Below are 72089 nucleotides of genomic sequence, written 5' to 3'. Positions count from 1 at the left end.
GAAATTGAGATGACAAATGCTACTACTTATTGTTATCATAATCACTGTCTCTACTAATTAGTTGAGTAATGATGGTAGGATTAAAAAATTGAGTGGAAAATTACCTGCATGCCTCACAGCTTGATGAAGCTCCAAATTTTCAGCTTTCATGAAGATTTCACCACATTCTGGACATGAACAAATTGTAGATCTTAAAGAAGGGTCTCTAGTCATCCCAAGAACAGGATCAACCACCATTCTACACTCATAGCAGCTGGAAAATTTCCTGAAAGGCATTCCTCTGAAAGATCCAGTAATTAAAGGAGAATTAGTAGTAGAAGCAGCAGACATTGAAGAAGAAGATGATGAAGCAGAAACCACAGCCCCATTGAGATCATTGAGAGTAACTTTAATTGATCTGCAAGAAACATTTTCAGTGTTGAATGAGCCCCCCATTGATGATGAAGCCCTTTTCTTTAGATCCTCAGGTGACACAGGTTCAGGCCTATGCATGACTTTTGTATTGCTACATAGTGAGCCTGAACACTTTATTTTCTTGCACTTTTTGTGGTTTTCCTCCATATCTGGCATTTGTTTTTCCTGCTTCCCTTGTTCTTCCTTTTGCTGTTTCTTCTCTTCTGAATTCTTCTTCTGCTGCTGCTGCTCCGCCTTTTGTAGTTGCTGCTGCTGCATTTGTGCTTGAAGGTGTTTGCAGGTGAAGAGGCTTCTCACGACAGCCCATGAATGTGGTTTCTCTTTTTGCTCAGGACTTCTCTTCCGATTAATCTCCTTCTTGTTCTCTTTTGTTTGTTTCCTGGTATTTCTGCTTTTAGCCATTATTGAAAAGGAAGTGTAAAGATTGCTATATGGGCTGAAAACTAAGAAATTTGAGTATGATAAATCTTAGTTATATAACTTCGGCAATGAGAAAATATGATGGGAATCTAGAGGTGGAGTGTATTTAATTTAGAAACATAAATAGGTGAGAAGGTGGAGTAAAAGGTGGTGTGGTGTCCCCTCTATCTCAGATCTATCCGGACCCAGAGCTGTCTCTGTACATGGATCCTGGACTGGGTTTTTGTGGGCCTGACCCATTTTATAACTCGTAATATCTACATCAATGTCCACAATGAAATTATAGAAATATATATTTTGATTAATTTTTATATATACTCATAGTGTTTACAATATCATGAATAAATTCTATATATGATGAATTTGAATTTGAAATCAAAATTTTGTATATATGATATGCATTCAAACATAATAGTATACACATTATTATTGTATATAAAATTAGCCCTATATTGTTTTAATAAAATAATTCCAGCATGAAATTTGCATCAAAGATCCCATAAAAAAATTAGAGATATCTACCGTAAATGTTCTTATTTAGGAAGTGGAATGTAATTGGGGAAAGCATTAAAATCTAGTCGAGATTGTAATCTGTAACTTTCCTATTTTGCCTTTTATAAAGTCTTCGGATCTTATATTGGATTAAGTTTCACACATGTATAAATCGCATTCTAGTTAGAAGTGTTGTTGTGAGATACAACAAAAAGTAGAGACCACGTTATCTGTTTGAAATTGCTACCAATTGAAAATTCTCAAAATATTTGGATTGGTCATTTTTTCAAATACAATACTATAGTAATACACAAATAAAAATCTCATTCATACAATATATCAAATATTTCAAAAAATATTTATAGCAAAAGTTTTTTATATACGTTGCTACAGTAAATTTTTTTAAAAACACCCCAAAAAATAGCTAATCCAAACAGAGCATTAGACTAAGGGAGTATTTGAAAAACACCCCACCTAATCCATATAGTAATACTACTAAAAAACTAGTTTTTGGAGCGTATAGATAATATCATTCCAAAATTATCCTTTTATTGTGTTCCCTTAATTGTTTATGACAAACCAATTTGAAATCTCTCAATATTTGAAAATATACCAATTTACTTCTTTAATGGAAGATTATAAGTTTTTATTATCTACCTAGACAAAATAAGTTATCCTTGCATTCGCGTAAGTAAATAAAATCTTGCTTCCATAGCCAACAAGCATGTAAAGGAGTAGTATTCTTTGTTTCAATTTTTCTAATTGTACCTACCTCTTCTAGCAGCTATTAATAAAGAATAAGGGTGGCACTTTAAAAAAAAATAAGTTTTTATTAGGGTTGGGAGATCCTTTAACAAAATTTAGTTTATAATTAGACAAAAGATATTAAAAATTTAAACTTACGAATAATTTACAAAGCACATAAAAATCATTCATAATATTGTATAAACGAAACAACTTCTTTTAGCATCTTGAGAGCATTACAAATTAAATTTTTTAGCCATCTCAAATAATTTATATATACAATTTTAAACACTTTTCCTTTCTTAAATTTCCAAACCATCGATGTGGATAAAAGAATGAAAATGCGAAATAATTTCTTAAATTCACTCAAAATAGCTTAGATAAAAGGAAAGATTTCTTTATTTGGTAACCTAAAAAGCACATAATTAGGATGTCAAAAAAATAAAAGTGGACCCAACTTTAAAGTTTTAAAATAGGAAAAATCGTTCAAAACATCCCTTGCATTTTGCAAAATAACTTTTTTCGTCCCTCACTTTTAAAAGTGTAATTTTACGTCCTTTATAAATTCACATTGATCAAATTTGGTCCCTACCTAGTTTTCCGACTAGTTTTTAATCAGAATCCACCATGTATCAAAGTAATCTACACTTCCACCAAATTGCAACACTTTAGTAGAAAAAATCTACACTTCCACCAAAATAATCAACCCCCTATTAGAGTACCAAAATAATTGAACCCTAAAAATTACAAAAAATAAAAATTCTTTTTCTAGTTTGAAAACATTTTAAATAAATTTTTCTTTTTTGTACTTAAAAAAAATTCTTTTTTTTAATAGTGAGGTAACCAATGTGCAATGCTTGAATGGATCTATGTTTTCTTTCTTAAAATGAGTATTTTAATAGTATATTTTGAATTGGTTTTAAAATGTTACAAAATTTGAAGATAAGGGAGCCAAGTGATATTTTTGAAATTTCAAGAGTGCTAGATGACATTGTTAGAAATCTCAAGAGAGGGTTAGATATCCCAATTTAGGGAATAATTACGCAAACATACCCTAAGATAACTAACAAGTACTGTCAGATCCCTTGTGGTTTGAGAAATTTCATATGTTTCCCTTATTCGACATTTTAAAGTAACAATATGAAATTGATAGCCAAGCAAAAGTAATGCTTGCACAAAAGTGGTCTTTTTTTTTCTCAATTTGTTGAATTGGAATTAAGCAATTCTGATATTTTTAGAATCATTCAAGCAAAGGTTTCATGAAATCAACTAACTTCCTTATTTTGAACGTAGGATGGTAGTTATGATTTAATGTCTACAAAAAGTATCATTCTTTAGTACATTAGATGGATAAACAAAATTGATCACCATGTAGATATTTATTCTCATTAAAACTAAGCAGAATGCATCTACCAGAAAGGGGAAAAAAGCAGCAAAGTGTCACCAATATCATTTTGGTGAAAGAGGATAGTCATTGCTACTAACAAACCCATTCAATTTTTAGCCATAAAATAGAAATATAATTTGAGTTTCACATTGATTTCAAGAACTTCAATAACTATTTAGAACTATTAAATAGAAATGAATGCCAAAACGTAATGAAGATGATTAAATCATCAAGGAATTTGATATGTTTAACATTTAACCAACATTTTTTGTGGGAAGTTAAATTTGTTGGCCCAACAGCTCAAAAAATATGCATTCCTTCAAAATGATACAATTTAAAATCACCAAACCAAATTATTGTTTTTTTTTTTTAACTGGGAGGTCTTAAACCCAAAACCTAAAGGTGTTCAAATTTCGGAAAATTTTGAAAAACCAACCAATCCAATATATATTGGATTTCAGATTTTTCATAAAATCAAAATATATCCAATTTTAATGTTTGGTAAAATACTTCAAGAACAGATATTTAAAATACACTACTGTACCCATTACTGGCAGAATTTCCAAACTTATATATATATATATATATGGACACACACACATATTAGTTATATCCATACATATTACTAAATACTAATTAGTAACTAATAATTATTGAATTACTAACTAGTGAGTAGTAGCTACATGTTACTACCAACAAACTTATTGATTAGTTTAACTATTACTATTGAGTACTAACTACTAATGACTTAATAATTAGTATTTGTTTCTTAAGACTAGTTCGAGTACTTGAGAATTTTGAGATTTTGGACTATTAGCAAAGACCGCAAAAATAATTGAAATATTGTTTTGGTGCAATAAATTTTTTAGAAAAAAATTGAAATATTTTAGCTTGTTATTGGCATTTTGAGTTTCGGATACTATCGAATTATCGATTCTCCACCTGAAATCCAATTACCAATACCCAAATTACCAAACTAAAGTTTGGACTGTAATCAAATATTCATCTTGACAAATTGATTGTCAAATTCTCAAAATTTTTTTTTACCGAATTCCCCATTACAAGTCGATGGACAACCCTACATAGGAGCTCCTAATTACAATTTCTCCCATCATATGAGAAAATATGAAACTCAAATTCATGATCCACACGATATTAGATCTTTTATAAATTACCAGACCATAGTCTCATCAGCAATGCAAGACAATTTCTCATGAAAAAACATTTAAAATTTTCCTGGAAATTTGAGAATTTCCCTGCTTATAACTTGTAACGCAAGACTGAATCATTCATGTAAAATCCAGAAGAAGAAGAAGGGAAAAAAATAACAACTACCACCCTTGTATCCCGAAAAAATCCTGATTTTCAGAAGCAGGTTAGCAAGTCGGTTACGTTTAGCACCACGGTTGATGTTCCTGCACGCATTAAGAGGAGTATGCGATAAATTTACCGTCACCATCACTTGTGCCCCAGTTTCGGGTTGCTGTAGAAATGTCAAATTCCAAAACTGTTGTTCCATGCGTAAGTACATGTGGCAGAACTGTGTGGAATCGTTTCACCAAGAAAATCAAAGCCATTCATATTTACATCACGAAAGATGGGGGAGTAAAATTTTAAAAAAAAAAAAATCATATGCTGAGTCGCCAGGATATGAAGAAAAAGTTAGAAAAGGAATAAATGCTAAAGTAGAGAAAAGGAATAAATGCTAAAGTAGAGAAAAGTCGAAAGAACCTTTTATTCAGGAAGCACTTGATCTACACTAAATGGTTTGTCAATGACGTCCCTGGCCCCGGACAACAATCACCGGCTGCCTAAACCAATATTTCTGTCGTAAATGAAAGAAAAAAGGAATCCAAAATTTTTGAAGCTTCCTCAGTCTAATATGTGGTCAGACGCAATGTGACCAAAAATATCACGGCATGAATCCCACTTCGCCTCTTCCCTTGCTTCCCAATACCCACCAATGTAGCGGTAAGAATCACATCCTTTGTCATAAGCAAACCACCGTGGTTTCCAACCCCTCTCTTGCATTTTACGGGCCTGTAGAGTATAGATGAGTATATTATTACCACATCAACACACAACCCCTGAAGCCAACATCATCAACTATAATGAAGCTCGGTTCTTGGCACATCAGAAATAGCCCCGTTTAGATACCTAATTCAGGACAACCTCTAACTAGAAAGCAGTTCGAACATATGCTACACAAAATTATATTTCAGTTGAGCAACATCTTGTAATATATAACTTTCATTTATTCTCCCAAACACAAATATCAATCCACTGGAGAGCAATAAGAAGCACATAATCCAAATTTTCCTTAAAACGTTGTTGGCAAATCATTTTTCCCAAGATCCCCACATTCTTTTGAAGGAAAGAGGCAAAGCAACATAGAAGCTCTGACGCTCCAAAAACAAATAGTTGCAAGATCCCCATGTTCGTAACTTCAATCATGGGAATAGCAAGAAAGAAATCGGAACAGCAAACTAATCTTTGAAAGTTCTAGAAAAATTTACCAAAGAGCTTAACTTAAAAAAGCACAGAGAATTCAAAACCAGACCTTCATGGGAATCATGCAGAATCCAAAAACAGCAGATCTTTACAGAATTCAAACATGAGGTCGTGTGCGTGTACAGATCTGTTGGAGTGCATGGGAGAAATTCTGAAAACTAATTGCAAAACTAAAGGATATATTTTCTACATCCTACTTCACAATAGACAAATTTTCTAACAATCAATGAAAGATCCCATGCCACAATAATCCCAACCTATTTTACTGCAAGTCATACATATTTAGGTTGACTTTGTTGTCAGGCCATATTGATTTATCTAGTTATGTTTATCAATAAAAAAAAAATACCCTAATAATTTTCAAAAAGGGGGAAGGAGAACCCGAAATCTACAATGCATAGTAAAGAAAATTCATGCAGACAGATAGGAGGAGGGGAGAGAGAGAGAGATAGTGGGACCCCCAGCAGAATTGCGTGCTTTGTGCTCTCAACTTTCTACCTACTGGCATTCCAAAAATTCCAATTTGCCAAAATTCAAATAATAAGTACACCAACCATTCGCCTCCTTGATTCCAACAGCATTGTACCAATAATTGCTGGTAGGTCAAAATTCTACAAACTGGAGTGTCAAAAGTCTACATATGCTCTCAAAATATACTTACAGGTGGGTCAAAATGTAAAAAATGCACAAACCACTAGCCCTTCTGTCTCCAAATTGTAAGCAAAATTAAGTGCTCCAGTCGCAAAATCATTACAAAATCTATTTTTGTTGCAAAGCCATTACAGTTACCTGTCTTTGTCGCTGCTCCAGTCGCAGCTTTTCTGCATTCGCCTGTTCATACAGCCCATTTTCCAAGCACCTTTGATCAGGTCTCAACCTTGAATCGGTCGGTGGTAGCCTTTCCTGCAAATGACATTAAGTTGATTGACTACATGCCAAAAAAAATGCAATGGCCCTCAGCAAATATGCAAAAGTAAACCATCTTTTTTCATGCCAATATGCAGATACATCAATTTGTGGGGGCAGGAATGAGAAATTGATAGTAATATAGTAACACAGAAGAAATCAGAATGGATAAAGAGCCGCTAAGAACCAAAAACTTAAAAACAATTGAAACATCATAATGACCCATCCACATGTTTAAACAAAAAAATCTGCACCAGAACCTGATCAAGAAATCATTCATAGTGGCAGTAACAAATTTTGCTATTCAGAGTCAAAAAGAAGATACACCACAAGCATCCAGTAACTACATGAAAACTTTCCCCAGTATAAAATAGCATTGTTCCAATAGAATAATGAACACTCAAACCAAATGAAGAATCGAAGTGTGTCTCTTTAACTACACCTTCAGTCCCGGGGTAAGTTCGTTCAATGTCATCGCAAAACGGGTAAAATTATATCTTGTTGGGAACTTAGGAGGTTTGCTCCGCTTCCAAAGTAAATGTGCTTCTGACAGAGATTCAGCTCCTTTTCCTCTAGAAGAACACTCTCCATTCACATAATGCATGCTCTCATCCCACTTCCCAAAGAGGGTTGCAACTGTCTTTCCACTCCTATCCTGGACTATTCCTTGTACCTGCAAAGGTTAAGCATCATTAATGCCATAACATTATAAAAGTGTAAGTCAAATACTCATCAAAAGAAGACATACAAAGATTCTAAATGCACATTTTCTCTCTATCAACTTTCCTAGCTGTATGACACTATGTATGATGAACCTTCTTCCTATCAGATACTTCCAAAATGACTTGTAATTTTCAAGCGGCAGACGAAGTAGACATTATTCCCATTCCAAATGCCAAAGACTAGGTAGACGCATGAATCTCTTCAACAGAACATGTTGACATGTCTTCTATTGGCATATGACAAAGCATGCAAGCCAAAAAACACAGGCATGATCCTTCTTTACAGATGGAAAATGTTGCTAAAAAGAAAAAAATCAATCCCACCTAGAGAAGGGTCCAGTAGACCTCAGAACAAAGTACTAAAAACCACCATATTCCTGTTTCCACAAGACAAAGGCAGCATGCACCACAAGAGGAAATGATACATTTTCCCCACATTATTATTTTTTTTAACAGTTTAAAGAGTCTCAAAATTATGAAAGGATATCCATAACTTGAAAGAATTTCTTTCACCTATCGATTTTGCTCTTTGGTTAAAAGAACATGCAAAAATTAGATAAAATGTGTGACTTTCCTATGTTTTGAGAGAAACAGAGGGAGAGTGAACCTGATGAGGATTGCGGTCTATGATAGACTGCTCCTTGAATTTCAGTTTACATGAATAATCACGGTTTCCTTGAATTCGCATGGTACCATAGTGATCACAATATAGTTTTCCCAAAATAAGATTGTAAATGGATGTTGTTACCTGTTACACAGAGAGATCCAGATATACATCAAACATGACAAACAAGTAAAAGCATCACTAGTCATAACCCAGGAATTGCACCTTACTCCATTGAAATACTTCTCCATCATCAAATTCCAGAGTTAAAACACCAACAGGTTCTAGTTGTATAGAGCGACCCCAGAATTTGCTTTTCAAATTGCTATCACCATAAAACTTCCATCCAGTACCCTCGCAGTGACAAGCTACAATCATAGGATGATGACTGACCTGATTCAAATGAAACCCAACCTCATGATGATAGTACACTAGCAAACTTTTAAAAATCACAATGAAGGCAAAGAGTTAAGTATTTCTACCCAAACTACTACCAAAAGCTAGCAGAGTGGAAAATAGAGAAGAATTCAATGAATGTGCAATCCAATGAAACACATCAGGTAGCATTGTAGTACACAAGACAAACTTCCAAGCAGCAAACAAATACATTCCCATTTGGTATGTACTGTCAGTGCAACCTTATGTAACATAAGTAAGACCATAAAGAGAACAAGATAAAATCATCTCATCACACACTGGATCCCACTAAAACACCACATGCTTTAAGTATATAGATAACAGTCAATCATAGAGAAAATGAACAATGATCCCCAAAGTTTGGAATATGGATATTCTGATAAATACAAACTTTACCAGAGTCCCTTAAGCAGTACAAAGAAAGGTAATCCGAAATTCAAAAGAATTTCATAAATTCCTTAGAATGCTTAAAATATATTCAGACATTAATATCAATACATGTATAATTGCACATAATCAGTTTGACCAGAAAGACAAGTTAAAGGATGATATAAAAGATCCCCATTACTGAAACTATTGAATTATAAAATGAACAAGACTAAACACAATGCAGTAAAAAATTTAATGACCATAAATGCATCTGGCAGACTAAAAGTCAAAAAAGGGATCTGAGGTACTGAGTACAAGCAATACCAGCCAGCAAGGAATTAGTAAGAGAGCTGTAGTGCAGAGCTGAGGAAGATGATGAATGAACAGCACATACTATAAGATGATGAATGAAACTCACTGATTGTGACTAACCAACAATAGAGCCCACAAGAACTTAAGCATATATACATAATATATATACACACATACACAACGTGCTTGGTTTTCAGTGGTCTCCACAAACCTGCTCAATCATCCAGCTGGTCACCTTTTGGGCTCCCTTGTCCTTTAGGGCATGGGCTAGGCTATCTAGTGGTCTTTTTTTTTCTGGTAAAAAAGGCTAATCAAGGATGTCCTATGCTCTGACATCCTTGTGGAGATCCCTCATTCTCAGCATGCAATACACTTCCCCTTCGATATGCATTCCTAAGCAAAAGCTGTGAGAGCATAGGAGCTACATGACTACAAGTAAAGCAACATCTCCCTCAAAGTTTAATACAAAGTCTTCTCCATGAGCCCCTAAATACTGTACAGGGCTGGTGGGCCCCATGGAATAACAGATAGGCACGGTTATTGTTCAGATGGAGGACACACTAGGGTGACAATTGGCCAGTATGATGAGCCCCACAGCTTCACCTAGTCCACAAGAAGCCCTAGGTCAGCCTCCGGCCAACAGGTCAAACCCTTGGGGAACCCCCAGCTCCCACTAGCCCAAACAATAACCATTCCACAATGTGGCTAGGGAAGCACCTTTGCTGTCCTTGTCCTACAGGTGAATCCCACAATTACAAGACCTCCTTCCCAGATTGGTGGGTGGGTCTTGCATTGTGGCAGGGCTCATAAGGTCAGTCTTCCACTAGGATAGTGGAACTTTCTCTGTACCTTCAGTCCCTCCACTTATGTGGAGCCCCAAGGTCCCACTTTACTGGCAGTTCTTGCCATGCAAAATGAGTCAGTGGGTTAAGGGGATAATGATCCTATCTCTGGCTAGGGCTGGCAAGCACTATAGATTATGAAGTACTACAACAGACTATGCCCCTTTAGCAGGAGCGCTTCAACAGCCTGGTGATACTTCATCTTAAATGAAGCTTATGGTGGCCAAATCCATGGATTGTCTGTAAGCACTAAGATGCACACAACCAGCAGGGGTTAGGGATATGTATCGTCCTTTTAGGTTTCACATACCCTGTAAAAGAATGGTACTGCACTTTCCAGCAATCACCTCCATTTTTTTCATGATATGACTTAGTATTCCACACCATAAAGTTCCACATTTATGCCTTGTAGTTGGTGCTGTAATGGTAATTATAGCAGGAAGCAATGCTACTACAGACAGCATGGGAGCTTTCTCAATACCACTATACGTTTTAATCAAGCCCTTCTCCCTAGAAGATACTGGAGCATATCCTTGTGTTACTTTAAGTATACCAGAGGGAGTCAGAGAAAATAAAACTGGAGTTTCCAGAAAGAAGAAAACAGGATAAATTACTGAAAATGGAAAAAAATTTGTACATTGCATTAAAGAATAGAATTCACCTTCTCTGAGAAAAACCGGAGCCCTTTGTCAGGATAATCAGCCTCATAAGTCTCCCCTAATAGTGGATTAAATGGTTTGCAACTTCTTCCTTCAGTACACGCATACCCAGATACTGCAAATGCTGCTACATTTAAAATCCTCATAAGGCTATTACCCTATCATGTCATATGTTGGTAACAAGTCAGAAACTAGAAGAACAGTGGTAAGTGCATCTCCAAATATGTCGTGAAAAATATAAAGAGAATGCTTGTTATGCCCTATTGCAAACTCTGTCTTGATGCTATGTATTTAATTTGTAAAACACAGATTATACAACAGAGAACCTAAACATGAACCACATAAAAATGACAACAAAGGTTAAGAACAATAAAAGGCTGAATATAAATGAAATACGCTAGACGATTAACTAAACAACCATTCAGATCCAAGGCCTCAGTTACACAATCAAATAGTCCAGCATTAATAATATCCAAAAAAGTATTGTTACACGTACATAACCATGGTTACCGACATCTTCTCTAGCTAGTCAGACTTTCAAGATGACCCTCATAAGGCAACACACAAGAGGATCTGTTCATTACCACAAAAATTCCAATCAAGGACCTTTTCCATGCTTAAGACTGTTGTTGGAAACTAGGAAATCATTCTATATGGCCACAAATGATCAAATTTTGGAACCAATATCTCCCAAGTTCTTCAAATATCCATCTCATTTTGCACTTGGGCACTTGGGATTGCTAAACTCCTACATGCACTCCCCAGCAACGTGAACACGTTAACATGCCTCACAATTAAGATGATTACAGTCTTCAACTGAAGTACCTTAGAGCTGTCATATCAGCTAGTTTGATGACAATTTGCAATTTACAAAATACTCCATTATATGTTAACTTTAGGCAAACCAAAGCATATATTGAAAAACACAGATCATACAGAAGAAAAAAAGTCCAAAATTTAATATGATGTACTCAACCAACAAGTCAAGCTCATATCGACTGAGATCAATGGAAACTGAAGGTATTGACTATCAAGCATGAGCACGGAAAGGAAATTTCAAACAGAAAGCACTAATTTTCCTCTTACTATGCATACCCTTTTCCCCCATTCATAAGCACGATCAATTAGATATGAATACTCCAAATCCTCAAAGCACTTTTGCAAAGAAGACAGAGGTTCATTGAAGTAGACAGGAAGACAAACTCTTGTGAGGTCCTTCCCAATGTTGTCTTTAATCATCGACCATAAGCTCACACTTTTCTCGGTTTCAACAGGATCAGGTAATTTTTTGCGACGCTTTATGTAGGGAAAGTTAGCACCAGCGGATTTAATAGCAGGATCGACACCATCATCAGATTCAAAAGCATAAAGTTCATCTTCACCAGATGAGAAAGATGATGTGCGAAAATCAGATCCATTGCTCTTGAAGGAACTTGAAGACAAGAAGTCCCTTGTGTCAAAGAAGGTGTTATCTTCTTCATCTGTATCCTCTTCTGCAGCATCAACTCTTTCAGTATCATCTTCAGATTCACTGGCACTGGCCTCTGGAAAAAAAGCATCATATACTTTTAGCAATTTATGGTTAATAATCCCACTAAGAATAAACTATTACCCTCCAATCTTGACACTGCTTTTAAGAAGTTATACATACAACAGGCTAAAGTAGGCTACAAGGCTATAGCTTTCATGCTGTGTAAGTTGAGAGACAGCAATAAAGTGAGTAAGAGACAAAAAATGTGTCTAGGAGGTAGTCATACAAGAACACAGAAACAAATTATCCATGTAACAGAAAAAACACATTTGCTAATGCAATTGGTAAATCTTCTGTCTATAAGCAAAAGAGCAAATAATAGTCAAATATAAGATTGGCTCAGAATCACTGAAATGATGCTTAACCATACTATGCATACTGTAACAGAAAGAAAGCTGTCAAAACAGGGCTCGATTAAGCACATAAGGAGATTATCCTATCATTTAGTACAGTTGATCCTAAGTAAAAAGAAAACCTATAATAAAAGAAAAGTCTGAATTCTATTACTTCGTATGTGATTTCAGAAATCTCTGTTCTAGAGAATTCTATTACTCGAACACCATTGATGTCCAATAGCTCTAAAAGTAATCGCTGAATTTGCTAGTACCTCGTCCTTTGAGTATAACAGAGCAAATGATGGTATAGCAATGAACATCAGGATGATTCCAGGAAATATGATCCAAAGAATCATGATAGTAGTTCCATGCACAATCCTATGCGAAATTGACTATGTTTTATACTACAAATGCCATAAAGTGCGAACCAAGATCTATGTTATGAAAACTAAAAGCAAAATGATGGACAAAAACACAGCGTGATGTGAGTCTTTTATTCCTTGGATAATACGTGTTGCTGTATCTTGAGATCCTAATTGCTATGGTTCAAGGTGCATCACAAGGAGCTATTAAAAGGAATAGCCTAGAACAATAATTTTTTTTGTTTCATTCTTGGACTACTCTGCTTCCCCATTGCCCCTCCCAACATTCCCCCCCCCCCCAAAAAAAAAAAGACACCTCCCTCACTGCATACTTTCCATATATTATGTCGTCCTTTATCTACCTCTTAAAGGCAGAAAGAAAAAAGATTTGCAGGCAGAGAGGAGATCAAAACCCCAAAAAAGGCCTAATGAATCTATTCCTGCAACTTCCCCGGAGAGGCTGATAAGAAGCAGCTAAGAATCAGCAGCTATTGAAGCCCCCATATGTTGAAGGACTACAGGTAGTGCTTCATCTTCTATCTTAATAGTAGCAGTCAATGGGAAGAAGAGTAGCTATAAAAGAAAAAGACCTAGGTCCTTTTGCCGATTCGCTAAACAAGAGATCAATTCACAAAGCAGGCTACTCAAATGTGATAATAGATTCTGAGTTCTGAGAAAGTATACTCTGAGCACATTCTCCTATTCAGGTTAGGGAAGGAGTTGTACTAGCTATGCCATCTAATTGAGCAAAGGAGATCAATTAAACCAAGCAAGTCTGGCAGGCATTGATTGAACCTCCATCCGGAGATTCAGCAGTACGAGCCAGTCCGAAGAAAGCAGACAGTCCACTGAACAGTTGGTTCTGTGTAAAGATGGTGAACAGCAATGGTACTCATTTTGAGACCATCTTAAAGACCTGCTAGCCACAACTTCATACCAACCTCAACATCCGACAGTTGCCAACAATCTACCCCATCCTGGAAAGGAGATCAGATAGCTAACTAACGCCACCTATTCCTCTCGCTTAAATGCTTTGTATGTCAGCCGCAGGCATCCTACCCGGTTCTAATTGACTAAGATTATGCTCCTCCAAGGAGCAAGCTTGCTTTAACCAACTCCCTTTTTGATAAGAAGTCTGAAAACCCCAACCCAACACTCATTATATTCGAATGAAGGATGAATAGTGCCCAAACCTATTCGTGTCAAAATGTGAGAATTTACTAAACAAGTAAACAAACCTTTTCTATCTTTTTTCTTTGTCAAAATTTTTCTATCCTACTAGTAGAGCACTAAAGAGGATGCCTTTTATTGCTCATCACCAACAAAGCATTCAGTTTGTTTTATGTAGCCTCAGCAGCATTCTTTGTTATCACGGGGGTCTAACACTTCAAGTGCTATCCGAATCTATTAAAGATCAGATATCTTGGAACTGGAAGATTTATTAATCAAATACCATGTCCTGCAATATTTTAACTTCAAAAGCAAAAGATACCAAGCCATCAAATGATAGACAGAATGAACAAAGTTCCGTGGACATGAAAACTAACAAAATGCTGCAATAAAGCTAATGTCAGCCTCACCAGATGAAAGCTTTGCAATTTTTGAAAGGTTCCTTTCTACTTTTAAACACGCTGTGAAGCAGCAGCTACATAAATAAAGAAAAATGATTTCCGCACACCCTTAAAATCATTTGTTAATGGAAGATAGCTTCATGGTCATTTATAGGTCTGGGATCATAAACTTGGAAGTATTTACAAAGCCATTCCCCTTATCACACTGGGTATAATAAAATGGATGCACTACCTTAAGTGGACTCCACTTGGTAGCTTGTAAGCAAATGGAACTTCAACTTAATTTATGCATGTGTATTGAATCAAATCCCAAATGACACCTGAGAACTCTTTCCGTTTAAGAATCTTTACTTCTATCTTGTTACATTACCTTTTTCTCTTTCATATAAGTTATTTAAAATAGCTTTTTGACAACATATCTCTTAAAATTATTATATGCAGCCAAAAAAAAGAATTCTTCAATTCAATGTTTTACTTATATGTTAAGCTCCACCAGAAGCGGGCAACAGATCCATCGAAGGGCCTTTTCCCATATGTACAAGATGCCTTTCTCCAAAACAGAAGGCTTTCAGAAGTTATATCGAGGGAAAACAGGACCCACCCACCCCCCTCCGCCACAGGGCTGCGGGATGGAGAAATCAAAAACATTAGTACTACAATATAAGATGATGAACCATAAGGGGGCAATCAGAGTATAAAATGCTTCATATAAAATACTTCAGCTAACAAGAACCAGGAAAATGCACCATGCACCAATATCGTCCACCATGTTTAAAATAATTTGTATCACTCTATCTAAGAACCCTTATTTATCTAGAACATCCAAGAGGACAACAGTAGCAACTCCACAACTTGATGCTAATGTATCACTGTACTATATCAAACACTGACTGTTATGTTTCATCCAGTCTAGCATTTCCACAACCAAAAGCATGATACTCTAGGTAACACAACCTCAACTCACAGAACACTATTCCACCCCATCCAATGCACAAGTTCATGAGCTGATAACAAACGTTTCTATTCTCATTTCACTCTCCCTTATATTTTGTGTACCTACATCTAAAAACGTTTTCAAGAAAACTCAGCTGCACTCCAGATCCAATCTCATAATAGTGATTTTAAATCGATCAACTTCTCGAAAAAATTAACATAGAAGGTCCAACTCCTAATTTACTATTTCTTTCATCATTTTATTATCACTTGTTACACTCTATACGAAGTTCTTAAATCATAAGAATCTATATAGAACAATGCCACATGATAACTATTTTAAGTGGTGAAAACCAGAGTCTGCATATGCCCTCCTCTACACAGCAGCAATAAGGTACACTTATCTAGAAAGTAATACACAGGTAAAATATTTACTCTTGAAATTAATAAAAGAAAATTGAAATTAGTTTCGACAGATAATTTACAAACTTATCTGCATTGTATATTGGTGATTAAAATGCATAAAAGGTAGTCTTCTGAAAGTTCAAAATGTACAGCATGAGTGTTATACCAAACAATTTGTTCCTGACTTAGATATAATTAATTCATACACATGCATTCAACTCTTCCATTAGTTATTGCAATAATAAACATGTATCACATACTGGTCCAACAATGCAAGATCAGAAGCAAACATGCCCAAGATTAGCTACAGTATCAATCGTGTTTACTCTCATGTTTGTATGATCAACTATTTTAGAAGAGTAGACAAGGATGATTGCAAGCAATTCCTTACTGGAACTCAAGTCCACATTACTATTGCCTAGTAAAATGGTCTATTATAATGAAACTCAATTCTGACAATATAAAGGAGAAATAAAGCACTTAATTAATCAGTCAAAACTAATAATAACTATTTATCTTCTTTTGTGAGTATTAAGAATTTAGCCAAGAGAGCTGGTAAAGAAAGAAAATATTAAAATAAGGGAACCCACAAAAGTGCCTGACTACAAAATCATATAAGATCCGCGAAGCAATGCAATGAAAGATAAATCTGTGATTATGCTTACCACTATATTTGTCTTGCCTTGATCTGCTAAATGCCCCTTTCAATTGTCTTTGACTCTCATCGACTACTGTGTTTTCCAGATCAACCTTTTCTGTCTAAAACAACCAGAACAGGGGCACTATCTTAGGACAAGAACAGACAATCTCATACAATAAGGAAACTAAAGGCACAAGCTCCATATTGTTGGAAACATTGACATACTAGGACAACTGACTATTGAGTATACACAAGTCAAGCACATGAACCTAGGTTGCTAAAAACAACCGAGGGAGTAAACAATCCATATTCAGATAAATCCCAATTTATAGCTTCACTAAACCAAAGATGAAAACCAAACTCCAACTAAAGATAAATCCATGTTCCTTAACATCAGTCTCAAAAGGCATCCACAGGAGACAAGTACATGGAGACTTGACGAAGCTTACCAACATATGTGTAGTACATCTACACTGCTTTCAACTAGGAAAAAGGGATCCTACATGTAACAAAGCCAAGAGAAATTCTAAAGAACACAAACCTAAGACAAACCAGGAAAAGAAAACTTCTCATCAATTGTTGAGACCAAAGGATTTTTCATAGTTCAACTTTTATACATAAATTGCCCTACCATGCAGGACATACTTTAAACCCTAATGAGAGACTAGACTAAACGCACTTTTCTTTTTCTTTTATTTCAGATGCCAAAGTGAGTACCATGCTATTTATACCATTAAGCCACCAAACTGCAGCTGTTTAAAAAGGTTACCACACATAATATATGCACAAATTTCCAAGAACCCATTATGGTGTACAACACATGAAGTCATTGCATACGATTTCATAACCAATTCCAAGAATCCATTATATTGCAGAGTTGCAGTCAGATCCATTTCTTCTACCATGTGTGACCACTTCACCTTATTGAGCTTATGGCTCTTATAGTTCATTTAAGTGCCCCTTTCAAGAGCTCAAGGATGCATTTGCCAATTTAGTTGGATGCCCTTCCAGCTACACAACACTAAAGATAGAAATGATATACCAGATCACTTGTGAAAAGCTATACTTTATTGCCCAGACACAGTGGACAAATTGGACCTAAAGTCAAAACAACTATGTCAAGAGAACTCAAACAAGACTATCTATTGACATTCTTCAGTTAACACAAGAAGATTTTCATGGGTTTAGTTGCCTAGAACTCCTTCAGCGAAATTCCTTTCTGGTATCCAAAAGACATGTAACTTTCCAACTCCATCAGAATACCCAGGTCAGAAGATAAGACTGCAGGTTTCAAAAAATTTCAGCAGTAACAGAAATTTTGTTAATGAGTGCTTCAAGAGGCTGATTTGCAAGCGTCCAAAATTACTAAATCCTAAGAGACATGTACAATCAACTCCAGAATCAGTCGTAAAGTGAAGAACGGCGCATCACCAGGTAAAAAGCTACAGAAAAACCATGAAAAGTGGACACACTTGGACCAACTGCTGACAATGAAAGTCAGTAAGCTAAAAAAATGTCATGAATTCTGCTGCTTGCACATGCTTGATTAATATTTCTACCACCATACTAGATTCCCAAACCTGCAGAGCCACAGTTACTTCACCACAAGCACCATGCGTAATGAGCAATTTTCAACTTCAGTGCTTCTGTATGTGCAGATTGAACCAAGGAAAAAAGAATGTCCACACAAACATCGTGAAGCCATAACCACTAGGACATGTTATTGCACTGCAGCAACACCATCACCATTGTCCAATCAATTACACCAGTATTACCATCTTTTTACAAGCACAAATAGATCATCTACTTTCAAGATTGCTAGAAGTGACTGAAAAATTTAGACTGCTTAGAATCATCTGTGTTGCAACCTAATTCAAGATTCTCGGTCCTAATAAATTGGGTGGACACGCATTGACGAATCAAATGTGTAGATGAGAGAAAAGAAAAGAGTAACCGGTAATTGGCAATTGCACAAAAGCATGTCGTAAACTGTGCCCTATCACTTTAGCAACAAAGGGGCAGGAAGCACATAAGAGTACAAGTCATTTCAGTATGTGTTAGAACCAAGACAGATATTAAAAAGACTGCACACCAGAATGTAGCAAATAAAACAGTTTATTTCATCTTGGAGATGCCACTCGTACATTAGAAGCACATAAAAGAAACAAAGCTTCATCCAGATAAAATTTTTTTAAGATAAAATTTTTTTATCGCTCAATTCTAACACAACTGATTTTTCCCATGTTGGCTGCTGCCTGAATAATTTTATTTTGCAGGCACTTTGTAGAGAAATATAACTGAGTCGCGCTAATTCTGGGCAGCAACTCATCTATGTAGCACTTGCCAACCCTTTTTAAAAAGAAAAGTTAGAAGGAACTCTAGGATTCTTTGGCATAAAGTGAACATATGCATAGACATGGAAAGTGGCATCATAGCACCCAGGCATCTACTTCTCAATTAACTTTTTTGCATTTTTATCTTAAAAACTTGCAGGTCACATAAATTAAGACTTATAAAATACCACTGCTGAAAAGTAAAAAGTACTCCCCTTCTCCAATTCTCTCCCTGTACTCTTTTCTTCAGAACTAGCCCAAGAGCTGTTCAGAACTAGCCTCATGAGACAAACTTTCTTTATTCTACCCGCGTTTTAACCCTTTTCAATTCCTGTGTTATTAATTCACCTTTCTTATTAATCAAAATTCTTTTAAGAATTGCTTTCCAGCATGACTTTATTGCTATTAAAGTAGTTTCCAAATGCAAAGCACATACACCACAAAAGTTCTGGATATCAAGCTTCATAGATAAAAGGGCTACCAACTATGCCAGCTATACTATAGGAGTTACTCGCATACACACAATAAATATTGCAGATCCTGTTGAAGAAGCGAAAACACAACTTCAAATAAACATTATCGAAAATCACTAGAGAACTTTATTTACATGACATTTCATATCTTTATCCTTGAAAGAAACTTGTCCACACAAGAAAATGTCAAAACTATTTTGCGAAATATTGAAGCCACGTTGAGATATAAAATTGCACCAATAGGTATGTAGAACAGCAGAGCAAATAATAATTTGCTTGAGGAAGTTAAGGATGCACTATTGACTTATCAGCACTAAAATGTATTGGCAAAACATATGCTACATTATGTTCTACTCGAGAAATTATGAAGACAGAATGCAACTGTTCAAAACTGCAGCAGTTGATTCTCAACATTCTACCAGGGACGGTACTATTGCAGATCAACCTAACAATCCCAGTATTCAATTGCAGCAACTCTGCCAAAACAGAACAGAAGGCTAAATCTACACCACAAGAAAAAAATTTCAGGGATAGCCCTCAAACTCAGTAGGATAAACTGGAACAGCGTTCCGAGATTTGCGATAATTAGTTCCCAAAGACTCGTCAAATAAGAAGAAAGTCATTATATATGAATCTTCCTAAAGGCTTCTGGCAATGTAAATCAGAGCAGATGAAATTACCCTCTTGGTTAAGAAAAAAAAAGAGGCTAAATAGGTAGCATAACATTAACTTTAGACTCTATAACCACACGGCATATAGCAACTGGCAGACAAAGCACAGATAACAGGATATAAACTACAGAAAAGGCAAATCATTCAGATGGCAATATAATTCCAAACAAAAAAAAAGAGCAATTTATTTCAGTCATTTCAATCACTTCAAATGATTGTGTCAACATATACAAAAATGCCAGGACAAATCCGGGATCAAAACTACCTATACAAAAGAACTGGGAAACTATACTACAAAGCTTAAAAAGGGGGAAATAAAGTTAGGAAAGAAAAGAGAGATCATCGAGCGGTTTAGGTGGATAAGAAGGCACTTTGGCCTCTAAAATCCTGCAAAGAAGAAACTGAAGCTGGACTCTGAAATTCATTAGGAAGACATTTTCTAGTAATCATAACTTGTACCTCTAACTGCCGCAGCGTATCAATGAGGAGCCAGTGCTTCTGCTTCAGAAGCATCAATTGATTCTGCAGAGAAGCAAACTCGTCTTTCATAATTTGTTCACTTTCCTCAATAGTATCCTTGCTTGCGCCTGCTTCCAATAATCTTTGCCTCAACTTTTCTGTTGAAACAGCCACATTGTCGATAGAAGCCATTAATTCACTGTTGGACATTCTAGGGAACATGTCCTTCACAGCTTGCAATGCTTCCATCCATGCCATTCGATCTTCTCTAGTTTCAGCTCTCAAATGCAGCCTCTTTGTTCCAGTAAAAATAGAAAATCTTCTATCATCTGATCTGCTCTCTCGAATAGAGGAAACCTAGAGAAAACCTTTCAAATTTAATTGAGACCAATATGGCCAAATCTGGATATCACCACTACAAGCCCTAAAAAAAATATCAAATAGCAACTACTTCAACATGAACCGACCCTAAGTCATATTCAATTCAAAACCAAAAAATAAACCCTTACAGAAAAAGTTAATCTGATACAAAGTTCAGCATAGTTCTCATTTGTAATAAACACACAAGACAAAAGCTTTGATCCTCATTCTTTTTACTCTGCATATTTTCCACAGAGAGTCCAGTCTATTCTTCCTGAACCCTTCCTTTTTTCTTTGTGAGTTTCGGGAATATCCCCATTCATAGGTCCAAAAAAATACAAATTTAAAAGAATGAGAGAGCAGAACTTTTACTTATCCCCATTAAATCCTCCAAGAAATCATTTTATTTTCATTATCTCATTATTCAACAGATATCAATAGCAATATCAAGTTGAGAGAGCCCAATTTACACAAAAATTCTACATTTAAAAGTAAACTAGATTCAAAAACTATTATTAACTTCTCAAAAAAAGAACAATTTTCTTTTAATTATCCCATCAAAATTAAATCAATATCGATAGCAAATATCAAAAATCATGATCACAAACCTTGAGATGGACTTCACCAACAGGCTTGCGAGTCTTCTGTTGTGATGATGCCGACGATGATAATCCATTCCGCCTGGAGATCCTCTTAAACGACTCTTCCCCAATCAATCTAGCGCCTTTCTCGCTCTCTTGACTCACAACAATCTTATCAGGCCCATGGATCTTGTAATACGACAACACGCCATCTTGCAAAACAAACCACCGCGGCCGCCATCCTTTCCCGTAATTCACCCACTTGTACAAAATTCCCGAAATGCCATGTCCTACAATATCATTTATCTTCGCTGCTCCGCTCGTGCTCCCACTCGCCGCCGCAGCTGCCGCAGTCAATTGAGCAATCTCCCTCCTCGACGGCGGTTGCGACGCCCTCGACAGCCGCGGCGGAGAAAAATATCGACTCGTAGTCTGATCATTATTATTCCTATTATCCCCGTTAATATTACTATTATTTACCTTGCTCTGTTTAATCGGATAATGATTATTATTATTATTATTATTATTATTATCAGAGGAAGAAGACGCCCGAGGAGGCGGCGGCGACGGTAGCGCCGGTGGCGGAGTCATCGGGTCTGGAATAGTAGAAGAAACGCAACAAAATGGATGCATAGAACAATCGGAAGAGGAAGGGGGGAAAAGGCAAAAAGAAAATTTACAAAACTAAATCAATAAAATTCTGAGAAATACTTTCTAGAGATGAAGATGAGAAATTCATTGGAATATGCCAGAACCCGGATTTTGCGGGAAATGGACAAAATTAATGGGAAAAATTAAATTGACAAAAAATTGGGCGGTTAAACTTACGATTAGTTATAATGCTGATGATTAAGAATTTAATTTTTGGCTAAATGAGGAAAAATGCAATGAGGATGTGATCAGATGGAGAGATTAGAGGCGAAGATTAAGGTGAGGGAAAACGCGGATTCGGTGAGAAAAGATCAATTATTATTGCTATAATTGTTTAAGTAGTAGGGGAAAAAAATTGGGAGAATTTTGGAGGAGTAATTGCGAGGAAAGTACATAGGAAAAAGGGGAAGGAAAGAAAGTTGAGGGGGACAAACGTTTCAAATACAATTAGGGGCGGTTACGGTTAAAGACTGGCAAGAAGAGTTGAGGCCGGCTTTGTGAGTTTTTGGTGTGCGGAGAAAATGACGTGTGGGAGGAGGAGGGAATAAAACGTGGCAGTCTAGGATGGTTATGGGGCTATGAGTGCTTATTTGATTTTTTTTTTTTATCTTTTTGTTTGAAAAGTGGGTTGACCTCGATATCTAGATTTCAAATTGAAATTTGAAAGGGAAAATGTTTAAAACGTGCTTCATATTTTATAAAATAATTTATTTAGTCTCTCAATTTTTAAAATATAAATTTACGTCCCTTACAAATTCATGTTAGTCAAATTTAGTTTCTACCTAAGTTTCCAACTAGTTTTTGGAAGGAGAAGGGAATAAAACGTGGCAAGTTCGGATGGTTGTGGGGCTATGAGTGATTGTTTCAATATTTTTTTTTTCTTTTTGTTTGAAAAGTGGATTGATCTCGATATCTAGGTTTCAAATTGAGATCGGAATAAATTTGAAGGGAAAAATACATTGTATTTTTTTATGCGATATATGTAAGATAAAAGAGTAATTGAAAAATATATTTATGATACAAGTAAATAAATTTATGTAAATAATTTGCTATCCAAACACACGTACGATTTTGGTTCCCAAAATTTGGCATAGAAGCGATTTTAATCTTTAAAATTTAAACCAAAGTAAATTTGATTTTAATAGATACATGAATATTACACCCTAAAATTAAGATTTTCCTATTAGTTTTTTCCTTCTAGTTCTTTAAAGCTAATATTGAGTATTAAAATTCCTTAAAATTCAATCACTAATTTGATTCTCTTTTTTTTTTTTTTTTGCACTATTGAGTCTTCCATTCATTATGCATGGCAACATGTTGGATTTTTTAAATTTTTTCAAATGAGAGATTTCAAATTCAGGACCTCCTATTTAATATCCCTTTCACCTTACCACCCAACCCAATCTTCCCACAATATATTGGACTTAAATTGCAACCATAAACAGTATTGCATATAATTAAATTTCACAGATTCAAGACTATTATTGGACCTAATAGGTTTAAAAGAATAATTTAAAACCAATTATGTTGTGTCTACTATACAATAAAGTTACATAAGATGACCTTTGTTTCATATTTTATCCTCATGTTAATTATTCAATTTTCTTTTGAATTTACCTCGCTATAAAGAGCAAATCGCGCGAAATGTCACTAAACTATTGCAATGTGTCAATTTTGGTCACTAAACTTTTTTATTAGTCAAACATGTCACTAAACTAATAAATCTATACCATTTAGCTCACTCCATCTATTTATGCCGTTAGGAGACACGGAAAATAATTTTTGAGGGGTAATTTCATCTGCATAACTTTTTGTGGCAATAAAGCGATAAGAGTGGGGTGAGTAGGGTTTAGAATGTTGGCAAAATTTTTGACAAAAAAAACAATTGATGAGAAAAGTTGCCACATTAATCCAGCAAAATCAAAGTAATGAGTGAGGAGAATCAAAGAACCAACCAACGACGAACATTAGTAGTGTAGCATAGGTGATCAATGGCAGCGAAGTGGGTAAAAAGGCAAAGGGATGAGTTCATTGATCCGTACACACTATATGATAAGAAATTTTACAATCCCACGCTTGTAGATTTGGATAATGTTTGATTAATTGTGTTGTATGTGTTATGAGTATAATGAAGTATTTAGCCAAAGTGTTTATTGGGTTTAGGATTTGCTGATCTGATCGGATTGTTTGGAAAAGGACATAAGAACAAGTGAATTCCCCTTTTGTCGTAGTAGATGGTTGCAAGGGGTCCTACAACAACCCTCTGTCTGATAATTTACTCATTAAAAAAAAAAAACTTTTGTGGTAGTTGTCTGATTCGGGTTAATTAACAATTTGGGGTTAAGTATTTTTATAGGAAGAACAACGTGTATGACAATAAAAAATGGTGAGTAACAAGAATCATGTTGTTTGCCTTTGTTGTTGTTGCAGTTCCTGATAAACCTACATTTTCCATTAAACTCCACCATGGTGCTAAAATTGAGGGAAACAAATACAAGAGTTATGTGGGTGGACAGATTGATTATTTCAATTTTTGCCATGTTGATTTTATGTTGATTCATGAAATAAATGAAAATGGTTCAAAAGTGTGGGCATAATGATATTATGTTATATTATTATATTGATCCTAGAGGGGATGTGAACCATGGATTGATGGAACTTCAAACCGATGAAGACATTAGATAATTCTGTGGTTAGGTTTATGAGTACAAGTTGATGGAAGTATACTGTCATCATATAACAGTTAAGGAAATATATGAGTTGCATTAGAAAAAGCAACAAAAGGAGTCCTCAAAAACAAAGAGTTCAGTTGTAATGGAGGAGATCTTGGATGATGGTGAAGTCCTTACACAACAGATAGCAGCACCTCGTAGATGAAAAAAAGAAGCTAAAGCTGGTAAATCAGTTGTTACTTTGGAGTGGAAGCATGATCATGCTGAGGATGAAGATTCACACCAAGAATTAGTTCGGAGATGTGACCAAGTCAACAACAATAGTAATACAAGTACTTGTGCTAGTAGTAGTGCTAGTAATGAAGCTAATAGAGATAACCAAACTATTGGGGGAGGTGACCAATCTATTCGTGATTCAGCCTATGATGATTTGCATTAGTATGAGCCACAAATGCAGAGCCAAGTTGATAATGACCCAACTCCATCAAGTCAGAATAGAAGGGATCATGGCAGTTCCAGTAATAGAAGAAAAAGAGATAGTAAGAAATCTCATACCTCGGAGACCCTTTTCTAGTTCTGCTAAAAAAGCGAGAAATGAAGCTGCAGCAACTCAATGTGCATCAAATGAAGGTGCAGCATTTCAAGGTGAAACAAATGAAGGTGCAACAACTCAAAATAGAAAGGAGCACAACCCACTCTTAGATGATCAGGTTGAAGTGGAATTAAATAGTGATCCAGATTCGGAAAATGAAGATGTTCTAGTGAGATACACTAGTTTCAATGCTACTAGGGATGGAATAGATCCCTATTTTCATGTTGGGCAAAATTTTGGAACCAAAAAATAGTACAGAGATGCTGTCAGAAAATATGCAATTATGAGTGGAAAACCTATATACATGTATACCAGCAACAAAACAAGAATGAGAGCTAAATGTGCAGATCCATGCAAGTGGTATATTTATGCTAGCCACATACCTACTTTGGGTACCCAAAACTTTGTAGTTAAGCAAATTTATGATATCCACACCAATTGTAGCCATGCCTGGAGAAACAAAGACATGACATCCAATTGGGTAGCCAACAAGTTTGAAAAGTTTATTAGATCTAATATGAACATGCCTATTAGGCAATTGCTACAAAATTTGATGAGCAATATAGCTGCGAGATCACAAGAAACAAAAGTTACAAAGCACTTGCAATGATTGAGACTACTATCAAAGGGTTTCTCAGCCTGTATGCTGATGTTGGGAGGTACGTAGTAGAACTACAGAAAACACACCCCAACACTGATGCAATCCTAGGATCAACTTGAGCTTAATAATGATTTAAGCCAAAGGAAGAGTACAAGCTTAATTCTCGAAGCTATCTATGTTTAATGCTTTAGACGTTTGTTTAATTAATTTTCCAGAATTGTTAGTTGTTAATTTGGGTTGGTTTAAGTGTTAGCTGAGTCGATATTTAGACGAAAATAAAGCAGTTAAGGTCTTGTGACCTTAAGTCTAGTCGATTAGAGTTTTAAGGGAAGTAGTCATTTGTTTTCAAATTTAATTAGGAATCTTGTGTCTTGTAGAAGGTTATAAATACATTCAGCCTTGAATGTTTCTGGCATCTATATGAATAAAAGTGATATTTTCCAACCAACTATTGGCGTGAAGAGAGAGAGTTCTCTCTTGGCTTCTTAGAAGCAACTCCTTGAATACTTTAGAGTTTCTTGAGTGTTCAAGTTTTGACTTATCAATTCAAGATCACGTGGAATTGTGGTGCCTTCTATCTCATAAATTTGGTTTTTTAATTCGGATTGTTACGGGTTGAGATGATATCAATATGTTCATGACTTCTAAAATTAATTAGGGTCAAGTTTTCCGCTGCCAAACCGTAGGTATTAATCGTCTAGGTCCTTGGCTTGTGAAATACAGGTTTCGTCTCTGACGGGCTTCGTATCAAACACCACCATAGACATTAAGTATTCCCCAAGATCTGATCCTCAAAATAATCCCAAGTTCATGAGATTCTATTGCTGTATAGGACCATTGAAAAAGGGAACTGTCACACTAAGGGAGCATATCCTGACTAGTTGTTGACTACTATTGGACCATATCCGAATAATGGTTAGTGGCCATTAGCCTGGATAGTTCTTGAAATGGAGGCTCGAGAGCAATGGCATTGGTTTTTGAGTTTACTGATTCATGATCTAGAAATACCTTATACCAATAGTGAATACACTTTTGTTTTAGACCATAAGGTTAGGAGTGTTGTACTTTATCATTATAGTATGTATTTTAAAGTAATATTTTTCTAGGTAACTAAAATTAGAACTCTTTTGTAGGGTCTTGTTAGTGCCTTGCTTGAGCTATTACCAAAATTTGGCCATAGAAATTGTGTACAACATGTGTACAGAAACTTCAAGAAAAAGCACTCTAGTGAAGCGCTTAAAAAGAAATTTTGGAGCATTGCAACAGCATCAACAGTGGAGTTCTATGAGGCAGTAGTGGAAGAGTTGAGAGCATATGACCAGCAAACTCACGCATGGGTCAAGAGAGCTATACCACCTCATTACTAGTGCAAGGCTCTTTTTTTTCCACTTCATGTGAGGTTTGACATGCTAGTTAATAATTTATGAAAGACGTTTAATTCTCATATATTGAATGCTAGAGAATTGCTAGTGATTGAGATAGTTGAGTGAATTAGACCGTTTATAATGGAGAGGATATCAAATAGGGTGCTGCATTGGATGAGAAAAAGTAGTGGTCCTGCAGGGCTAGCAATAAAAGGCTTTGATTGAGGAAAGGAAAAAGTTTTCTAGCAAATGGAAGCCAATATCAAATGGTAAAATGGGGTATCAAGTTAATGGACTTAGGAGGGAACAATTTGTTGTGTACTTAGGAGACCGAACATGTACATGCAAGTTGTGGCAAACTAGTGGGCTCTCCTGCTGCCATACAATTTGTGCCATCCTAAAAATTGGTAGGGATCCAAATGACTATGCTAATCAGTCTTATAGTAGATATCTATTCTTTCAAATATATGAGAATGTTATGTATCCAATTAGTGGGAAGTCTCTATGGCCCCAGAGTGATACTCCCATATTAGATCATCCACTTGCATGTGTCCAACCTAGTAGGCCCAAAAAAAGCAAGAAGAAAAGATAGTTCTGAAAATAGAAGTGGTGTTCATGTTGGAAGGGACAATGTGCAAAAATTAAGAAAGCATGTGATCATGCATTGTAAAAGATGTGGTCAAGCTAGCTACAATACTGCTACCTGCAAAAATGTTCTAGATAATGGAGGTGAAGGCTGCAGTCAACTTGCTCCAGCTCTTAAACGTGCTAGAAAGGCTTGTAAAAGTACCAAAAATGTGTCAAGTATAGCACCAATTCATTTTGCTCATAAAAAAGTTGAAAGAGACCCTACAAGTGGTGTCAATTCTCAGCAACATGCAGTTGAAGAGCAAGGCCAATTTTATATCCAACATGCTATGGAGCCATCAAAATTGCAGAAACAACTAACTTATAACGTTGATAGTGTTGATGCCACAAATAGTACGAAAAAGCAGAAGATTAGGAAGACTAAGACACCTGTGGGTGTTCAATTTATTTTCAATTTTGTCTTTAATTTTACTATGGCAAATAGCTACTATAACTATGTTCCAGGTAGGAGTGCAAACGAGCCGAGCCGAGTCGAGTTTTAAACTTATCGAGTCGAGTTAGGGTTGTTTATATGCGAGCTCGAGTTCGAGCTCGAGTTCGTCGAGCTCGAAAAATAGAGCTCGAGCTCGGCTCGACATGGGAAAAGGAAAACTCGAGATCGACTCGTTTATGGCTCGCGAGCTTAGCTCGAATTCTGGCTCGCGAATAGCTCGAGTTGCGCTCGATTTTCTGGCTCGCATGAAGCTCGAAGACAGCTCGATTTCTAGCTCGTTAGGAGCTCGAGTTCGAGCTCGAAAATAGCTCGAAAATTTCTGAAAATTTAAGCACGAAACAGCACTAATTGACTAATACAATCATAATTCTCCAAATGTCCACTAATACAAATTTTTCAAAATTATCCACTAATACAAATTAACAGTTTCTGCCATCATAAGAAGAAAAGAACCACACTTTGAAACCTCTATCAAGCAATATAAATTCAGCTAAACAAGCATTTCACTAATGCAAGAAGTTGTAGAAGAATTTGAATTGCATTCTGCCAAGAAAAGAACTTATACCTGCATAACAAGAATACGAGATAGGATGTGAAGACAAACGAAAATAGTTCCTTTTTTTTCACCTAAAGCAGCAAAGAAGCACATGGTAACAGGATTATTGTTTTTCCTATTGTCCATTTTGCCGACTGCCCCACAAAAGCTCGAAAGCAATTAAAACAAAAAAGCAATACAACATTCCACCAAAATCTAAAGATATTCAAGATTGACATGAATCTATTACAAGCAATAGTTCAAAAAATAAAAATTTCTTATAAGATTAAAATACTTCAGTTTCACCACTCTCTTCAATATCACACGCTTAGTATACAATGATGCTAGCAGACCTGCAACTGAGGAAATGAACACGACATTTCCATTCCCAGATGCTTTAAGAAGAGGATAAGAAAGCTGAGAAAAATGGAAAGCAGATTCAAAATTGGTGGGCATAGAGTAATCTTCAGCGGCATGTTCAACCCTTAACCCCCCTCTCCTTAAGCAATAAATGGGGAAGAATGCAAACTATCATCAAGACAGTACCAAAAAGCATGACATCGAATTTCATTTGCCCCTTGTTATTACTACTTCAAAGCAGAGCAAAGTGGATCACCTTCTAGATTCCAAAGAAAAAGGAAAAGGAAAAGGACAAGAACCTCAGTACATACCTGCAAAATCTAGGGACAAATTCCAGTGACTGATATGAGGATGACGGTAGGGAGTGGTGGAGATGGGCTCAGCGGGTGGCACACTTGCGACACTGGAAAAGCTTAGACAAAGCCCGGAGATGGCCTTCCAGATCCTCGTCCGTCAGTCAGCCTCCGTCAGTGGGTTACGCATAGGCGGGTTACACTCAGATTCTTGCGCGGCTTGGAGGTTGCTGAAATGGAGCTGGCGAAGTGGTGGAGATGGAGCTACTGCGCAGCGATGGCAGTGGCGGAAGTGGGAGGAAGTGGTGGAGATGGAGATAGCAGTAGCAGCAATGGAAAGCAAGCCGAAGTGGGAGGAAGTGGAGACTGGAGAGGGAGCTAGCAGTAGCAGCGATGGCAGTGGGAGTTTGGGACAGTCGGTCGGCGGCGGAGAGAAGTAAACCTAATCGAAGGAAGGAGGAAAGTTTAGACTACTGTGGCCGAAATCGATTGTAGCTTAGAGCCTTAGAGTGTGCATAAAGTTGTAAATTTTAATTGATTCAAGGGTATTTTTATAATTTCACATGTACTCGAGCCAAACGAGCGGCTCGTCGAGCTATCGAGCCTAAGAAATGAAGGCTCGAGATCGCCTTGTGTGTCTTGACGAACAGCTCGAGCTCGGCTCGAGCTCGTGTTGACCGAGCTCGAGCCGAGCTTTGACTCGAGCTGCTCGCGAGCAGCTCGAGTCGTGAGCAGGCCTAGTTCCAGGTGAGGAGAGTTAGGCCTGTCAATGATGCCGACCAGTCCACTACAAGAGCCCACAAATAGTCTCTCCATTAAAAAAGGAAACTGTTTGAAATAGACAAGATAAGGATCAACACCAATTATGAGTACTTGGGCAAAGAACCCCTTTTCAAGATTGGAAGATGGGCTGGGAACAACAGAAATGGATTAGATTAAAGGACTTATGAATATTTTTTAGAGTTGTTTGGATGTATACAATCTTTTGTTTGGATAGCTTTTGTTTGGATGTGTTCTATGTCAAGGACAATTACAGACTATTTACATGTGAAACAAGGATAACTTTGTTGGGAGTTTTCATTATGGTATTTATGTGATGACAATAACAATTATAACTCTTTTGTAAGGCAGTTGTTTGGAAGTGTGCATATTCAATCTCATTTTGTTGGGTCCACTGGTCTTCTGTTATATTTGGCTTTATGCAGATGCATTGGTGAGCCACTTTTCTTTTGAATACATATGCTGAAACTAATTCTTCACTCTTTTATTTATAAACTACAATCTCAAATATCCAAAGTGTAAACAACACCAACCAAAATGAGGTGTATATAACAATAGCACCACCTTAACAAAAACGAGCTATCTGTTAAACCATTTGATAGCACTGGTTTAGGATTTGAAATACAACAATACCCTAGTAGCCATCAATTTGCAGCCTTCCAAACTTGTGTCCCTTGCTAGGCCCCCAAATCCATATTGATGCACTAAGAATTCTCCAGGTTACAATAAAAAGAACAATGAGCTTTTTTTTCCTATTCTTTCTTCCAAGCTTCTCCTTCAAATTTTTTACATGAACCTCCATTTTCTCAGCTTTGTTTTGCCACTTGAGAACTTACTCCCACAAAGCTTCATTCTCAGTTTCTAGCTTATTTACTCTCCTTAAAAGATCGGGTATGACTTGTTTGGAACGCTCACACATTTCATCATTATACCAATTCCAATAACCACAAACCATTAACTTACAAAAAAATTATCCAAGTTCTTTCTAGCTAATAAATATCCAAAAATTTACACATTAACCTAATTTAACAAATCTCCTACATTTTCACACACTTACCTCGCCATGAACACATTCAACATATCTCCTTGCCGAGTTCCTCAGTGCATGAAGTTTTCAATTGGTTTTAGTACCACAAGAGCAGGTTGGAGTTGTTCCCTTGCATCTTCATCTCATGAAATTTCAACACATTCCCAGCAAATTGCAACTGCTAATATTGCCCCTCCTACTCCATATTTGAGGACAAATCTATTAGAGGATAAGGGTTTGTACTTTCTAATTGAACTTGGGAGTTGTCTGGCACGTTTAAGGGCAATTTATGTTCGAGAGCTTCAACGAAAAGGTTTCCTATGAAAAAGTTACTTTCCATCTTTCATGACGGCATAAGTACATGGAATGATCTAAACGGTACAGATTTACTAGTTCATTGATTTTTTGGCTAATAAAAAGTTTAGTGACCAAAAGCGGTACATTGCAATAGTTTAGTGACTTTTCACGCAATTTGTTCTATAATAAAGTGTGAGTAGGAGTTTGATATTAACAAAAGAAAAAGTCATTATTTGTTATTTCAAAAATACCTTTCCAACATTTATCATTATCTACTCGTATCTTATTTTAAAAATCTCCCACTCCTACTCTCCTACATAACTAACATTACATTAAACTAATCCACCAATGAAAATTGCACCACCTTCCAAAAATCTCTCCAACCAATTTTTTACTTTTTTCTAAAATATGTACATACATAGTGTGTGCCCCGCCCACTAGCTATTTGTGGTTGTGATAGAAAAGTTAACTCCATACCCTTTGCTAGCAAGTTCTAAAGTAATTATACAATCATAATTCAGCCATTTCTATGTTCTCTATCTTCCTTTTATTAGTCAACCTTTTTGGTTTGTTTCTTTTTTTCCTTTCACTTTTTTTCTTACATTTTTGTAATGATATTACATTCTCATAATGTTTTTTTTAGAGTATCGTACATTTTTTTAATGAGATTACATGCCCATAATGCTTATTTTTAGAGTATCTCCAACACAATACTCTTAACTAGAGTAAACTAACTTGCCAATTTGAACTTAAATAAGAATGCCTTTGGATGGTCAATTTGAGATTAGTTTTAGAAATTTTTAGCAAACATTTACAAATGGCCATTATTAACAAACTCTAACTATCATAGAATTTTATAAAGGAAAAATTGTTCAAAATATCCTTCACATTTCGTCAAATAAATTTTTTTATTCTTCACTTTTAAAATGTTAATTTTACCTTACAAATTCAAGTTAGCAAAATTTTGTCCTAATCTTAATTTTCGACTACTTTTTAGTTTGAAATTACCATGTGAACCCCATGTACTCAATTTTTATGTACAAAAAGTTCAAATCTCACTTTTTAGTAACAAAGATGAATATAAATTATTTCAGATCCCACGTTTTAGGAGAAAAATAAATATAATTCAAGTTAAATCCAATTTTTTAGGGGTCATTTGTTTAACTACAAATGAGATTTAACCTTTATACCCCCTCTTCCCTACAAAAAAAGATCATGTGTGGGTTATGTGATAGATTCAGGGTAAAAGTGGTAAATAAACTTAGGTTGGAACTAAATTTTATCGACTTGATTTTATAAAGGATGTAAATTTATTATTTTAAAAATGAAGGATGAAAAAATTCATTTGACAAAATGTGAGAAATGTTTTAACTGATTTTCCCTTTTTATAAAATTTAGACCCAAACTCAATTTTTTTCATAAATCATGATTTTGCCTTTGAGTTTGGCCTAAAGTGTGTGAAAATGATGAAACGAGTTGTGAACAATGACTGGAGGGGGAAAGGTAAGGTTGAAAGGTGGAAGGAATGCAGCAAGAGAGACAAGAGAGGGATAGGTGGGATTGCAAGGTTAGTGAAGTATAGTAAAGCGAGAGGAAGAGTAGCGGGAAGAGTGCGGTCACGAGGTAAGAGAGGTAGCAAATTGAGAAATGAGAAGAAAGGTGATAATGTGTATGTTCAGTTTCTTTTTTTCTTTTTTTAAATGTCTCTTTATATTTTTGTTATCTTTTATTTTTTTAGCTTTACTTTGGATATCTCTTGAATCTTTATTATTGACTGACGAAATAGTTATTAAAACATATTATCTAACAAAACCATGAGAATCTAATTATTTATTGGGTTTTTTCTAACGAGTGCCCTAAACATACCTAACATTCACCTAACCTATCATGTATATACATATACCAACAATTATTACCCTCTCTTGAATTTGTATACTTTGCCTATTTAGTCTTACCTACCCGTCCATGTATTCATCTACTTTCTCTAATTAATCTTATATTTCTAAAAATATGACACCTGAAATATATCATAGCGGTGCCCTAGACAAACCCTTATTTATTTGATAAATAGTTTAGTATATTGAATTCTCAGGTACAACATGATGAAAGAGAGAAATTATTCTAGAACGAGACAAATGATAAGTAATTGCAAAAATATACAATAACTAAACACAACTTTCTAAGCAATTTTACAATTTTCTCAAGTTGATAAATTAGACCATTGCCTATCTTTCATGGTCGAGAATTTTTTTTCCTCCGTTTTTATTTAAAATAACACATATTGATAAAAATTTGACACCATTTTAACTTTTAGATTTTTTTTACCAAATAATATTACTATTTTGATTTGAATTATGAATCAGTGCATCACAATGGATAGAATGCTGGTAATGTCTTTCCGATGACATTTATTCCAAATGGTTTCCTTATCTTTGTAATAATGTAATATTTATCTTTATGCCCATAATTATGAATCGAAAGCTCTATTCCTATGCATTGCATTTGAGATTTTTCTTTTAGTGTAAATGAGGGATTTTGAATCCGAAACCTTTTATTTACACTTCCTTCTCTTATACCACTCAACCCATCTCTCCCCTTGCATTTGAGATCTATTATAAAAAAAAAATATTTCAAAATTTTTATGATAAAGACAATAATAAGAAATATTAAAATTATTTTATATATGGTTTTTACTTTAGATCTTTATTTCATAATATATTTTCTAGAATTGATCATAGACCTCAGTCCTCTCGTCTTTTCTTCTTTCTCCAAGTCCACGTTCATCTTTTACTCCACCCTTAACCTTTTATTTTCTTTTTTTTCCTTCCGCTTAAATTTTTTTGCAAGATCAACTATGACCAACGACTTACTTTTACTTCCTATAAGGTCTCCATAGTTTATTTTCTTTTGGTTTCCTTACAAGATTGAATTTATGAATGGCAAAAATTCTTTGATAAGAAGTTCTTTCATAATTTGAACATGGTCGAAAATATGAATTTATGGATGTCCAAAACTCTCACATGCTATGACTCTTTATTGATATTCTCAATTAGCATCACAAATTAAAGTTGATTAAATTTTTTAAGAGGGAACATATGTATGGAAAAACTCTCCCATCCAAAATTTTTGCATAATCTACACATGGCCAAAACTTTCCCTTGCTGTTATTTATTATAAATGCTCTTGCCAACCGTTTGGTTGGTGGGTTTTCTACTCTTCCATGGGTATAGAATGTGCTTTATACCCATAGATGATGTTTGATATACTTCTATGGGTGTGGTTCAATCACAATCAAAAACCCAAAAGTAGGTAATGGTCATTTCTGACTAATTTGGGGGAATGAACCCCATTGACGAATTTAACGCCAAATGACATAAGAAAAATACCAAAAAGAAAGAAAATACGGCCATCTGTGTGACAGCCCCACCTCCCCCTAAGGCGAACCAGAGGGTTCGGCGGGCCGCCTGCCCAGCTCTCGCCGGGACTCAGTCGTTCACTACAGTCCTCAATTAAATTACAATATAAAAATCAAATATACATCAACTGGTCCACAAATACACATCCGTCTCCAATAATTACATGTCACAAATGCAGCGGAAACTAATCCCAAATACATAAAATAATTCCAAATCCAAAATTGTACAAAACATAGGCCATCCAATCACGTGCACAAGTACTATAAGTCCTTCCTTCGCCTTGAGCCCTGTGGAGGGGAATAAAATATTTTTGGGGTGAGCTAGAAGCTCAGCGAGTAACCAGGAAAATCATTAAACAAATATATTTCACAATGTTGCATTTCGATCATTTCGATGATGTCATGATTCAGAGATCAAATGTACGTTTAGTGCTCTCGTGAGCCGGTGAAATCATAGCACTTGAACACCCAACGCTCAAATATTTCATTTAACATTAACTCACGAACTCACGAAAGTGGGAGCAACATCGGTGCTCCAGATAACCATGAACATGAACCATAAACAAGGTGGAGACGTTGGTGTCCAGCACAAGACTTTCCCAGAACTCATTGAAGCCAAATCATGTCATGAATTCACATGCAAGCACGCATGATATGCAATCGAATAATTAATGCAAGAAACATTTCACAAGTACTTTGGAAATAGTTTAGGGTCACTCACCTCCATGGCTCAGAAACCATCCATCATATTGCATTACTTCACTCAAGTCCAAGCCCTAACGCACAAACGCAAAGCAATCAAGCCCATTCAAAATTCGGACAGCATTTCCCCTAAATTTCTTTACTTGTCCAGCCATCAAGGCTTCATTATTTCCTCAGCCAGTCCCAAAGGTACACACACAACAACAAGTTCATCTAATAGTCATTCAGCAAGCTCCAAGTAGTACTAGTACAAGTCAAGCTAGGGAAAAGTTCGGAAATGAAAGTTAAGCTCAAAACCAGGAAAACAGTTTTGATGTCATTTTGCGGTAATGGCACCAAAGGTATTACGAGTATCGGATGGAGTTCCAAGACCCACCGTTTCGAAGCTAAGAACCAGGGCTACAACAATGTAGAAGGTCACTCAGTCCAAATCCTAGCACAACTAGGTCAAATATGCAGAAAACCAACCCAGAACCGTAATTGCAGGTTCCCAAATCACACAATGCTGTAATTCGTCCAACTCAGTCTACACAGGTCCAAATGCCGAAATTCCAAAGGCATATGATAGCTAAGACATCCAGCTACATTTCATCAGAAGACCTCAACACCCAAATCCAAAAAAATTCCAGTCAAAACAACCCATTTACAGGCTCAGTTCGGCCATCCTGAAACCCAGAACAGCAATAGTAAATACGACATATCTCATTCTACACTACTCCAAATGCCCTGAAATTTTACAGACACCCTTAAAACATCAATATCTACAACTTTCATGTTTTGACCCAAGGCCAATTCGGCCTCTATCTAGGACCTAAAAATTCGGACAGAATGTTCATCACAAAACCCTCACTTTTCAATTTTTGGTCCAAAACAGAAATTGGTTGCAATTAATCACTTTTTCCACTTCCTAGAGTCATTAAACATCATTTCCAATCATCATACATGACCCCATAATCATATCCATATGAAAACAGAAAAATCCCCAAAAATAATAAATCTTCATCATTTTCAACCAAAATCAGGAAATCAACCATAAAATCACTTATTCAACCACCACCAATCACTAATTGAACATTATCAAGATCAAAGGAAAGGTTCCTTAGTCACTTACCTTACAAACCCAAGAAAAGACCCAACTTAGCACCTTTGCTTCTCAAACCACTTCACTACACACCTTAATGCTACCAAGAGAAAGGTTTTTATGGAGCAAATCCAAGTTTAATCGGTTAAATTGTTTGATTGGAGCAAGAAATGAAGAAGTAAGATGAAAGCTTTCCTTTCTTTTCTCCTTGTGAAGCTCAGCCAAGATGATGAAGAATGAAGGTAATTTTGGATCAATTTGGTACTTATTTGGTAAAGGTAGTAAGATGGTCAAATGTCAAAGTCCAACCTTCAATAACAAGGTGACACTTGTCACTCTTTAAGCTTGAGATTATCTTCTTGTCTCTCCAAGACAAATATCTTAACACCTTGTAAAATAATATCACTTAATACAAAATTCCTACAAGTTGTCAAAAATATAATCCATTTACCGCACTTGCGGGTCCCACGTCCAAAATACGCTTTTAATTTCTCAAAAACTAACCGATACTAGAAAAATCATTTTAAAACTATTTTTGCTCATAAACTTTATCTGGGGAATTTTTCTAATCAAGAAAATGTAGAAAAGACAGGCATTTAAAAAAAATAAACCCTAGAAAATTAGAAAATTTCCGGGTTCTCAAACTCATTTTTTTCGGGGCGTCACAATCTCCCCTCCTTAAACGAATGTCGTCCTCGACATTCTACCTTGTACCAATCAAGTCGAGACATCCCGCAAAAATCACTAATACTTCAAACCAAACCCACAGTCCGGCATCCTAAACTTCAAGCCTAGGATACACTACAGAGATCTGAAGCCTAAACTCTGATACCAACTGTGACAGCCCCACCTCCCCCTAAGGCGAACCAGAGGGTTCGGCGGGCCGCCTGCCCAGCTCTCGCCGGGACTCAGTCGTTCACTACAGTTCTCAATTAAATTACAATATAAAAATCAAATATACATCAACTGGTCCACAAATACACATCCGTCTCCAATAATTACATGTCACAAATGCAGCGGAAACTAATCCCAAATACATAAAATAATTCCAAATCCAAAATTGTACAAAACATAGGCCATCCAATCACGTGCACAAGTACTATAAGTCCTTCCTTCGCCTTGAGCCCTGTGGAGGGGAATAAAATATTTTTGGGGTGAGCTAGAAGCTCAGCGAGTAACCAGGAAAATCATTAAACAAATATATTTCACAATGTTGCATTTCGATCATTTCGATGATGTCATGATTCAGAGATCAAATGTACGTTTAGTGCTCTCGTGAGCCGGTGAAATCATAGCACTTGAACACCCAACGCTCAAAGATCATTTAACATTAACTCACGAAAGTGGGAGCAACATCGGTGCTCCAGATAACCATGAACATGAACCATAAACAAGGTGGAGACGTTGGTGTCCAGCACAAGACTTTCCCAGAACTCATTGAAGCCAAATCATGTCATGAATTCACATGCAAGCACGCATGATATGCAATCGAATAATTAATGCAAGAAACATTTCACAAGTACTTTGGAAATAGTTTAGGGTCACTCACCTCCATGGCTCAGAAACCATCCATCATATTGCATTACTTCACTCAAGTCTAAGCCCTAACGCACAAACGCAAAGCAATCAAGCCCATTCAAAATTCGGACAGCATTTCCCCTAAATTTCTTTACTTTTCCAGCCATCAAGGCTTCATTATTTCCTCAGCCAGTCCCAAAGGTACACACACAACAACAAGTTCATCTAATAGTCATTCAGCAAGCTCCAAGTAGTACTAGTACAAGTCAAGCTAGGGAAAAGTTCGGAAATGAAAGTTAAGCTCAAAACCAGGAAAACAGTTTTGACGTCATTTTGCGGTAATGGCACCAAAGGTATTACGAGTATCGGATGGAGGTCCAAGACCCACCGTTTCGAAGCTAAGAACCAGGGCTACAACAATGTAGAAGGTCACTCAGTCCAAATCCTAGCACAACTAGGTCAAATATGCAGAAAACCAACCCAGAACCGTAATTGCAGGTTCCCAAATCACACAATGCTGTAATTCGTCCAACTCAGTCTACACAGGTGCAAATGCCGAAATTCCAAAGGCATATGATAGCTAAGACATCCAGCTACATTTCATCAGAAGACCTCAACACCCCAAAATGTTTTATTTCCCCCCCCCAGGGCTCAAGGCGAAGAAAAACTTGGAGTGCTTATCCACATGACTGGATGGCTTATATCGTGTACAGTTTAAGTTTGGATCTATTTTATGTACGAGTTGGTCTTGTATAAATATTTGAAATTGATATGGATGTAAGTATACGTTCCACGATTGGAATCCGTTTCTGCTGCATTTGTGATATGTAATTATTGGAGAATTTGATGTAATTTTGGAGATTTATATTGTAATATCTTTGAGGACTGTAGTGATCGACTGAGTCCCGGCGAGAGCCGGGCAGGCGGCCCGCCGAACCCTCTGGTTCGCCTTAGGGGGAGGTGGGGTCGTCACAGTTCATGTAATTATTGGAGACGGATGTGTATTTGTGGACCAGTTGATGTATATTTGATTTTTATATTGTAATTTAATTGAGGACTGTAGTGAACGACTGAGTCCCGGCGAGAGTTGGGCAGGCGGCCCGCCGAACCCTCTGGTTCGCCTTAGGGGGAGGTGGGGCTGTCACAATCTGTCCATGGTGACTAGGGTTACAAACAAATCGAGCCGTTCATGAGTCGCTCGCGAGCAGTTCAAGTTGAATTCAATCAACATCGAGTTCAAGCTAAGTCAAACTTAAACTGTAATTCAAACATATTAAACTCGTTAGCTCATGAGTCTATTCGATTATATATATATATATATTATTTTAATAATAAAATTACATATATATCCCTAATATTTTATTATTTGTTAAAAAATTATTATTTTATTTATTTTTTTAAAAAATAATTATTTTTTATTTTTTTAAACTCGAGCTCAACCTGTTACATTGAGAACTCATCAAATTCGAATTCGAACTTGATAAAACAAAGTCGAGACTCGGCTCGGCTCGATTAAGTCCAAAGTCGATTCGACTCTACTCGTTTGCATCTTTAGTGACGCCAATCTTTCTTTCTTCTTGTACTCTTTTCCCTTTTGTGTTTTTGTAAGCATACTCATGCTCCTTCCCTTCCTTACTCTCTCCTCGAATCTTTTTCTCTCTTTTCTCTTGATGGTCAGTAGGTGGCGGTGGTGTTGGTGGCTATTGTTGCTTGGGTGAAGCTTTTTTTTTTTGGCAATTATTGTGACTTTGACAAACATTTTTTTATGAAACCTTAACACCCTTAATTTTGTGACTTGCAGGCAAAACATAGCATCACCTTGTGTTTTTTTTTTATGTCTTCAAGATTTTAAGTTTGACTCCATGTGTTATTGGACAATGTGATGTCAAATTAATTTTAAGGGATAATTTCAGATACCTCCCCTGAGGTTTCTGACAGTGTCACTCTCCTCCCTTGTGGTTTCAAAAATATCACAAACCTCCCCTGTCAGAATTTAGATCCCATTTCTTACATCATCATGGCCAAAAAGACTTAAATACCCTCACAAGTCAGCTAATATTTCGTGATTATCAAGACAAATACATTCCAACTCACGTAATTATTTTTTTCTACGCTATATCTAATCTCCCTTTTACATGTATACATAGTCAAATAACTAACATCTAACATGATGTACATTTTTTTTAACACCTAACCATTCCAAATTTATGCGTACCATTACACTACCTTTTATAGATATACACAATGAAGTAACTAACATAATGTATATATCTGTAAACTGATTGTACCTCATAGATCACCCCGTGTAAGGTGTTTATAGGCAAATTAGTATTAGTCATATAGATAAAATTACATAACTACTGCAGCTTGTAAGGAAATGCACAAGTGAGTCAAAGCACCAATAACCATTCCAAATGTATACATACCATCATAGTTATTAAACCCGGCCCGGCTCGGCGGTCGAACCGGTCAAACCGGTGAACCGGCCATTAGGCTGGGCCGAGTCTTAAATTGGATCGTTTGAGCAACGGGACCGTTGACTAGTCAACGGCCCGGTGGTTGGACCGGGCTAAACCGGAAACCCGGCCGGTTTTGTCCACAGACCGGTTTTGGTGGAAAAATTTTATTGCCTTTGTCAAAGCTCGAACCTTGGACCTCCACCAATCACTAACGCATGCTTACCACTAGGCTGCTCTAAAATTTGTTAATAAAAGGTCTTTATTATAATATATATATGTTTTTTCAATTCTATCTTTTTTTTCTCTAAAATAAATTTATTTGAAATCTTTTAATAAAAATTAGTACCCTCCGAACTCTATAATTTATAAAATGAATTTAAAAAATAACACATTACATAATTCATTTCAAAGACAAATATTAATTTAATAATTTTTTACACTTAAAATTCATAAATAAGCTACATTATTACACTAAATATAGATAAAATTTTACACTTGAAGTTTGGTGTATTACTAAATAACTTTATATTTAATTGATTCTTATATGAATTAATTATTTTATAGCAAATTAAATTAAATGAGCTTTTACTATGGCATTATTTATTACAATTTATATCATATATCTTATATAAAAAATTATGAAATATAATATTTAAATATATTTAGTGACCCACCGGTTCAACCACTCACCCACCGGTTGAACCAGTGGTTGAACCAGTAACCCGTTGACTCACCCCCTTCGCCGGGTTCCTTCCCGGGTTGAGTTTAATAACTATGCATACCATTGCACTATGCATATTGCTACGATGACTAATTGCAATATGCATGTGAACAAATAACTGCATGTTCAACAATTTCTATGCATCGTACTTGGTCGATAATACGGTGTACATTATTTCAACCAGATTGTACATTCACTAAGTATTTATATGCATGCTACTTATTGAAGTAAACTACCTCTCTACTAAATATTTACTGCACTCTCATAAGTACTAATGGTTGATTTAATATGCAATTGGAACAAATAACCATCTAGTAAAAGCTTTTGATATAATATTATTGATGAATAACATATTGTATTTGAAATTATCCCTTTTTTTCTAATTTATTTTTGGTTTTTATTAGTTTTCATTATTTCACTAATATAACTTGTACACTTACCTCAGGGGCATTTATGGAAACAAAATTCCCTCTCTTTCCTGAAAACACTTTTTTATGTTCACTTTTGACATCATGGACTGATTTTGTTACAAAATCCTAAACCTCAGAGGGGGTATGTGATATTTTTGAAACCACAGGGGAGGAGAGTTGATGTGGTGGACTTGCCACATTGGTGGTGATGGTGGTTAGGGCTTAGCATTGGAACTTAGGAAGAAGAAGGGAAAATGGAAAAAAAAAAAATTTTAAAAAATTGAAAACCCATTCCTTCTGATTACAATACCAAACAATCAATAAGGTTTTCGCAATACTCATTGCCATTGAAGAATTTTTTATAGCCATTGCTATTGCCATTCCGTAGCGTATGCCAATCGGGTAGTTAGTTATCAGGGGTTAAAGTTGACACATTTTCAACTTACTTTCTTAAGCATCCATTCAAGCCTTTGTGATTCACAATTTGGATACACTATTTTATTATTCACTTTAGCACCACTGCCCATCTTAATTTCCCCACCATTAGTTGATGAAAATCATTTATTCTTCTAGTCATTCTGATGCTTTCGTATTTATATTTTGCAGCCATAACCAAAACTTTAAAAAAAAAAATCCAGGAAATCTTGACCAATTTTGGGAAACATTAAACCCAAAAGCCGAAAGGGAGAGGAAAAATTCATGTATAATAATATAGGGACTACGCCACTGGCAATAAAGGCACCAAATATGTGCCTATAATTGATAATTAGACTAAATCATGGCGCTTTGTGAATTAGTATATTCTGAGAGATAACCAAGAATATACCACTGTTGTTCGCCTCTCTTAAAAGTCCCACAGAAGTCATACATCTAAAGTCTAAACAAGAATTCAAGGAAGTGAAAAATAATTATTCTTTGAAAAATAATTAAGTTTGACCATATCATTTTTCCCAAAATTAAAAAAGAAAAAAAAGAGAGAAAAAGATTGACCATATCACATCCAGAAAGTACTTAACAAACAAGAACCAATTAATTGGCTAAGTATCAATATGTCTATCTCATGAGTAAAGAGACACAGGATAATTATTAATTAACTACATGTGTATATCATTAGGAAATGATTCTTTTCCACCAGCAAAAGCATTAACCTATCTTCTTCATGCAAGTTTTCTTCTGATAAGTCCCTTGAAGAAGTCAAGACTGCAGCAGAAGCAACAAAATAAACAGGTTAAGCCCAGATACAAGCAAAGTCATGTGCTAATAGGTAAAGGGCACTGCCCTTCACATGCAAATGCACATGAAAATATATGCCCCAAGAATTGCAGGTAGCAAGAATGATCACACGATATCGTAGTAATTAGTTTTATTACGATCCCAATTACGCCCTCCAACCCTTTCTAGAGAGAAGGAAGAAGGGAATCAAAGATATGATTTTGACTAACTGTCACCCTTGTTGATTAAATTTTTTTTTTTTTTTTGTCAATTGTTACTTTATCTATAATATATCCTACACAATCCTAATCTAACGGAGAGACCCAACTAGGTCTAGGGGGGCCTGTGCGAACTGAACCACCACCGGACCAGACGGTGCGTCCGTCTGGATTTTTTAAGAAACCACTCCAAGCCTTAAATGGCTTAGTGGTTGGGCTGGTGGTTCATCATTATTGATTAATGACTTCCCCAAGTATATTCACAACCTTGAAGGAGAATCGAGAGACAGCTAACAATATTTTGTAATGCATTTTAAATCAAGAAAATGGTTTACAAACACATTTTAATAGCAAGATCTACTTTTGTATGCTAGAAAAAGCACATGCCTTACACGATATGTTTAAGTTTAGCACATACTTGTATTTACCTATCTAATATGAACCGAAAATGTTTTAGATGTGTTGAACATAGAAATATCTTTAAAGATGCTGCTGCACTTCCATGTGCTCAACTACATAAAAGCTTGGTAATCTTTATTTTTTTTTAGAGAGAATAAGGAGATATTGACTATCTACATAGCTAATTGACATCTTTGTCCAACATTACGAGTTATTTTATTCACCAATCAAGGGTATAATAGGTAAATCCAACAAGTAAGAAACACTACAAGGCACTTTTAGATGTAGCGTAGAATTGACCATAGTATTTGGCCTGAAAATCCCCAAAATAATGTAAGATCTAAGCAGATTACTCATACTAAAGAAAGCTCCAAGTAGCTTAAGACACAGTAAACAAAGTTGTGAATAGATTATTTATGCTAAAGATCTACACCAAAAGAAACAAAATAGGAACACAGGCAACAACCATCAACAAGCCTTTGTCATTGAATGGCAACTTATTTAAACAGTCAGAGCATACGTCTTGAAATTCTAGTTGCAAAAAATCCTAGCAATGTTGAGAATACTTAGTTAAAACTATGGTAAAGCTTTATGTTGAAGATATGTGATCTGATATTATGGAAAGATTTGATAATATAAATATTAGGAAAGATTTGATTATAGTATCATATATTAATTAGGTATCATATAATTATAGTATCATATATTAATTAGGTAATAGTATGATTATAGTATCATATGATTATAGTATCTACTTGTGTATATATATATTTGTATATTGTGTAGTCCAAAGTGAAATAGAAGAAAAGTATTTTTTCTCTCCATTTTTCTTAGTTTACATGGTATCAGAGCCCGTCTAGGGTTCTGGGAAAAATACCACCTTTGCTTCTTGTCAATTCCAGCCTTAATTGCTGGTTCCTTTCTTATTCTCTCCAGCCTTCATTGCTGTTCCTGTTACTATACATTTTTTTTTCCCCCCCTCCTATTCAATCATGGCGGATGCTACATCCTCAACGCGGCAATTGTCTTCAACTATGGAAGAAGAACAAAGTACACGGAACACAACAGAGCTTCAAAACATCCAGGCAGCATATAGACTAAATGGAAAAAATTATTTGAAGTGGTCTCAATTGGTTCGAACATTCCTGAAAGGAAAAGGAAAGTTGAGTCATCTATTGGAAATAGCACCGGATAGTGAAACGGCGGGGTTTGAAGCATGGGAACAAGAGGATTCAATGATCATGTCTTGGTTATGGAATTCCATGATTCCTGAAATCAGCGATACATGTATGTTTCTTCCTACAGCAAAGGCAATTTGGGATGCCCTTCATCAGACATATTCCAAGGTTAATGATGCAGCTCTTATCTATGACATCAAGACAAAGACAACTGGAGCAAAACAAGGGACAAAAACAGTGACGGAGTATGCCAATTTTCTGCAAAACCAGTGGCAGGAACTGGATTATTACAGGGCACTTGATTTGAACTGTAGCAAATGTGCAGTGTTTATCAAGAAGTTCATAGAAAGGGATCGAGTTTATGATTTTTTGGCTGGCCTAAACTCTGAATTCGATCTTGTACGAATTCAAATTCTGGGCAGGCCAGAGTTTCCTTCTTTAACAGAAGCAATATCCCAAGTACGTGGAGAAGAAAGTCGCAGGGGTATTATGTTAGAGCTACCTTCAATAGAAAATTCAGCCCTTTTAAGTTCCAAATCTCAGCGGTTGGTACTGAACAAGGTTGCTGCGGACAAGACCAATCAAACAAGTGGGCAAAAGAATCGCGAGGAGTTGTGGTGCACATACTGCAAGAAACCACGACACACCATAGATCAATGCTGGAAACTACATGGGAAACCACCCACTCGTGAATGGGGACAAAAAGGTGGCCAGCAAAGGCAGGCTCATATGTCGGTTCAAGATCCAACTCAAGTGATTGGAGGGTTTAGTATGGAGGAAATTGAGAAGCTTAAAAGTATGTTAGAGACAGTTGACAAACCAGCAACTAACAATTCTCAATCAAGGAATTCGGGTATGTGTTCATTGACACTTTCAGGTAAGGCTCTAGTCTCTTTTGCATTTAGTGTTTTAGGCAATGAGCTTAGGAATGTCTGGATTCTTGACTCTGGTGCTACGGACCATATGACTCATATTTCAAATAAATTCAAAACCTATAATCCCTGTCCTAGCAATAGAAAGATTGTTGTTGCAGATGGTACTACAACCACTGTGGCAGGTATCGGAGATGTCCAAGTTACTCCAAATTTGATTCTTAAAAATGTTCTTCATGTTCCTCGATTATCTACAAATTTGGTTTCTGTAAAAAAACTTGCCAAGGATCTAGCTGGCTCTGTTATATTTGATGAATCCTATTGTGACTTTCAGGACCGGGGCTCGGGGAAGAGGATTGGACTAGCTAAGGAGCATGATGGACTCTATTACTTGGATACATCAAGTCAACCAGAATTTAGTAAATCTGCCCTGTCCACATTGTCTTCACCCTCCAATAAAGATGTCATCTGGTTACATCATAGACGTCTAGGTCATGTGTCTTTTTCTGCATTAAAAATAATGTTTCCTTCCTTGTTCAAGGGATTTGATGTTCAGTCTTTTCATTGTGATATTTGCGAGTATGCTAAACACACTCGTGTCCCATTTCCTATCAGTAATAAACGATCGTCTTCTCCTTTCTTTTTAATCCATAGTGATATTTGGGGGCCATCAACTATTCCAAACATCTCAGGGTCTAAGTGGTTTGTCACATTTATCGATGACTGCACAAGAGTCTCTTGGATCTATTTACTCAAAAATAAGTCTGATTTGAGTTATATTTTCCCTGTTTTTCATGCAATGATTCAAAATCAATTTGGCACCAAGATAAAACACTTTCGTTCAGATAATGCTCGTGATTATTTCAATCAAACCTTGAGTCAGTTTTTCCAAAAAGAAGGAATCATACATGAATCATCCTGTATTGCCACTCCACAACAAAATGGAGTGGCAGAACGGAAAAACCGACATCTTCTTGAGTGCACTAGAGCCTTACTGTTTGAACAAAGTGTGCCAAAAGCATATTGGGGAGAAGCTGTACTCACATCAGCTTATGTCATAAATAGAATTCCTTCCAAGGTCTTGGGGTTTCAAAGTCCACTAGAGAACCTATCCAAATTTTACCCCGATATTCGATCTTCCTTTAATCTCACTCCTCGAGTTTTTGGATGTACTTCCTTTGTTCATGTCCATAGTCATAACCGTGGGAAGTTAGATCCTCGTACTCTTAAGTGTGTCTTCGTGGGGTACTCATCTACTCAAAAGGGTTACAAATGTTATCATCCACCTACTAGAAAACTCTATGTCTCGGCAGATGTTACATTTGTTGAAAATAAGCCCTATTTCATCACTCCTTATCTTCAGGGGGAGTTAGATACACTTGAAGATAAGGAGTTAAAATTTCCCTCCTTAGAGTTGACCACATCTGAGTCATCCAAATCTGAATTCCAAGAGTCAATTCTTCAATCTGATGTGGTAGAAGAAAAAAAGGAAGACCGTAAAATCTATGACTGGTTCCGGTTTGACCAAGTGTATACAAGGAAAGGAGATCCCATCGTGGTTACAAGGCAAGAACAATCCTCTAAACCAAGCTCCGGGAATGAGGTAACAATGAGTGAATCAAATCTGAATTCTACACCACCGACCGACCATTCTTCCAGCTCTAAATCACCTTGTCCTGAGCCTCTTAGCCCTGACCAGGACCTACATCTACCTATTGCTGTAAGGAAAAAACCCCGAGAATGCACCAAAAGACCCCTATATCCATTGTCTCACTTTGTGTCTTTTGAGAAGTTTTCCCCGAGCCATCAAAGCTTCCTTTCCACCTTAAATACAGTCTCTATTCCTAGCTCATTGTCTGAAGCATTATCAAAGAAAGAATGGAGACTTGCTATGGAAGTAGAAATGGATGCATTAGAGAAGAATGGGACCTGGGAATTAGTTGATTTACCAAAGAACAAGAAAGTAGTGGGCTGTAAATGGGTGTATGCAGTAAAGTTTAAAGCAGATGGGTCCCTAGAACGCTACAAGGCAAGGTTAGTCGCGAAAGGATACACACAGACATATGGAGTAGATTATCGGGAAACATTTGCTCCAGTAGCAAAGATGAATACAGTGAGAATTCTGCTATCCTTGGCTGTTAATTTTGATTGGGAATTACAGCAATACGATGTGAAGAATGCTTTTCTTCATGGAGAGTTAGAAGAGGAGATTTATATGAGCATTCCACCGGGATTCAGTGGGGTTGACAAGAACAAGGTTTGTCGGTTAAAAAAGGCATTATATGGGCTGAAACAATCCCCACGTGCTTGGTTTGGACGATTTGCCAAGGTAATGATAGCTAATGGTTACAAGCAAAGTCAAGGAGATCATACCCTGTTCATCAAGCATTCAGCCTTGGGGGGAGTTACTGTTTTGATTGTATACGTAGATGATATCATAGTGACAGGAAACGATGAAGTAGAGAAGAAAACTTTGAAGTGGCGCCTAGCCAAGGAATTTGAAATAAAGGATTTAGGAAAATTGAAGTATTTTCTAGGAATTGAAGTGGCTCGATCAAGGCAGGGAATTTTTATTTCTCAACAGAAGTATGTTATGGACCTGCTCAAGGAAACAGGCATGACAGCAAGCAAACCAGTTGGAACTCCCATTGAGCAGAATCACAAATTAAGTGAGGCTCATGGAGATACAGCTGTGGACAGAGAGATGTACCAAAGACTTGTTGGGAAACTCATTTATCTCGCACATACTAGGCCAGATATAGCTTACTCAGTCAGTGTTATTAGTCAGTTTATGCATGATCCTAGAGCAGTTCATCTACAAGCAGTTTATCGAGTGCTTCATTACTTAAAGGCACATCCAGGGAAGGGAATTTGATTCAAAAAGGGTCCTGAAATTGATCTGGCAGTTTACACAGATGCAGACTTTGCAGGGTCTCCAGTTGACAGGCGATCAACTTCAGGATATTGTACATTTCTTGGAGGAAACTTAATATCCTGGAGAAGCAAGAAACAAAGTGTGGTAGCAAGGTCAAGTGCTGAAGCAGAGTTCAGGGCTATGGCAGCAGGGGTATGTGAATTATTGTGGGTTAAAATTATCCTAGAAGACTTGAGGATTCAATGGAGCAAACCGATGAAGCTATATTGTGATAACAAATCTGCTATAAGTATAGCTCACAACCCAGTGCAACATGATCGGACGAAGCACATAGAGATAGACAGGCACTTTATTAAAGAGAAGCTAGAAAGTGGACTGATTTGTACTCCATATGTTCCGACAGGACTTCAACTTGCAGATGTGATGACAAAGGGACTGTGTAGCAACATGTTTCATGAAAGTGTTGCCAAGCTGGGAATGGAAGATCTATATTCACCAGCTTGAGGGGGAGTGTTGAAGATATGTGATCTGATATTATGGAAAGATTTGATAATATAAATATTAGGAAAGATTTGATTATAGTATCATATATTAATTAGGTATCATATAATTATAGTATCATATATTAATTAGGTAATAGTATGATTATAGTATCATATGATTATAGTATCTACTTGTGTATATATATATTTGTATATTGTGTAGTCCAAAGTGAAATAGAAGAAAAGTATTTTTTCTCTCCATTTTTCTTAGTTTACACTTTAAGATTTAAAGCATGCCAGTCCAATTATAGATCCTAGGACAATTGTGCAGACTCTTCTTCATCCTAGTCTGTGAAATCTTCATAAATACTACCGGTTCAGTAAAACGTTCAATTCACATTTTCTGTGTACTAAGAATGATTTCGTCAAATGTTCATATATATATATATATACACCCTACTTGGGCAAATCCACCAGAAAATGTTGCTACTTTAACTAATATACTGTTCCTCTTCTGTCAATTCCTGATATGCTGAGCTCAACATAACCACCTGCCATAAAATTTCCCCCAGGTCTGGAGCAGATTTATACAGATTTCTAGGAACAGCATTATGCCAATCATATTGGAAGTAGAGACAATACTTTCTCTACAGCATTCCTTACCATTCAACCACCAAAAGAGAAAGAAACAGTTGGTCACATGACAGAAAAATATCAAATAGTAAGGAACGCCACATGGTACACCAACAGCAATCACATTCCACCAAATAAGTAAGATGGGTTCCCCATGTCTAGCACCTGCCAGACAAGGACCTACCTTGATGGAATGTGATTTAATAGTGGTACATGAAGACCTAATGGTCCTCAATCATCTAGTTTTGATAAACCTCAAGGGTTAGTATTTCCAGTTTGATAAACCTCAAGGGTTAGTTAAATCCTCTCTATCCAGGACGGTAACTCATCAAAAATTGGTTTCACCTGTATTAGTAGACCGAAGTTGAACTGCTGTCATTTTAATCACATAGAAGAGAGATGAAAAATGCTATCTTCATACCAATTTCCAGACATGTGCATATTTGCTTTAACTAGACCAAAAAACTTAACTTTAAGCATAAACATCTTTATGCAAATAGAAATCAGTGATTGGTAACTCAAGCATTCTGTTTCAAATGGGCATGATCTGATAAAGTTTGTATCTGGATAAAGTTTGTATTCTATATCCGTAAAAACTCACCAATTTTTTTTCCATCTTGTTGATCACCGCCTGTGTATTTTATTTTACATATTTTATTATACGTGACTGTACCTCAATTTAGTATATTCTTAGGAAAAGATGATACAATGCATATGTGATTGATAAAGGATTTCATTCTAAAGTTTGCAAAGAAAATTCAGGAGCAAATGATAGAAAATTTAATAGAGTATTGATCAGGCTATAGAAACTATACAACACCTATTGCCATCAGGGTGAAGCTCGCATGTTTGACCATCTTCAGAAATAGCTAACAAGTATCCAGATGGTGTCAAACCCTGAAAAACAAAAAAGTACTCTGCAATTCTGATCATTTACAATGAGACATCATTTCAAATCAGAAAATAGTACTAATGAACTTGGTGAAAGAGGATAGCATGACAACCACTCTTTCTGATATATAATGTAAATTAGATACTCATATTTGACGACACAAAGCAAAAGTAGTAAAGCTTGAACCTGCCAACACAATATCCTATATAACATCAAGGCACTGAGCAGCAAAGTCATAAAGGGTATCATCACTCCAGTTCCCATTACTTCCCGTACCATTAATCACACTTTGTCCATGTAATTCTCATATGTATCCACCAAGTGGGCTTATACGTATGTGAATCACTATTCTCATTTTTAGTGATTCAAGAACAGAATTGAAGAAAAATGTCATGAAACACAACTGTATACGATTCTACTCCCTACTGACAGCCAAGAGAGAACAACGATGCATTTCACCGCAACTGCATGCAACTAAAGCCAAAAAATGCATGTTAGTATTGTCATCAAGTGGCAATGAGGAATATAGAAGGCTATTGGAAAAACTCCATCTGTCCTCTTACCCCTAACACAGTTTTTTTAATAGATCACTAAAAATGCAATCCAAAATCCAGCAAGAGTATCCGACGGAAATGATAGAGATAAGACTTTTTCGTTGGCAAAATTTATTTGAGGTTATGATGCAATCTAAATCAGGTTTAAGGTGTCAAAACCTTCAATGTTTTCATACTGTAGGCTAACTTTCAAGAGGGAACTATTATAAAAGAACAATTTTCAATCCAATCCATGAACCAGAATTTTTTTTCATCTTTATTTATTATTTATTGATTTTTATCCTAAGATTGAAAATGCTACTGCTTTGCACTTAGTCTATAGTTTTAATACGTGGTAGTTTTTGATCACCTACCTTTAAAATATAAGTTGTAATGCATCAGAATCTTGGAAAGATTCCAAGTTGAAGGTCCATAAACAATCTTAATGCACTATTCTTGCCAATTTACGATCTTCATGAACAATTTGAAGGCCCATAACTGCCCATTTTCAAGGATGTCAGCCGGATATTATTGCCCACCAGCACCATAATTTGTCCGTAAACCACTTTCCCCAGGTTGAATCTCTATGCAAATTCAAATCAGCAAATCTTAGAACATACTTATTATTCACATTCTATCAATTTCAGGCCCGGTTGCCTGTGAAAAGCTTTTCTTGTATTCACTATTTAGGCTAGAAAATTGTAACTTAGATTTCCGAAGACTTCAATAAATTATTCATCAAAAAACTATATAAAGATCAAGGAAAAAAACCAAGAGCTTAACAGATTTTTGGTCAGATTCAAGAAATAGATTAGATATTTCTAGGCTCATCATGTATACTTAAACACTCATATCAATGATTGATTATAGAAGCTAACCTGAATTGTGACAACGTTTTCCACAACTTGGTCCTGATTATCATTTTTGTCCTGTACTATAACTCTTTGCCCACTGCACAGAAGCAGCATAATAGAAACAAGAGTTTAACAGTATATCAGATTCTACCTCTCATTTTCTACCTGTATATGGTGCAGGAAAACTAAGTTGTCAAACATATATCTGTAAATAGCATGCATACGATAAATACAGAAAATGGCATATTGCCCACAAAACTTGGCAACATTTTCCGTCAAAATTAGAAAAGCAAGTAAAGCTTTTTATTTTGGACATCCTCCCTTCCCTCCATACCTGAAAAACGCTGCTTTGGAACCACAACCCATGCATTTTGCAATGAAGGAAATTTGTCCATAACAATATAATAAATGAAGTACAAAAATAACATCTTCACAAAAGCACTTCACAGAGCTGCATTGGACAAAATGGGATAGACTTCCAGGCAACATTAAACTTTCAAAGAAAAGTTATCAACATATCAAACTTCTAAAGGGTACCATTAACCCTAGTGTGCAAGGAAAAAACACCATCTACATGTAGTGTGTTATGATGAAGGTACTTTCACCTGTGCAACCACGTTTTATAGTACAGCGGCTCAAGAGATTGGAATCCTGCATAAAATGAGGTGAAAGACGTAAATCTCGTGCAAGTTATATCGTCATGTGGAACTACCATACAGTCAATCCTGTTTTGAACTAAAAACAACCAGGAGTATGCAAATTAACCAACAATTTGCAATTCATACTAACAATTTTACCCCAATAGACAAAAATCTTCTCACCTATTTTATAGTTATGTTTTCATGTATGCAATCACACAGATGTGTAAATAGAACTGCAGTCCATTTTTCACAGCACTGGAAAAAAGAGAAACATGGTTAATCCATTAGGATCGAGGATGTGCATTTTAATGCTTGAAGGAGTTTTTTCCAAAATGTTATTCCTGCAATTGAACATTAGCCCCATTTCACAAAAATTTTTACAAGTACAGCAATAGGTCTAGCATATTGAAGCCTCCACGCTGCCAAAAAGTTGACAATACTAAGGAGCAGGAAATGTAGTCATTCTATCATGAATAACTATCTTGCATACCTTTGCAATTAACCTACTAAGCACAAGAGCAGGAAAATGGAAAGGAAAAAGAGAACCAAAGGTGGGATGAACACTGAGAATTGTCTAGATGGTCATATGACCTAAAACACTACAAGAAAAATTATTCACCTTGGCCCATGAAAACAGTGTAGAGATCCTCAAATTTATTGAAGAAGGCTGCCATTATGTCTTCTCGTTGTAGTTCATGAGCAACAGGAGTCAATTTTTGTAGAGTTGCATTCAAACAAGTAGTTGGTTTCTCGTTGCTGACATTCAAGCCTATTCCTGCAAAAATAAAAATAAAAAAGCAAATGAAATTAATTCTAGTCTAAATTCATTAACTAACCTCCAATGCCAGATGCAATGATGCAATCATACCAGATACCATGTTTGAAATCTTAGGACATGGCCATTGTAAAATGTCATGATAGAAAGCTTATATAAAATTTTCAGCTTCATTAGGTTTGCTTGAGCAGATGGCAGAAAACTGCTAGTTGAATTGGATACAATGAAAAGGATAAGACTGTTTACCAGCACTGACATTAAACTTGTTTGACTTATAAGTTGATGTGCACAAAATGCCTCCAACTTTAAGGCCATCTAAATACAAGTCATTTGGCCACTTTATTTTAACATCAAGATGTTGTATGCCCTGAAAGAGATCATATCATATCAAGACAAATATTAAGTATTGATTAAAATAGTGAAACAATGATGATGTTGTTTTACAGATAAAGTAGCAACAGAACCTACTAAACAATATGTCGCTGCAAATTTAAGTTTTAATCCATGCATTGGAAAGATCAAGCAGGACAGAAATGAATCCTATTTTCATCAGCTATGCAGTTACCCTTCTCAAAACCCTAATCCAACCCAAATTAAGTATGAAACTGCAGTACAACCACTCTTTTCAATGGTAAATAATCAGAAAGGGGAAGACAAGTCACAATTTTCAGACTGAACCACAGCTGGAAATTCTTATCACTCTACTGTTCCATAGAGAAGCAGAACGAATTTAGATTATAGCCCAGCAATAGATATTCTGGACTTCAGAAAGGAAATCATTATGGTAACTGAAGCAGAAAGGGATATCATTATTACTCTATCCTTCCGTAAGATAATATAAATCAGCAGAAAAATCTAGATTACCTTTCACGAGAAATATACATTGTCCACTTTCAAGAAAAAATATACTGAGCATCTACTTAACATACATCCAAATTTAACTTCCAGCTCAAGTCTGGCAAGTACATAAGCTTTTCCCAGTAAGTGTTCCATTACAAAATATTCTAGCCTATACATCGGCTAGCAATTTAAATAGCAGTGGTAGAAGATTTAGAAAACTAAAATAATCTAGAAGATGACACCATGAAAATTCAAAGCACACTTATCTTGCATTTATCCAGAAATTTTTTAGTTTTAGCAATTCAGGATTATAAGCTGATCTAAGACATCTATTTACATATTAGTATCTGTACTTACGAGGAGTGCCAATTGCTTCAATTCATCCCTAATTAATAGTTGTCGAACTTATCTCCTGCTTAACTTACTTCATTGATGATGAATCATGAACTATCAGATTTCAGAGCGCATGAAATACTGGAGAATAGATCCCAACCATATCAAGCAGATGGAAGAAGTAAAAAGACAGGAACATCTTCTATCATACTGTCTTACATCCCACAGGAAACAGTAGTACATTATATTACAGCTCCTATCGTAACCCCAATAAACACATTCAACAGTTCTTAGAATTACAAAATTGTCCATGCTGCAACTTTTCACCCAAGTAAGACGAAAAAAGAATATGAAAAATCGAATACAAATCAGACATCAAATGATATCTTCATTAGTATTGGGCCAAGAAAAACAAAAGATATGGTCACAATGTATGAACTTCTAAGAAAAAAAAGGGAAAATCGTGCTTTACAAAAACAAAAAAGATACTTTTGAAAACTTCCAACCTACTGAAACAATAATTATCAAGAGAAACAAAGTATTATCACTGTCCTTATCATCAATTTTCTCGTTTATTGTTGTCATCTACTATATTATAGTGATGATACTGCTCATAAATTAATTTTGACAGCACTAGACCAGAAAATACCATGGAACCAAATCCACAACTCATCTAATAATGGCCATAAGTTTTACCAAATAAACCAGTAATTCATCATTTATTAACTAAATGTAAGACAGATGAAAACATGTTCACTAATTGTGCTTACCTTTTTCTGGCAAATATCTTTAACTGCCTCAGTCACAGCAAGACTAACCACATACTGCACTAGTGGCACCACTCTGCCATCCTCCATTTGTATAGTGAAGGAAAATAATAGGCATCCTTTTGGAGATTCCCACACGTTTTTAGACCGACCTTTATGTTACCACATGAGCTCAAAGGCATAAGGAGTATAAATAAAATGTAAAGTAGAGCCCAAATCAACATGGCATAGAACCCAATATTCTAAACATAGTGGTACCTCTCCCTTTGGTCTGCACATCTGCAACACAGACTGCACCAATTGGCAGCTCACCAAAATTGCTGCCAAAGTAAATATAAGAACATCAGTAACTTACAACCAACTTTTATCAATTTAAAATGCTGTATGCATAAGTTCAAATTTTAGCATGATGATTCAAATCAGAACTTTAAGAATTCAATTTAAAAATTTCCAGCAACCTCAAAGCTTTCAACCTTTCCATCTTCTGCCAAATTCCAGTTACGATGCCTTTTTCTTTTAAACTTTTTGATTTATCCAGGAAAAGCGCACCTGGGCCACAACATTTTGAAATTTTAAATATAAATTTGGAAAGCTAGGGCACAGATTAAACAATTTCCAATTAATATGACTTCAGTTTAACTGCATAGAAAATGAAGCACTATCACTTTCCAATACTTTTTGATTGACAATCAATTACTTTAAAGAACTTGTAACAAAGAAACAAACGAGCAAAGCTTACTGCGAAACTACATCGTGTGTGGAGCCTAATCTTGGAGAGTACATTAAGAATCTTCCAAATTGTGAAGTAGAGAGAACATCCATATAATGATCAACCTGGAATCCTTCAGAATCGCAATGCAGATTCCTAATCTCTGAATGCAGACAAATTGAAACAGGATTGCTATCCAGAAATCTCAAAACATTATTACTCTTCAATGATAGAGCAAATTCGTTCTCTACATTGGATTTCCCACAAAGCACCAACACACTAGCTGATTCTGCCTCCATGTCTGTCCCAAAAAAAAGAAATTTCAGGATACAAGTAATTGAATACATACAAATCCATGATGTACCAAACATCAAGGGATTTCATTACTTGCTGATGATAGAGAAAGCATGCGGCGTTTGATGATGTGTTTGGGAAGAGAGTGCAGCATAGAAGAGGGACAGTGAGAGCAAAAAAATCTGAAGCTGCTACAATTGGAGAAGAGCATTCTTTTGTTTAGTCATTAAGGCACTGGCGCCTGCTAAGGGTTTCCCTGGCAATAAAGGCAGCAAGGGGTGCTTTATGGCAGAGAAAACAAATTTCAAAGGCTCCACTTGGATAAACGTAGTATGTCTTTGAAAAGTACCCAAAAACAGTCCAAAATCCCATCCAAACATTTAAAAAAAAAATCTACAGTATAAGTATTCTAAAGAACACCCTAGAAAACACCCCATCTAAATTATTTAAAAACAATCCAGAATTTATTGTGCAGGTTGTGCGCGTTTGTGTGTGATGGTCTGAGTATGTGCATGGAATGAGAAAGAGAGAGTTGAATAGAGGCAATTAAAGGGAATGAATGTGTGTGTCTGTGGATGAAAATTCTGAGATTCTTAATAGGGAACTGAGAGAATTAATCTACAAAAAATAAGTCAAGGAAAGTATCAAAGAATCTGCTGAAAGATTAGAAAACAAAACAATGAGTCATGCATTTTCTGCAAATCTGAATTTCAAAAGATAAATTTCTCTAATTTTTTTAGTGGATGAATTTAATTTCCCTAAGCTTTCCTTATCTCATTATTCTTAATCAAATAGATTGATCAGTCTTTATCATTGATCTCATTGTAAGCTCTAAGTAATTATATAATATGTATGAAGAATTACGATGTACTACATGCAATCAAAAAATTTGAACCACACCATAACTGGTAAGGTCAAAAATTAAATATGTTTCTGTCCTCCACGAACATCGAGTTGTTAAAAAGATCAGCTAAAAGCAAAAAAAGTATCAATTCAATGGCCAGACTAAAGATTAACTCCAACATACATTTCCTTGGAAACTCATTTACTCAAAGAAAAACCTCTTTAAACCCAGAGAGATTACCCTGTAAAAGCCAAGTTATTTCTCTTTCAGACTATCTATGCCAGCCTTGGTTCAACTATTATTAACTTATCTCAATGTAACATAGATGACCTATTAACAATGCTATTCTTTTGTCATGTCCTTTACTTTGAAGATTATAAATTAGGAAGCTCCACATAAAAATATATGAATAATAGTGCTCAATGAACTGTCATTTTTTTGGGATCATATAAAAATGGAAAATTGTTCCTCTTCTAAATAGGTGGCAGGTGTCTTGGCAGCCAAACCAGTTTGTGGTGTTATTTTGGTTTTTCTTCATCCTCTTTTTTTTCCCTCCTTTTCCAAAGTTGCAATGATCCATAACTAGGCCCACTTACCCAAATATTTTACAAGAGCAAAACTACCAGTAAAGTATGCCCTCTTTAATTGGAGCATGTCATGAGCAAGTCCATTTGAATTTCTTGTTTCCACGTGGGCACCCAACTTGCCTTAAGATCTAAAACTGCCATGTTTCAAATCATGCTATCCCCACATGGCAGCTGACTATGCCTTCCAAATCGAAGATAACAACAATAATGTAAAAGATCTTTTCATTTCTTTTTGACACTGAAGTGAAACAGTCTCCTTTTTTGCTCTTTTCAAACTTTCGAAGGTCTTTTTCTACAAGCATAACAACTAAACTTTACTGTTAATTTGAACACTTCATGTATCCCAAACATGAAATTCTCCTTTTTTGTAACACAAATCAGATTTTTAGAAGCCAGAGTCTATTGACTAAACCACAAATAGTTCCACAAAAGTCATGAACAGATGTGGAGCAATTAGAGGATGCTTTTGCATAATCCATTAATTTGTAGGGTCAATTTCTTTAAATTGTACTTAGTGCATGATCAAACAATACAAAAAATTGTTACTTTTGTGTGCATTATATGTTTATTAATCCGACATTTATGAGAGGGATTGTCTCTTCACTTGTGTATGCTGATTAATCCAATCTGACAAGGGCCACTTACCCCAGAAAAAAGAAAAAAATAGACACATATTGATTGATGTGAAATCCTTGTTTACCTTCACCCACTAATTAATTACAAAGAAAGTACATGTTTGTTGCATTCATGAATTACAAGAAACACCAGAAAAGTATGAATGTTTTCATTGTTTGACAATTTCATTTTTCATTGTTTGATGATTTCATTCAAACAAATGAAAGAGCTAAGGGAACAGCCATAGGACCATATTCCATACAAGTTAGTGCCTTTTAGAAGCAAGAAAAAGAATCAAGATTCCCACAGGTTAAGAAGTTTCATGCTGTTTCTAGGTCACAAACCCACTTTAATAAATTAATGCTCTTGTTTTTTACCTTAAAATTTTAACTTGGCTCCTATACAAGTCTGTCCAAAGGGGCTTTCCACTTACACTTCATCAAGACAGTTAAGAAATACCCCTTCGGCCTTCTCACGTCTCTTTACACTTCTTCTTATACCAGTACCAGGAGAGCTATCTACTCTTTGTTGTTATCTTGTCAAGACTTCAGTCTAAGTTCTTTCTCATGTTTCTTTCTTTCCATCTATCAGTTCAACATACTGTACTCCCAAGTTTGTTAAAGGCAAAACTATATTTGTTTGTTAAAGGCAAAACTATATTTGTTCAGTTAAGCTTTCCATCATACATCTAGAAGGCAAAAGAAACTATCAAAATTTTTTTCAACCCAATATTTTCATCAACACAAAGAGCAATCAATTTCGTTCATTCTCACTCACAGCAGTACTAATTGGTGAAACTATTCAAGAAAATTAAAACGGCAGCAGATATGAGGAGCAGCGAAATCAACAAATAATAAAACATTCCACATAACGTCAGAAATCACCAGAAGAAAATTAAGGATAGGGAAAACAAAAAAAGGAGCTTTACCTACCTTGTTGTTGTGGTGACGGTGGTGGCGAGCTCCGGATCCTCGGATATCCTCCACTCTTTTTTTTTTTTTACCGTGCGTTTGGGTCGTGTCAGCCCGTGTATACGTGAAGAAAAAAGAGGGTGTCGAGACAACAGCTGTGGTTTTGGGGACTGGCGGCCGGCGGGGATGTGGGTGTCAGGATATTGATTATAATTTTGGGACTAAAGAGGGAATTAGTTCAGATTGAAGATTCAGAATCGGGAAAAAAGAAGAGAGAAACGAGAGAAAGCAGAAAAGAGTGAGAAATTAAGGCCCAAATACGCTGTCCAGCTCTTCTGCTTCGATTCTCCACTTTCGTTTGCTTTATTTCTAGGGTAAAATACACGGAACCTTATAGTTTCGCGAAAAGACACCTTACCCCCCTATCATTTAGAAACCTACACATAAACACCCTAAACTTTATAACTGAAGTGAAAATTGACCTATAACCGACTGAGTTACCGGTAACTTGATCGATTCAGAGTTAGAAGAGGCGGAGAAAGGTCGAAAACGAAAGAGATGGAGGGTGGTTCCAATAGTAATCCAAGTTCGGCGGCGTGGTTAGCACCTCAGCTTCCCACTGACCAAAAAATCAGACGCATGAAACTCTATTGGCGTGCTGCTTTAATTTTCTTTCTGCTTGTCGAGCAGTCTCACTTCATTCATGCACGGGTGTTCCACAACAGATGACCGGGAAATCCACAGGTTCGAGAGAATGGTCCAGCAAACTGACGAAGTCCTATTTCTCAGCAGCAACATCCGCTGCAACAAGTTACGAAAGCTTTCCTTCTGCTCACTTCGACCTCTGTCTCTGCTAGTACCTACTTTCCATAGTTATTGGTCGAGTAATCTGCCTTCCTCTCAGTTGTTGAGTGAGTACCAGAATCTTAGCTACGGTTTATTCTGGTTGAGGTGGAATCTCTCTTTTAAGATCTTTCCAGCTACCTGGTTTGAGTTCACACCTTCACCCCCCAAACCTTTGGTTAAGTTAGCATCTGCTTTCTCTTTCTCCTCTCTTACGAGGCTTAGCGGCGCTTGATAAGTTCTTAGTTACATCTGTCACCGGTTGTTTACTTACTTTCGTAGTTCACTACATGGCAAGGTTTAGTTCCTTTCAGCTATCACAGGTTTACTTACTGACTTATGTCACAAAGCTAAGATGCCTATGAAAAGAATCGACTTATAATGGAGGGTTACACCGAGGGGGAAGAGAGCTACTTCAGAAGAGTTCGTCGGTAGGGCAACTCCTTAGAGGACCAAACTCTCATAGCATCTTTCGCCTGTAACCTTAGACTTTCTGCTTCCATCTGCATCTTCCTTCGGTTGCCTGTGTGGCAGAAATCATTCCTCGCAGTCCAGGCATGATGAACTACCTGCTGAAATGTAAATTGCCAACATTCACTCTCATGCTTCCCTATCTGAGCTCCTCCAATATTCCAGTCCACCCAGCTTTCCAGTTCTTTTGCTTTCAATTCTGACCATTTACAGGGATCTACTACCTTCGGCTGCTTTTTGGCCCCAGAAGGTTGGAGGAAAGGGAGGTGGGGATATTGGCAGTGGGGGAATGGTTGCCAATGTTCTGTTTGATTTAATGATAGGACGTCACATTGTGTTGACACTTAAATGTTAAATGATCAAGCCAGCATAATCCCACGCCGTTTTCAAATCAGATTCACGATCTTACCGATAACTCAGAAATAAGTAGTGTGAGCGCAAGAATACGTACGCACTTTAGTTAAAAAGTCTGTAAAAAGTCAATGATCAGGTCAGCACCCACCCACCACGCCGTATTCGACCTACAGCCGGTAACTCAGCCGGTTAAAAAGTCAATTTTCACTTTAGTTATAAAGTTTAGGGTATTTATGTGTAGGTTTCTAAACGATAGGGAGGTAAAGTGTCTTTTCGCGAAACCATAAGTGGGTTCCGTGTATAACTAGCTTTTTGAAGATCAAAGCATTAAGAGAGAAAGTAAAGCATAGCATAGACCTTCTGCCCTAGCCCATAGATATTGGATAACCTACTTACAGCTGATTTTCTGCTCTAATTTTTTTACGCACAGTATTAAGCCTTAAGCCTTACCTACAATTGCATCATTTCATTTTACGAGCTTTTGATAACTTCTTCTTTGTAAGTGTTTCTACATCACGGTACCTTCATGTCAACTGTTTTTAAATTCCTTGAACATATTTCTCATTTTTCATGCTCTTTTGGGTATGATCACAGATGTGTGTAACATCCAGCAAATAACTACTACCTGAACTCTATAGTTTTGCTCATGAAGAGGGAGGTAGCAGCACTTTGTAAAGAGGTTGGCTCCATCATGATTTGACCTGCTACATTGATCCTCTTGGATTTTTATCTGGCTTTTAGCTTCTAGCAGAATTTAGAAACTAAATTTATGAGTTAATGCTGGCACTCATGAAGTGGACTATGCCTCTTGAAAAAGGATTATATCTACGACTAATGTAGGTCACATTCCTTATTCCTCCTATATACTACACATATAATGCTTACATATCTAATGGAAAAAGAATGAGTACATACATTTATAACTGTATGCAATCTATGACTACTTCTTGTTGGTCAAGAAGATGAAATGGCTAAAGTTACTGGGTATTCAAGTCTAAAAACTAATAGGTGAATTTTGAGTAACAAATTATAACTTCAAAATGGAAAATCATTTGAAAGTAGGACAATTACTCAGAATATTGCCAAAAAAAATTTGGAAGAGTGATGGTCTGACGATGGGTTAGTGCAAAACTATTACTGTCAGGCTTAGTCAGTTTGGCTGCAAAATCGAAATTTTTTTTTAAAAAAGAAAACAGCTTGACAGCAAATGAAATTTTTTTTTTTAAAAATACTGGCTGTGGGGCTGTCAGTTCGGCAACCAGTTGTGTCAGACCTGTTGGGCTGTGCTGCAAAAGTTTAAAAAAAAAAAAAAAAGGCTGGTCTCGATTAGACATGTGAGCTCAGATTCCATTGACTGGAATCTTTTTTTCAGATTGCAAGAGTTAATTGTGGCAGGAGCTACAAAATCTTCGCTAAATTAATTGTGGCAGGAGCTGCAAAAGTAAACAAAAAAAATTGTCGTTAACTCCTTTCCGGGATGTGGTGTAAAAAGCCAAAAAGAAGGCTGCTAGATTCCAGCTCTATTGGAATTCAATTCTCCCTGCCAAAACTTTAGAGCTTTAGCTTTGGAGCCAGCTAGACTTTCACCAAAGCGGCATCCTCGCCTATATAAATGAGAAATTTTAATGAAGCATATAAAAGTCATTTAAGCGTATTTTTGGTTAACAAAAAATATAAAAGTATAGTTTAAGGTTTTTAAAGATTTTATCTTGGAAGAATGTGATATGTTTAAAATTTTTGGAGTAGTAAGTGATATTAAAAGAAAGTTGAAGAGAGGTTTATGATATCATCCCTTCTTTAAAATTTTTTAAAGGAAAATTTTTTAAATTTTTTAATTAAAAACTTATGCTGCTTGATTGACTAAGCCCGACAGCCTTTTTAGTTAAAAAATTTTCCAAAGTTAAAACGTAAGAAAAAGATGAAGACAAATTTGTTAAATTAATTATTCTTATCTTATGTTAAACCCTAAAAAAAGCTTTTTTAAACAAAAAATGTCATTCAATTTACAATAAGATGCATTTCTGAAATCTTTGAAAAATAATCATTAAAATTATTATGTATAAGATTTGATTTTAATTTTTTTATAAAATGTACAGAAAATTGATATTTATCCAAATAAAATATACCAATAAATTATTAAATGGCAGTGACTGAGTATAAGAATAGAGGTAGAAGTAAATATGATAGTAGGTAGTTAAACAAAAAAAGTAATTTTTAATGTACACTATAATTTTATAAATATAAATTTATTGTGCAATATAAAAACAAAAAAAGGCAAAAATAGAAAAGAAGAAAAATTTGATAACGTGAAATGGTGAAATGGTAAAATTTAAAAAATAACGATAAGCATTCAAATAATAAAAGGTTAAAATAACGCTAAATCCCCATATTGAAATATTCAAAATTTAAAAACATGTACAGGAAATGATAATATCAATACCTGGTACGCCTTTTGCCTTTGCCTTTATCACCTGGTGTTGTGGGCGGACAGCAAAATCTTTTGGGTTGTTGCCTGTAACGTTCAGGAAAAACTATAGGCTCCTGCGGTGCATCGATTGGAGGTGCAAGATCTATGGAAGCAGCATAAAGTCCTATGTCCTCCTCCTCGACTAACTCTGCAGTCGTACTGCTATTATAATCATTTTGAGAATGATACATGATAAAATCTCCCGACTGACCGCATCCAGTAGTAGATATGGGCTGGATCGACGTAGGTACAGTCATAGGTTGCCCAAAACCATAATAATTGAAAAGGTCTAAATAGGAGACATACCACACATGTTGCTAAGAAAAGTGAATATTGGATGCAGTTCAGAAGCAGAAGATGAGGCCGATGCAGTGGCAGCATATCCAAATGGAGGCACATGTGATGAGGATGAAAATTGTCCACCAAATACAGGAAAATGTAGGAGGTCGTGGGATGTGTACCAAAAGGCGGAAACTATGGTGAAGGTATGGCATCTAGACCAATATGCGGTGAGTGCGGGAATGACGTGACTTGAGGGTCAAAGGCCGGTATATTCTGCATAGATCGCATAGCATGGGCATCTGCCATCATCAAAGACACAGATGTGGTGAATTGATTACCAGTCGGGCTGTGTCGAGACTAAATGCCCGCCTTAGTATTTTGAATGCTTGTCTCACCGATGACTTCGTTTTGCAAGCCATGCCTGTGCCGTTGTCTTCTACTAGATGATGGCCCACCTTGTATAGGAACATGTCGCACGGGATTTTGGAATGAAATATTTTACGACGTGAAAAGATTATGATCGAAAGAGTCATAATTACCAACTACCATGCGATCAAAGTGCTGGAGGTATTGCATTGATCCATATGCCCCATCAACAATGGTCAACAGACGTGGATGAAACCGACCTTCACTGTCATCAAGTTCAAGTGCGTTATGCGATTGTCAGCCAATGTGCTGTATAGTACCCATCTGGCATTGTCAAAGATGGAGAAACTATTACCAATTATTGTCTAATAGTAAATAAATTAAAATTTGAGGTAGTAGTAACTTACTAAATACTCAAATTGGCTAGAAATTCCATGCAGCATTTGCCCAAACTATGCATGCTACTGGATCGGAGGCGTAATGTACAGAATGGTGTGATTGTGATACCACTCGAGATACTTATTCGAAGGTTTGAATGGTGCTACGAGTACACCAGGTACCTCTGCATTTGCAAACGATTCCAATATCTTATCCAACCGCTATGAAAATGAACCAAATTCCTTCCCGAATAATCGGAAAGATCCAAATGGTGTAGGCCACCTCGATTAATGTCAACTGGTTTCGAAATTTCTTGCCTTATCCCAAATTGACACATGACACGATCGGAACAATATAGTTCAATTATGTGCCAGAATATAAGAGGGACTCTTTGTCGCGCCCCGTTTTAAAATGAAAAATAAACGTGTTTATGAATTTGTTAATTACTTTTGAGAAAAATGAATTTTTAATTTTGATTTAATTTTGATTAAAAATGAGTTTTTGTTTTTGGAAAAATGAATAAAGAAATGGGCCTAAATGGGACTGAAAAGTGCGACGATTTTGACTCAGAAATAAAAGTTTAAAAAGGGTTTTTAATAAAAAATAGGAGTCGCCACTTGGTATTGAGTTAAGGTGTACCAAGTCACCTAAAATGAATTTTAAAAGAAAAAGTAGAGCAAACCCTTTTTAAACGACTCCAAATCTACGAAAATCAGAGAAAAGTGTTCGAGAGTCACATTTGAAGAAAGGGAAGGTAAGGATAAAATCCAAGGCACCCTTTCAACCTAGCCTAGAGCTAGTTGCGTGATTTAATAAAAAATTTTCTTATTTTAACCTAAGAATTTATCACATTTGGATGTCATTATATGGATGCAAAACCTAAACCTAGGAGGATATCGGGGGGTCAATATGTCTCTTCGAATTTTAATTGGTGCAAATCACATTAATTGTGATGCCCAAGTTGACTCTTTGAAGAGGTCGCGAATATGCAGAAAATATGAAATTCGAAGGAAAGAAAAGAAAATAATAATTATACAAATATACAAAGGAATGCATCATAATGGGTGCGGGGGAAACTAACACTTTATGACTTCAATTTTCCCTTTAATAGAGGGAATACGAGCGTGCTAAGACTAAGAAGCCACACTCGTCCATATCTCATATTCGAGGGGTATTTCTCCTATCTAATCAAGCAAATTATCTAATCTAGTTTTAATTTCCTTAAATGGAATGCGAGTCTACATGTCATATTTCACACATAGGGGTAAGGAATATACATATAGGAAAAATATGGGATAAGAGATATACATATAAGGGAAATGTCATGCAAAATAAAAAAACCCTAAAAAGTAGAAAAACATGCATGAAATGTCGTGATTGTGTCACATAAACATGATCTAACGCGTAGATGGTCCCTAAGGGTCTAGCGTTGGACTAGCCCATGTTTATAAGTTCTCACTAGTATTGGACTAGTGTGAAATCAGAAAGGAGGGCCACAACTAGCGTTGAACTAGTGTGGAATCAGAAAAATGGGATCACAACTAGCGTTGGACTAGTGTGGTGACGACATGCATTTATTATAATCATATAAAACATAATAAAAGCAAATAAACATATAAATCACATACAACACATAACACATAAGAATAATATCTAGATGCAAGACCCTAAAAAAGCGAGTAATACGTAAACACATAAACATGTAAAACACACAAAGCAAATAAAGCAAATAAAACCCTAACTATTACATTTGAGGGTCCTAACTACAATCTAGAAGGGGAAAGAATGAAATGAAATGAAATAATAACCTAACTATTACAATTTTGGCATTTAATTGCCTTCCAAATAATAAAAAAAATTAAAATAAATATACAAAATCAAAACAATTGAAGTGGCTAAATAAATAAATAAATGAAAATAAAATAAAACATTCAAAAATCATGCAATTGCACACATAAAATCACAAAGGAGCACATAAGATCAAATAAAATAAAATAAAAATAAAGAATAGAGTATACTTCCCTTGAATTGGTGACCTAAAGAAATGAAAATTTTCTTATTTACCCTCCAAAAAACAAACAAAAAGGTCAAGGCATCACTTTAACTAACAAATAATAACAAGAAATGGAAATAAACACGAAATTGAATCTATCAAAGCATTCAAACGAAAGTAAATAACCCATATTCAATAAATTAAAACAAACAAAGACCCAATTGAAAGAATTAAAGAAGTTTGAGGGGTCAAATCATTGTTACTACAAATAGTAAAGGTCTAAATTAAAATAAAATAAAGTTAAGGACATAAGATGAAGCCTATCAAAATCAAATGCTAAAATTCACAAAAACAAATCAAGACCCTCTCATCAAACAAACTATTTCCCAAATCTAAATCATTTTCACAAAAATCCAAATCAAAACCCATAATCTATAAAAAATTATTAAACCTTCGAATTTCATCCTAAAATTCACTAAAAATCTATCCAAAAACCACATTAAGACATATCAAAGAAAAATATCATTTTAAAAGGACAAAATTGATTAAATTTTTCCAATTTTTTGGCCATAGTGATTTTATTTAAGAAAATAGGGGGCAAAGTGCACATTTTGGAAGTTTTTCATGCAAGCTTACGAAAAAGCTCTTCTCCTTCGCTGGTTTCTGCTACAAATTTGCAGCGCATCCCTACACCAATATTTTCATACAAAAATTCGAACCAAACCTATTATTTCATCTATCAAAACCCATCTAAACCTCAACTCATCATCAAGGCGTAATACCAAACACACAAAAGGAAAAATCTGAGCTGAGGAGAAACTTGCAAGTCCCCAGGTTCGTTCATTGGTTTCAAATTTCTGGGTTTTCATGTCAAAATCAAACAAGCACCAAACGTTCGAGCCATTCAAAAGGTTATCATACCATAACGGAGAGAGCACAAATTCCCGCAACTGGAAATGACAAGAAAGGCTGGACCGGATTTTATCCTGCTGACCGTTTATATCTCGTTGGGATTGAATTTTATCCCACCAACCTCGACAGGACCGCATTTTATCCCGCTGACTGTTTATATCTCGTTGGGATCGGGTTTTATTCCACCAACCTCGGCAGGACCGGGTTTTATCCTGCTAACCGTCTATATCTCGTTGGGATTGGGTTTCATCCCACCAACCTCGGCAACCTCGACAGGCAGGCTTGGGTGGTCAAACTCGGGGAATTGGATTGGTTTTGAAGCCACTTGTATCCTACTATTGTGCTATTACATTTCTGTTTATTGATGTGAAATATATTGGTTTACATGTTTATTTGGATGTGATTTTACGTTTTTACCCCGATTACTCACTAAGCATATAGTTTACCCTATTCCATTTGTTTTCCTTAGCAGAGGCCGACGCGGGAATCGCTCGGGAAGATGTATAGTATAGGTGACTTTTGGTTTTATAGAATAGTTGATTTTGCCCTAGTACTTGTTATAAGTTGACTAGTAAGATGTATATATTTGTTGTGGCAGTTATAGTTAGTAGCTTCTTTAGGGTTTAATTTCTGATACTAGTGGTGTGTATGGCTTGATGTAGTAGTTTTATACAACTTTTGAAGACGTCATAGTGTAAATAGAACTCTCTTTTAGTCTGAAATCTATTTTCTCGTTTTTAGGTATCGAGTCCTGGCGCGAACTAGGCAGACGATCCGCTAAGTCCTTTGGTACGCCTCTGGGTACGGTGGGGTTGTCACAAATTGTTGCAAACAATTTGCATTTTTGGATGTTGAATTTTTTGAGATTTTGTTATTTAGAATCCAAGTTTTGATGTTTGGTTGAAACCTTAGTTATGTTAGCAAAGAGAAAAGACTGCATCAGGAAGCCCATAAAGTTGTAGAAAATTTCGAAGGAATGTTGCAGAAGAAAGTTTGCTTCATAGCTTGCATGCATAATTTCTCAAAATTGCATTTTTAACCCCTCAAGTTTTCCCTTATTTCATTATGGCCCATAAAATTGGACAATTTAATCAATTTTATCCTTTTAAAAGGTTATTTTTCTTTGGTATGTCTTAATGTGATTTTTGGACAGATTATTGGTGAATTTTAGGATGAAATTTGAGGTTTAATAGTTTTTGAGAGATTTATGATTTTGATTTGGATTTTTAGTGAAATTTTGGGTATTTTTGTTGTTTAATTGTAACAAATGGTTTTTTCATTTATTTTTTGTAAATTTTAGTTTTGTTTTGGTAGATTTCATCTTAAGCCTTAATTTTGATTTATTTTAATTTTACCCCTTAATATTTGTAATAATGATTTGACCCCTCAAACTTCTTTAATTCTTTCAATTGGGTCCTTGTTTGTTTTAATTTATTGAATATGGGTTGTTTATTTTTATTTGAATGATTTGCTTGATTCAATTTCATGTTTATTTCCATTTCGTGTGATTATATATTAATTAAAGTGATGCCTTGACCCTTTTCTTTGTTTTGGAGGGTAAATAAGAAACATTTCCTTTCTTTAGGTCACAATTCAAGGGAGGTACACTCTACTCCTTTATTTTGATTTTATTTGATCCTATATGTTATTATGTGATTTTATGTGTATAATTGCATACTTTTTTGAATATTTTCTTTATTTTATTTTATTTATTCACTTTATTGGTTTTAATTTTGCATATTCATTTTAATTTAATTTTTGGTTATTTGAGAGGCATTAAATGCCAAATTGTAATAGTTAGGTTATTATTTTATTTCATTTCATTCTTTACCCTTTCATATTGTAGTTAGAGTCCCCAAGTGTAATAGTTAGGGTTTTATTTACTTTATTTGCTTTGTGTGTTTTGCATGCCTATGTGTTTACGTGTTACTCGTTTTCTTAGGGTTTTACATCTAGATATCATGCTTATGTGCTATGTGTTATGTATGATTTATGTGTTTATTTGTTTTATTATATTTTATATGATTTATTTGATTATAATAAGTGCATGACGTTACCACGCTAATTCAATGCTAGTTGTGGCCCCTTTCCCGATTCCACACTAGTCCAATGCTAGTTGTGGCTCTTTTTCCCGTTTTCTCGCTAGTCCAACGCTAGTGAGAACTCATAGATATGGGTTAGTCCAACGCTAGACCCTTAGGGATTGTCCACGCACTAGATCATGTTTGTGTGACAAATCGCTACATTTTATGCATATTTTCTACTTCTTAGGGTCTTTTGTCATTTTTGAATGATATTTCCCTTATATGTATATCCCTTATTCCATATCTCCCCTATATGTATATGTCTTACCCCTATGTGTGAATCATGACATTAGATTTGCATTTCATTTAAATTAGAACTAGATTAAATCATTTGCTTGATTAGATAGGAAATACTCCTCGAATATGGGATATGGACGAGTGTGGCTTTCTAGTTTTAGCACGCTCATATTCCCTCTATTAAAGGGAAAATTAAAGTCACGAATATAAGTTCCCCTCACCTGTTATAATGCATTCCTTTAGATTATGTATATTTGTATATTATTATTTTCTTTTCTCTTCTTTTTTTCGGATTTTATATTTTCCATATTCGTGACCTTTTCAAAGGTCACTCTTGGGCGTCGCAATTAATGTGATTTGCACCAACTAAAATTCGAAAAGACATATCGACCCCACACGATCCACCACTAGGTTAAATTTTGCATCCATATAGTGACATCCAAATGTGATAAATGCTTAGGTTAAAATAAGAAAATTTTTGACTAAATCACGCAACTAGCTTTGGCTAGATTGAAAGGGTGATTTGGATTCTATCCCTGCCTTCCTTTTCTTCAAATATGATTCCCGACCCCTTTCTCTTGATTTTTGCAGATTTGGAGTCGTTTAAAAAGGATTTTCTCTACTTTTTTAAAAAAAATTCGTTTTAGGTGACTTGGTACACCTTTACTTAATACCAAGTGGCGACTCCTATTTTTTATTAAAAAATTCTTTTTAAAATATTATTTTTGGGTCAAAATCGTTGCATTTTTTATTCCCATTTAGGCCCATTTTTTATTTATTTTCTAAAAATCAGAAGCTCATTTTTACTCAAAATGAATCAAAGTTCATTTTATAAACCCGTGATTTTATTTTTCATTTAAAAATGGGGCGCGACAGCCTTTTTTTTTTTGAAAAGATTCTCCAGATCAAAAAATCAAATTTAATTTCTTGTTATGTCCGCCGCGCACCTTTCTATCCCATTTCTTGGAGCGCAACCGCGTCTCTCTGCGTATCTATGTCAATTTACTTTATTTAACCGTTTTTACTTCGGTTGGGTTTAAGTTTAAATCAATCTCGGCAGACTTGGGTTGTATCCCACTGATCGTTTTTACTTCGGTTGGGTTTGAGTTTAAACCAATCTCGGCAGGTTTGGGTTGTATCTCACTGACCGTTTTTACCTCGGATGGGTTTGAATTTTATTCCACCAATCTCGGTAGGCTTGGATTCTATCTCACTGACCGTTTTACCGTGATTGGATTTGAAAGGTCGGCAGGGTTGGGTTGTATCCCACTGACCGTTTTATCATGTTGGATTTGAAATGTCGGTAGACTTAAGTTGTATCCCATTGACCGTTTTATCGTGATTGGATTTGGAAGGTCAGTAGGCTTGAGTTGTATCCCGCTGACTGTTTTATCGTGTTGGATTTGGAACCTTGGCAGGTTTGGGTTATATCCCACTGACCATTTTATCGTGATAGATTTGGAACCTCGACAGGTTTGCGTTGTATCGTTTTATCGTGTTGGATTTGGGTTTTATCCCACTAACCTCGGTAGGATCGGGTTTATCCCACTGACCTTTTATTGTTTATGTTTACATTTTTCAGTCCGCAGCAGAATAAATACAAGTAAGTATTTGGTATCTATGTCTTTGTCTTGAGTCTCTTCGAAACTTAGACAAAGAGGGGTAAGCTGTAGACACCAAAATTTCATTTATTTTATTCAATTTTAGCTTTATTCTTGTTTTATTTTATTTTATTTTTATTTTAATTGATTAAATGATAGTTAATGTTTATTTTTGTAAATTAGGTTTATCATTTTCATTTTTAAGGTATTTTAGCATTAAATTTGTAGACACCAAAATTTCATTTATTTTATTCAATTTTAGCTTTATTCTTGTTTTATTCTTATTCTTATTTTTTATTTTAATTAATTAAATGATATTTAATGATCATTTTGTTTATTTTTATAAATTTGATTTATCATTTATCATTTTTAAGGTATTTTTGCATTAAATTTCTAAAAAAGGAAAAATTCTCACAAAAATTCAAAATTTATCTTTAACCCTTTTAGATTTAATTTCTTTAAGATAAATGAAAATTGTGTAATAAGAATTAACATTTTTTATTTATTTTGTTTACCTAAATTATTTTTGGAAAATATATAATAAATAAATAAAAATAAGAAGACAAGTGTATTAGGAAATTATTAAACAAGTGTATTAGGGGGATAGTAGCCAAGTGGAGGCCAT

At 35.7% G+C, this 72089-nt stretch overlaps 4 protein-coding genes across 9 annotated transcripts in view; 1 reads left to right on the top strand and 3 right to left on the bottom strand.

Moving 5' to 3' along the window:
- LOC113749628 overlaps positions 1 to 900 on the bottom strand; it is a 1958-nt gene extending 1058 nt beyond the window's left edge. Inside the window, exon 1 of the mRNA XM_027293439.1 lies at positions 105 to 900. Coding sequence (XP_027149240.1) covers positions 105 to 816 — 712 coding nt within the window. The 5' untranslated portion in view covers positions 817 to 900. The remainder of the gene's footprint in view (positions 1 to 104) is intronic.
- A 4268-nt stretch (positions 901 to 5168) lies between these two features.
- Positions 5169 to 22542, bottom strand: LOC113749627 (oxysterol-binding protein-related protein 1C-like). Of its 2 annotated transcripts, none has more exons than XM_027293437.1 (10): positions 21481 to 22542; positions 20513 to 20869; positions 16602 to 16695; positions 11886 to 12343; positions 10802 to 10957; positions 8426 to 8593; positions 8204 to 8344; positions 7317 to 7547; positions 6758 to 6871; positions 5169 to 5497 (listed from the first exon to the last, which is right to left on the bottom strand). In XM_027293437.1, the coding sequence occupies exons 1-10, from the start codon at positions 22084 to 22086 to the stop codon at positions 5330 to 5332; spliced, it is 2493 nt and encodes an 830-aa protein (XP_027149238.1). In that variant the 5' UTR covers positions 22087 to 22542; the 3' UTR covers positions 5169 to 5329. The 2 variants fall into 2 exon arrangements, with proteins under 2 accessions (XP_027149238.1, XP_027149239.1); XM_027293438.1 differs by having other exon boundaries at positions 11895 to 12343; positions 21481 to 22541.
- A 20481-nt stretch (positions 22543 to 43023) lies between these two features.
- LOC113749442 (biotin--protein ligase 2-like) lies at positions 43024 to 59842 on the bottom strand. 5 transcript variants are annotated; one of them, XM_027293187.1, is made up of 11 exons: positions 59498 to 59842; positions 56613 to 56775; positions 56256 to 56526; positions 55775 to 55836; positions 55520 to 55668; positions 53823 to 53943; positions 53421 to 53576; positions 52766 to 52811; positions 52185 to 52257; positions 50702 to 50778; positions 43024 to 43212 (listed from the first exon to the last, which is right to left on the bottom strand). In XM_027293187.1, the coding sequence occupies exons 2-11, from the start codon at positions 56728 to 56730 to the stop codon at positions 43170 to 43172; spliced, it is 1116 nt and encodes a 371-aa protein (XP_027148988.1). In that variant the 5' UTR covers positions 56731 to 56775; positions 59498 to 59842; the 3' UTR covers positions 43024 to 43169. The 5 variants fall into 5 exon arrangements, with proteins under 5 accessions (XP_027148988.1, XP_027148989.1, XP_027148990.1 ...); XM_027293188.1 differs by lacking the exon at positions 56613 to 56775 and having other exon boundaries at positions 59494 to 59842; XM_027293189.1 differs by lacking the exon at positions 56613 to 56775.
- On the top strand, positions 44640 to 46301 carry LOC113749444. Its single transcript, XM_027293192.1, has 2 exons — positions 44640 to 45896; positions 46226 to 46301. The coding sequence occupies exons 1-2, from the start codon at positions 44834 to 44836 to the stop codon at positions 46258 to 46260; spliced, it is 1098 nt and encodes a 365-aa protein (XP_027148993.1). The 5' UTR covers positions 44640 to 44833; the 3' UTR covers positions 46261 to 46301.
- Positions 59843 to 72089: the final 12247 nt, after the last annotated feature.

The sequence above is a fragment of the Coffea eugenioides genome, chromosome 10, assembly GCF_003713205.1.
Source record: "Coffea eugenioides isolate CCC68of chromosome 10, Ceug_1.0, whole genome shotgun sequence".
In the NCBI taxonomy this organism is placed as follows: Eukaryota; Viridiplantae; Streptophyta; class Magnoliopsida; order Gentianales; family Rubiaceae; genus Coffea; species Coffea eugenioides.
This window is presented reverse-complemented; position numbering and strand designations above follow the sequence as displayed.

Bases quoted from the DNA above. Each gene is read 5' to 3' on its own strand.
- LOC113749444 (XM_027293192.1), top strand. From the start codon at position 44,834: ATGGCGGATGCTACATCCTCAACGCGGCAATTGTCTTCAACTATGGAA. The intron at 45,897-46,225 runs GTAAGGCTCTAG...TGTGACTTTCAG, and splicing joins GTGTTCATTGACACTTTCAG to GACCGGGGCTCGGGGAAGAG.
- LOC113749627 (XM_027293437.1), bottom strand. From the start codon at position 22,086: ATGCATCCATTTTGTTGCGTTTCTTCTACTATTCCAGACCCGATGACT. The intron at 8,594-10,801 runs GTGAATTCTATT...CATTTGAATCAG, and splicing joins TCCGGTTTTTCTCAGAGAAG to GTCAGTCATCATCCTATGAT. The intron at 6,872-7,316 runs GTGTAGTTAAAG...TGTCATTTGCAG, and splicing joins AACTTACCCCGGGACTGAAG to GAAAGGCTACCACCGACCGA.
- LOC113749442 (XM_027293187.1), bottom strand. From the start codon at position 56,730: ATGCTCTTCTCCAATTGTAGCAGCTTCAGATTTTTTTGCTCTCACTGT. The intron at 56,527-56,612 runs GTAATGAAATCC...TTTTTGGGACAG, and splicing joins GCTTTCTCTATCATCAGCAA to ACATGGAGGCAGAATCAGCT. The intron at 53,944-55,519 runs GTAAGCACAATT...GATCTCTTTCAG, and splicing joins AAGATATTTGCCAGAAAAAG to GGCATACAACATCTTGATGT.